The sequence below is a fragment of the Musca autumnalis genome, unplaced genomic scaffold (genome assembly GCF_047663935.1).
Source record: "Musca autumnalis isolate F117 unplaced genomic scaffold, ASM4766393v1 scaffold_3, whole genome shotgun sequence".
NCBI lineage: Eukaryota > Metazoa > Arthropoda > Insecta > Diptera > Muscidae > Musca > Musca autumnalis.
This window is the reverse complement of record NW_027411866.1, coordinates 139,887,699-139,959,787: the sequence shown is the minus strand read 5'-3', so window position 1 is coordinate 139,959,787 and position 72,089 is coordinate 139,887,699. Positions and strand designations below refer to the sequence as shown.

General features: G+C 37.5%; 1 protein-coding gene across 1 annotated transcript; it reads right to left on the bottom strand.

The window, feature by feature from the left end:
- Positions 1 to 14,263: 14,263 nt before the first annotated feature.
- On the bottom strand, positions 14,264 to 66,016 carry Dora (zinc finger SWIM domain-containing dorado). Its single transcript, XM_073974552.1, has 8 exons — positions 63,606 to 66,016; positions 28,041 to 28,283; positions 27,791 to 27,954; positions 27,158 to 27,468; positions 18,035 to 22,843; positions 17,637 to 17,975; positions 17,413 to 17,562; positions 14,264 to 15,398 (listed from the first exon to the last, which is right to left on the bottom strand). Exons 1-8 carry the CDS (start codon positions 63,988 to 63,990, stop codon positions 15,332 to 15,334), a joined length of 6,468 nt encoding a protein of 2,155 aa, XP_073830653.1. The 5' UTR covers positions 63,991 to 66,016; the 3' UTR covers positions 14,264 to 15,331.
- Between the last annotated feature and the right edge of the window lie 6,073 nt (positions 66,017 to 72,089).

The window sequence follows — 72,089 nt, the reverse complement described above, 5'->3', positions numbered from 1 at the left end:
TCAAATGTTTTCATTTGTAATTCGACTTTTTCCATTAGTTATTTGAAATTTGTCATTTACAAATGAAAAAATTTGAATTACAAATGGACAAATTCAAATTACAGATGGAAATATTCGAATTACAAATGAAATAAAAAATGACAAAATTCGAAGTTCAATTGGAATTTTCAAATTACAAATGAAATAGTTCGATATTCAATTGGAATTCTCAAATTACAAGTGAAATGTTTCGAATTTAAACTGAAATTATTCAAATTACATGGGAAAAGGGTGTACACCTACCTACAAACTGCAAATTACAAATAGAAAACTCCGAATTACAAATGAAATAATTCGAATTACAAATGAAAAATTCAAATTAAAAATGAAATCATTCAAATTCCAAATAAAATTCTCAAATTACAAATGAAATAATTCGAAATTCAATTGGGATTCTCAAATTACAGGTGAAATTTTTCGAATTACAATTGAAATTCTTCGAATTACATGTAAAAATGGTGTAGTCGGAGGAATATCAAGGTCACGCTGGTGCGAGAAACCAACAACAACTGCAGCTCGTTTATTATTTGAGCGACGACCGTAAACTCAGGGCAAGCTGTACTACCCGCAAGTTTTTCCCAGAGAAAAGCTTGTAGATACAGACAGCAGTCTGTTACAACAACATCAACTGCAGTTTACTGCATTGTGACGGTTACAACGTTCTGAGGAAGAATCGCACCAGAAGTGGAGGTCGGAGATTAGCATTTTCTATCGGCAATGACCAGTATAGTGCTGGTATAGAGCAGATTGATTGCTCTATGTCATAGTTCGCCAGATATAACCATTGTGCCACTGGTCTGACAAATGACGTCACCTGGCAACCCGTCATTTCTTTTGGGATCAGACTGTCTCTGCAGAATTGCCTCCATAAGCAGACCACCTGATTTCATGACCTCTGAACGCAGCACATTCATAAATCATGGGAAAAATAATTGGTCTCATTTCGGAGAGTTTACTAATCACCGCTTTAGAGAGCTGTCCCACTCTTTTGATATTCGAGTAGCAGAAAGGACGTTTCGAGACCCAAAGTAAGACCAAACTTCCCAGCAGAGTCGATGAGATTAGCAAATGATGAGCTTCGTCGAACCAAACCCAGTGACGCCAGAGTCAGGGAGCTGGCACTGAAAGTTAACAGGTTAGTAGGTATTAGCGGAATAAAAGGCTACATCATCTGAAGAGTTGCAACATAAGTGAATTGTGGACAACAGTTAAGACACTTTCGAACCCTGGAAAGACCTCAGTCAGAAACGGTAAATCATCCAAAGCGTTGGGACCTGATAGAATCACGCTAGCCACCCCAAGTCTGGAAAATGAGCAGGGTGGTCCCGCTACTGAAGTCAGGCAAGGATGCCAGCAAAGGTAAATCGTACAGACTGATTTAGCTTTTATCGCTAGAAGCAAAGACTCTTATGTTTAATTCTTCACAGCGTCAGAAATAGTTATCCGATCATCAGCATGGGCTCCGCAAGCAGCATAGCACGACAACAGCGTTGAACGCCAAACCAAGTTGTATGATAGGACAGTATTGGTGGCGCTCGACTTATCAAAATACACTGTCAAGCTCTGCACGGTGTTTGAGGACATTGAGCAGACAACCTCCGGTTAAGTTTGAAACGTTGGATAATCAATTATATGTGCGGATGCCAGTCGTACGCGGAACAAGAAATTCAACCCGCGTAAAATAAAACAGGGAGTTCTCCAAGTTCAACACAGTGGCATAGTGTTGCCCATGCACTAAGGAACACATGGTCATACCCATGGTATGTTGCCGAATGGCGAAATGTGAGGAATGTGGCACAATTAGCAACACGTAGCACACAAGATAAGTATTGGGAGAAAAGGAGAGGAGAAACATCTTTTTCGCAGGAAACAGAGACAAATTGAAAAATGAGAATGTGAACTCGAGATGTACAGGAGCCAGAATGAAGTCCGAAAATTGTACCAAAGAGTGATACATCAAAATGTTGTTGTAACCGTGTTTTTGTTATATGCTTGTAAGTTCGTTTCCTGCTTAATCTGACTTTTGGTCCTGGACTAAGTTGAGTAGGTTTGACAGGCCAGTTGAAAAGGTTCAGTTTGTCGTGCAGCCCTGTACCACATGCTGGGCATATGTTTTGCATGGTGTCATCGAACCGTGCCCTATAGGAATTCAGACGACTGTACCATCCCTAGCGTAGCTGAGCCAAAAATACCCTGGTATTTCGTGGCTGCTGACATTCCTCACACGATAATTGTTTATGACATCTGCGACAGCATCCGTGTGAATGCAATTTAAACCTGATCTAGGGATTCTCTCTTGTAACGCTGGACTTCTCTTTCTAGATCATTATGATCCCTCCGGACATGTCTGGGTTCTCACGATAACATCCGAGCAAATACTGCAACGAAAGCTTGCCATTGTGTTGCAGTACTGGAAGAATTTTTTCGCCTCATGTAAATGGTTCACTGAAGACATGACGAGGCACCCTCAGTCAGGCAGTTTTCAGGGCAGTATTCCGAAAAGTTTGCATATTTTTACATCGCATTGCACTTACAATCCCTGACCAAACGCCTAGCGCGTATAGCTTACCACAGACCGATGTATCGCGTTGTATGTGGTCAACAAGTTTTCTTTATCTGCACCCCAAGTACTTCCGGCTAGGGAATTGAGGACTTTGTTCCGACTTTTCGATTTTTCATAGATTATTGTGGCATGCGCCCACGACATTAACATGCTATCGAATGTGACGCCTAGAATTTTGGGATAGTTTATGTTCGGAATGACATTCATACTGTCCTCACCTCTGCCGTCAATGTGGTGAACAGAGTGGCCGTAGTGGAGGATATTTGCATATTCCTCGCATGCAAAAAGGTGGTAAGATCAGTCAAATAGAAGTTCAGCCTTTCACAAAGATCGTACAATCATTCGCATACGTTACGATCTTTATTAATCGTCATTTCCGTCGAATTATATGTATGTGTGTATATTCAGGCAAGGTGTAATAACGAATGAAGAGCTCCTGCGCCGAGCTAATCAGATGGATGTGGACTCTGAAATTCGAACGCATAAATGGCAATGGATTTGTCTTGTTCTCCGACGCGATGGAAACAAGCATTGTGTATAAATCCATTTAGCCAAGGGGGAAGAAGAAACCCTGGAGATGTTCCACCGAAGCCGAAATGTGAACTATCAGATTACACTGGGGTCAACTTAGATATATAGCTCAAAAGCGAGTGACATGGAAAATAGTTATTGTTAGCGCCTTATGCTCCATAATAATCGGCTCCACAGCCGATGTGTCTGATGCGCCTCTACCAAAGGCGAAACATGTCACATAGTGGTGGTTGTGTGGGTTCGATTCTTCGGCTTTCCTTTTTCACTTGCAAGTATCATCGGTCATTAAGCTCGACTCCAACGAGAAATTTATTGAAATTAACTAAAAATTATCTTTTTCAAATAAATTAAAATCTACTTGAGCCATGGTGGGGTCCTAGCTAAACACATGAAAAAGAGTGCTTTCACGGCGTGTTAGCGTTCATAGCCAAACTCATAACTTTCAAAGACTACGCTAAGCGTTTGTCATGGAAGCCATACCATGGACGGGCAAATATCCATCGTTGCAAAAAAAAAACCAGTTGCATTTTAAAGAGGAAAACTTAGATGATAGCAAAGCCGCTCCACAGCCGATATGTCTGATGAGCCTCTACCAAAGACGAAACATGTCACATAGTGGTGGTTGTGTGGGTTTGAATTTTCGGCTTTCCTTTTTCACTTGCAAAAATCATCGGTGATTAAGCTCGACTTCAACGAGAAATTAATTCAAAATAATTATAGCGATTACACAGTCTAGGTCATGTTTTGTATATAGTAGGTCATGTTTTGTTATAGTCAAAAGTTTGGTATAAAGATGAAATTAAGGGTGACATTTCGAAACGCAGTGTCGGAAATAGGTACATTACAGAACAGAAACTTTTACTTTCCAATTCTTAAATCATATTCCTAAAGGAAATTTATGACCATAATTCATAATTATTATTTTGTTTAACCGTTATAAAAAATTTGCTGGTCCCAAAATCCTTTCCAAATGACGTAGAGCAATGCAAATCAGGACTTTTAATTACATATTGTCATGGAAATGATAAAGTAAAAAGACATTAATAAAATGGAATTAAAATTCTGATTAATATTCACTTCTTTTTCTCGTTTCGAAATATTTCAGTAAAGCAAGTATTTATTTTTTACTATTTATTTGCATAACATATATAAGAGAATTTATTAGTGTCACTTTAAACAGTTTTAAATATGAAACAATAGTACATATGTAGTAGATTAGCGAAAGGTATCATCAAAAGAACAGTTATGCTACTTTTCATTATTTCCTTTTATAATTTATCATTGTTCAGTTTCTCTTTATGACATTTTATACAGCTTTTTGTGAACATAAAAAAGTGTTTTTTCTACAAAATTCCAAAGGAAAATTTTACGTTGGGCGCCAAAATTAACAACATTGACAAAATAACTTACAACTGCAATTATCTGTTTGTGGGGTTTGTTATGGGTCGTCATCAGTAAATATTGCTTTGTATCGTTTAAAATAGTTTTATTTTTTACTGTTCTATTTTTTTTTATTATTTTTACATATAACACATCAATATTATATTAATTGTTTTTCTATGGCTGAAATTCAGTTAAAAAAATAATTATAATGAATTCTTAAAAAAAAAACTGTTAGTGGCAGTATATTGGTATGTAAGTATTATAAGCATTGAATCATGTTTTGTTCTTTATTACTTTCACTCTAATCAAGTATTAAAGACTTTTTTATTTATATATACTTATAAATATATTTGTTTCATATATGCATGTATATATGATATTTTGATCTATTTGTTTATCGCAATAAATATACAATACAATCTTCAATTTGAAGAGAATCACAAATATAATACAGTAATGAAGGGCGAATCGAAAAGGAATTAAATTTTTACAAATTCTAATTTGAATAAGGGCCAATTAACTCGTCATTGCATATGTGAAAAAAGATAAGAAGATCTGGACTAGGGTCGATCCGGACCGTAGATCCGATTGTCGTGAGAACGTACACCCCATCCCACCACAAGGCGTTAATATGGTTTTCAATTCCGTGGACTGTAGCGTCAAGGTTTCTTTCGTCAATACAAAGGAAATAAGTGCAAATATGAACCACCATATCTGTCTTCATGCAGGAAAGATAATTGGCCATACATGTTTACACCCTGGACTCGTGAATTAAGAACCGAACTAGATATCACAGTCCAAGGTAGAACCATCCCAACCCTCCAACACCCAAAATTTTAGGGGTCAACCCTCGAACACTACTTTCAATTTATGCGCGCACGCCACTGTCAGCTGCGACAAACTGAAAAGTCCGGCAGCACTTTTGGTGCAGAAAAAGAAACCTTGTTAACCACATATAACGCGATAGGTCAGTCTGTGGTGAGCTATGCGGCGCCAGTTTGGTCCCCGGGATAATGTGATACGAATTGGAAGAAGATTCAAACCTGCCAGAATGCTCTGCCTGCCTCAAGTCTTCAGTGGACCATCTACATGAGGAGGCATAGATTCTTCCAGTAAAGCAACACAATGAGATGCTTTCGAAACTTGATTGGGTGTTACCGTGAGAGCCATCCCAATCACAATCTGCTGGCTGGGCCCGACACATTCAGGCATATCAGGAAGGATATTCATGATCTAGAGAGGGAGGCCCAGCAATAGAAAAGAGAATCCCTAGATCAACAGTATGCAGTTGCTAAGGCCATAAGCAAATATAGTGTGAATAAAGTCCTCGAAATACATCCCCTATCTATCGCAGCTGAGGAGCGTAAGCTGCCACGACAAACTAGAGTAGTTTTGGCTCAATTACGCTCGGGATATTGCAGTCGAATAAATTCTTATTGGGCAAAAATCGACCGCGCTATCTGCCAAGTATGCGGCGTGGGCCCGCACTACACAAAACACCTTTTCAACCTTTTCATCCCATCGAAGCAGCCACTTTCCTGGAAGTGGAGATAGACCCAGAACCAGATTTAACAGAGGAACGAACATACAAACATAATAATAACCACTGTTACAACAACGACAACACCCAAATATCCTCGGCGTTGTTTTCGTAAACCTTCTTAATTTCACGAGACACACCACTTACTTCTAAGGAAAGGCGAAGTCCAGAAATAAGGCCCCAAAGCTCTTACGGGAGCATCCTGGGGCAAAGATATAGAAACACTCATAGCAACGCCCCGTGTTAAGCTATGCAGTCCCAGTCTGGACATCCTGATCGAGTGACACCCAATGGCAAAACTGTAAGTGACTTAAAAGAGTGTCCTTCGAAACAGAGGGTGTACAGATGTCGAGTGTGGATCATGTACATACATGAATAGACAACGATATTGTCAATGTTGCAACATAATGGGGTTATTCTGAACGAAAATTCCCCGTCAGTTTTTGTCATTCCGCAGTTAAAACTTAAGGCAGACAGTGAAATTTTGCCAGACAGTCTCTCTTGGCCTGTCCTCTGCCTAGTCATCCAAATAATCACATCGTGATACAGGATGAAACTTCACGACACATCCGTAAGGACATCATACACTTAAGTCTGAAACAGCTGCACACTCGGACGGTGCACGACCCCGTCAGCGGATACTGCCTTAATAGAGTCCTTACACAACATCTTCCCGCAATTTCCGATAGCGAGAGACAACTTCCAAGATCCACCAGAACCGACTGTATTATAACTGAGCCTCATTGATAGATGGGCACCTCAACGAGTAGCAGGCTTAGTTGTCAAGCCCTAGCCAAGGTAGTGGGGGCTATGCCATAATCGTCCTCCGTTCCCCCTCTAAGACAATGCTGCACCGACTATAGAGTCTAAACACAGTTAGTTAATCCATTAATACGCAGAACAGGGAATTGCTCAATCTCTTGAGGAAAGTTCGTCTATAAATCTGACTAGGGAGAGTCCTCCCATGATAAACTGGGAGTATATCCCTCTGTCTCAACCAGGAAGGGCCTGCAAGGTAACCCTGGCCAAAACCCCCCAAACCTGCAAGAATGACTGCCCCAGATGACCCTCTGGTAGCAATTATTGATAAGTCTGATCCTAAAGGCAGGATCAATGATGATCGCTGGTTGCTGATAGAAGTTCGTCTGGGGAAGACCGGCGTTAAAGTCTTCATTTGTAAGGATAAGGAGTGAATGACTCTGATGCTTTGTGGGACGGTTGCAGGCTGGCAGTGATTTCTATTGCTGAGATCCCATCCAGAGTGGCAGCTACGACATGGGTGCCACCTCGCGATTCAGATGTGGAGATTGGTCAACTCCTTCCAAGACGGACACAATGGACGAGTACGAGCGCAGACTTTATTAAGGCATATAAGGTAGAGCTGAACTTCGAGTTGGGTTGGCTTCCCTTAAAAATAGGGAGGAAGGTTCAGTTTCGGATCATAGGACAATACACTTTCAAGTCTACTTTCAAGTCTACACTTTCAAGTAAAAGGCAACCGCTTCTTCAATACTGTGTGAAATTCCAGAACTTCACACAGAGAGGGAAGTTTACAGTCGAGTTGAAAGTCTTACATGTTCTCCGGGATGGCTATGAAAAGCTATGTCAATAAACTTATCCAGGTAGGAGAACTCAGGCAGTTTGGTGGAATAAAGAACTGGCCAACCTCAGCAAAGCCAGCAGGTGGGCATATAAGGAAGCAAACAGTACCAAACTTGGTATGGATTAAAACAGATACGGCCCAACCATTAATATCAATTTCCCGTGAGTTTTCTCACTTTCTCCTTTAAGTTTAAACGGCCGAAAGACCAAACTCACTTGGAGTTTACCTTCATAACCACCCTGACAAGTATAAAAGCGAGGTCAGCAAAGCTAAGAGTAACGCTCCCTGGCCTAACTTTAGCGGGTGATCTCAAATGACCCCAAACCCATTGGGAGCATCAAACAAAGCGATGGCACGTGGACGAACACCGCTCTAGAGACTCTAGACCTACTGACAAAGACCCACTTTTCAGGATGCAAGGATGCTTATTGTTTCCTAGTCTGGATTTAAGTAGAACCTTCACTTTTGAAACTACACAAGAAACTCAGAGAAAAACGTCACGATTTGGCAAGAAGTAGCTGATTGCAAGATATCGAAGTCAATCTGGACGGCAGGGCTCAGTCATTACTTAAATCAGAATCGCTGTAGGGGTCATTACCGGTCACTGCGGCATTAAATCAATGACAAATAAGTGGAAGGGACAACACCATTGAGTGTTACAGGCTATGTGAGGTTGTGGAAGAAACTGAAACAATCGAACAACTTCTCAGACGGTGCCCTAGACTGTCAGTCAACAGCCATAGGTTGTTTGGTGTGCAATACAACCATTGGAGACAGTTCCGTAAGGATGTCGGTCACTATATGAACCTCACAGACAGGATTATTTTCCTTTGCTATAGCTTCAGGTGGTAAACGATGGCATTGGTGTGAATCAAGAAAATACAGAGTAGGTACTATTCACAAAGAAAAGAAATATTGCTGACTCTGTGCCACCGATGCTGGACGGTGTGCAACTGAATCTCTCTGCGGAAGCGAAATACCCGGAAGTTCCCTAGACTGTCAGTCAAAAGACATAGGTTGTTTGGAGTGCATGGGATAGTAATCTTTCTTATTTTTCCGCCATAGACTCTCCCCTGTTAACCTACTGTATGAGGCTTAAGTGGCTATGGTAATGGTCATCCTAGACTAAGCAACTAAGCACCTTCTCTTCCCCACCTCTCTATTATATCTACTCTCTTTCCACCTCTTTCCTGTCCTTCTCACTTCCTTCTCCTACCTACCCCTTTTTATCTACTTTCAGAACGAACACAATGGACAGTTTGTCTCCGAGTAAAGTGGTTGCCAACAATCAACGGCAGTTGGGCAACATATAACCTCTCCTAACCTAACTTATCCCATCACTTGTTTTCACGGAGAAGAGGTAAATCTTTTGTGGAAAGAGAATACAAGATAATAGTTAAAAGATAAATTAAAAACAAAACCAATTTTTGAGAGAGTTTTGAAATAAATCCAAAAAACCATATTTATTCAAAACTTCTATATTATACAATAAAAATATATACGCAAAAAAATAAATGTAACTAAAAATTAAATTCTTAAAATTAAGCTGAAAATTATAATTAAAAAAATTAATTTATGAAAAAATGTATATGTAAATAATATTTAATAAAAAATATATCGTTTAATATTTTTGTAAAAAACAAAAAAAAAACGATTTAAAAAATAAATGTTGATTAAATTACAAAAAATCATTTAAAAATGATGAACACATTTTGAAATTAGAACAAAATTATAAAAAAAAAAACAATTTGTAGTGTTCCTAATTGATGATTTTGAACATTTAATGTATTAAATTTTTAATTATTTTTTGCTGTTTTTATTCAAATAAAATATTAAAAATAATATTAATCATTATGAAAAAAAAAAACTAAACTTCATGTGTATATTTTCTCTAAATACAAGAAGATGAAGAACTAAAGAGAACAAAGAGAAATCAAATGTTTCATTCAACAGGTAAAAAGTAAATATTTTTTGTCTTTTCGTTTGAATTTTTTTTCTGCAACGAAATTTTAATTTAAATAAAAATAAAGTCAGCCAGGTCAGTCTGTAAGTGGTGGGTGGGGATGGATGGGGGTGTGCATTATTTATGATGGTGTGTGTGTGTGTTTTTTAGAGCAAATATTTAACTATCTTCTAATATAAGAAATCATTTAAAATTACATTTCATTTGCGGTGGTGTTGATTAAATTATTTAAAACTTTTTTATAAAACAATACAATAGACAAGTCTTTTTCTTGAACATTAAATTATGGGCAGATCCAATTTTTTAAAGGTTACTGTTAAACAACACAACAATAACTATCTTTATAAAATCAGCTGTTATTTAAATTAACCGACGCTCAGAAATTAGGCGCGAGTAATATACATATTCGGGTTTGTTCGTAACGGAAAAAATCAAGCATTTTAAATGCGTAACATATATTTTTTCTACTTTCTTGACAGTTTGACGGCCGAAGTCAATCTATATGCAACCATAATAATCGATAAGACCAAAAATAAAGAATGTCGTTAAAAACGTAGTAAAATCGGTTTTCAATAAAAATTGCTTCTAGAAGGCTTATGAGAGCCAGATCAATAAACACGGACCAGTCATAATTGACAAGGCCAATATCACTGATATCCTCAACGTAATATTGGCTTACATTTCCCGAATAAAACTACTCTGCAACATCGGCGTGTTGAAGAATAGAATCTTCGAGCTGAGAATAGAATCTTCTTCGCCATGTCATTTCAAGGTTTACTGCAGAATACATTTTCCAAAACTTTACTGTTGTAATGAGTACAGCGAGAACTAACCGAAATAAAGTCTAACATTTATCCGTGAACAGTTCTCATCCTGTTAATGTTTGAACTTTTGTGAGAGAAGTACCAGAAGAAGTGGATTGATATAGTCCATCTTTGAATTTGACATAAGTTTGGAAGCACGATTACAATGTGCAATAATAGGACTAAATCGAGGACTCCCTATAAGAGCCATGGTTGTTGGCCGTATGATTTTAACAGCTTTAGGGTAATTATCTTAGTATGGACCTACCCCCGATAAAAATTATACTATAGTAATATGAGCCGCAAGCACCTGTTAAAATATAAAAACGACCCTAGACATGTTCCTAAACAGTACAGTTTGGAAAATTTCGAACTTTAGGGTGAAAAGTACCCTAAGGAGTTGGACCGATATAGTCCATATTCCTACTTGATTTAAGTGCGAGAGAATTATTATAATGCACAAAGATTGGACCACAGTCAATCACTCCTTTCCATAGTTATCGTGCCCATTAGGCATTTTAGTTGGTCACCAGGTGTTTTGCTTAGAGCTTTTGGAGCATTATGTCACGAAGCATGGAATTGCCCACGAAAAACATTATATCGCTGCAAACAGGACCACAAGCAGTACATTCGGTAAAAATTTACAAACGATTCTCGAAAAACCCTTAAACTGCACTTAAGCAAAAATGGTGAATTTTTGTGAGGGAGGTAGGTAGTCGTAGATGTTTTCTTTTCATGATACGACTCATCAGTCATCTGAGTGCCTACCGGCAGGGTAATATAGAGCTTTTTCCCCGGAAAAAAATGTACGATTGTTAAAAGTCCCCCGAGCACAACCTGCTGTTAAAAATTAAATAACCCAACAAGAGTTTTCAAACTGCACTTGTGCCAAAAAATTTGAAAATGTGTGTGTAAGGTAGTCGACGGATACTCAATTCGTAAATTTTCATGCTCATCAGTCATTTGAGTTGGTGCCGGCAAGGTTACTTAGAACTTTTGGAACATTTCCTCAACAAAAATGGGCTTGCCCCCAAATAAAATTGTACCTTCGTAAAAGGGCCCGCGAAAAGAACCTGCTGTTGAAAATTTCATGATGATCCGACAAAAGTTCCTAAACTGCACTTGTGCCAAACATTTTTAAATTTCTTTGTGTGGAAAATAGACTTACAGCCCATATCAGGAGCTGATCTATGACTGGAGATAATTTCATGAGGTGCAAAGTTTGGACCCAATAGGTTACTAAGTAAAACTCGCACGCTGGTCTCACCATAGTGATGTAAATCCAGCAAAGACGGAGTTGGTACTATCCAACAGGAAAAGAAATATCGCTGATTTTGTACCACCAATACTGGATGATCTGCAATGGAACCTCTCCAGAGGCGAAATACTTGGCAGTGGTTCTTGACCATCGGCTGAGATGGAAGAGGAACACTGAGGACCGCACCAAGAGGGGCCTAGTTGCATATTGTTCGTGTAAGAACCCCATAAAAAAAGTTAGGATCTCAGATCACTGGCTGGCTAGGACAATGGTCTGTCCTATCTTGACCTATGACTGCCTCGTCTGGTGGCAAGGCCCTAAACAATAATCCTAACCTGTCCAGGTCAACTAGTGTGCAACAAGGAGCAGTAAAAAGCAACCCCAGGCAGCACTGAGGGCTATACGAAATATCAAACCCCCAGATATTCCACTACAGTAACAAGCATCCCGATGTGCCTTCAGGCTTAAGAGACACAATCAGTGGTATTGTTCATGGCTTGGACATGCTAGCGTTCTATAGCGGATATGTAGCCAGATTTGGCTAAGTGACAAGGGAGGTGAAACTGTCTACATTTCGCCAATCCTGGACTTAGACATAGCGGAGGTAATAATCCCTAATAGGAGTAGTGGGAGCACGGCAGACCATTTCCCGATAACCTATCCATTTTCACTGATGTGTCAAAAATGGAAGAAGGCACGGGATCTGTCGTGTATTATGAAGAGCAGAACATCAGACGCTCATACAAACTTAATGACAACTGCAGAGTTTTTCAGACAGAAGTCTTTGCAGTGCCGAAAGCCTTAGAACTACTAGTAGGAATATACAGACATTGCAGATAGGATAGCTAGGGTGGTTTACGTGGATAGCCAGGCTGCTTTAAATGCGTTAGGATCCTTCACCAGTAAATCTAAGACCGACCTTCGGCTAGAGGACTGTGTCGAGTCACCGCGGGTGGGCAATCTCAGGGCATAGAACTGCGACCCTTCTTTCACTACATAAATCATACATCAGAATTGCTGTAGGGGTCATTACTGGCCACTGGTCTCCGAGTAAAGTGGCTGCCAACAATCAACGGCAACTGCACATCCTGCACATAATAAGTGTTTATAGAGATAGATATTCACACGCAAAAGGATAGACTTTGTGAAAATTCCCAAAAACATATGAAACCTTCCCAACGGATGATGACATACATATGTTGTCAAAACATCCCCGAAGGAACAAAGGGATTTCTCTTATATCAATGAGTGGACGTCGACTGATATTGGCTCAATGATATGGCACCTACTGTTTATTCCCGAGTCCGAATGGCGTCTCTTACGACACCACTTGTAGAGAAGTTTTTCATGCCTGAAATACTCAGGAAATGTAAGCCAACATTACGCTAAGAAAATTTCCCACCGCCGAAAATTTTGATGTTCTTGTCACGGGTTGAACCGCAGGCCTTTAGATTGCAAGGCGGACGTGCTTACCACTGCATCTCGGTGGCTCCCGGGTGTCGAATGATGACATCCCGAACAAATTAAGATTGGTGCAAAAGACTACTGTTAATTCTTTAAAACCCGGCCTCAAGTGATTATTTCGAGCATATAAACCAAAAACGTCAGCTTTCTTCATAGCAACTTTTAGTTGGTGGTTGGTTTTGATCATAACGTCCAAATCGTATTTATACAGAATACAGAATTGTTCTTTACCTAACTTCTTGGTAAGGTATGCCGATAAAAAAATGTTACTGTCTATATTAATTTCATGATAATTTAGAAGAGGAAAAATAGTAACGATGGCATTTTCCATTTTCATTCGAATCCAACGCATTGACGAGTTGTGCAAAAAAAAATGTTTATCTTCTTTTGTTGTAATTTGTCATTTAGAAAATCCCCAGTATATAAATGAAAATTGTTACAATTACCAGGGCAAATATACCGAATAACGTTGAAATTAGAAGAAATTCAATATAATCAAAATAACTTTTACAATTCAACGAACATGTAATAAAAACGTTGTTAAAGTTGCTGATGATAGTGGCCAAGTTGAGACAAATTGTGATACTGATGATGTGCATGATGATGATGATGGTAGTGATGATATTGATGTTGTTGATAATTTGGCGGCGGCGGTGGTGGTGGTAACTGTTGGCCATGAGTGGTCATAATTAGGTTAACAGCGGGAGGTGTAGCCAATGTTGGTGGTGGTGGTGGCGGTGCAAAGGTTGACGATGGTGTAGATGATGATGATACTGATGCCGATGATGATGAAGAGGCGGCTGCTGCTGGTAATTGTGGTGCTGATGTTGGTAGTGGTGGCAATGTTGATGATGAGGAAGCTGTGCCAGCAGCATTATTTGTATTGTTTGTTGTTCCACAATGTTGAACCTGCTGATGATTATGATTGCTATGATAATATTGTTGTTGATTTTGTGAATGCTGTTGTTGATTATAATTTCGTAACTCTACTGCTATGTTGTTACCACCACTACCACTATTGAAAACACCACAACCAGCGGAAACGGCACCTCTTAATAAACTGCCACCGCCAGCAATAACGTTTGTGGTATTTGTTGTATAATTTATTGATTGTTGTTGTGATTGTGTATGTGAATGGTTGCGATTATTGTTAGTTTTTGTTGTAGTTGTTATCGTTGTTGTTGCAGTACCAGCTGCATTTGATTGTGTTATACAGGATGTTGTTGTATTATTGGCAGCCATCAACACAATAGATTGAGGCGGCTGTGAAGGTGGAGGCGGAGGAGGAGGAGGTGGTGGTGGCATCATTTGTCGGGATGCCATGTTTGTCATGGTAACAGAGGACGAAGTTTGTGAAGGATGGTGTTGAATCTGTTGCTGATGATACGTTGCAATTGGCATTACTTGTCTTTGATGGTCCGCTTTGTAGATTAGGTGATTTTGTTGTTTTTGCTGGGCTTGATGAGATTGCTGCTGCTGCTGCAGATACATGTGTTGTTCATAATAACCTTGATATTGCTTTGCCTGATGTTGTTGCTGTTGAGATTGGTAATAAGTTTGTATTTGATAGTGTTGCTCAAACTGTTGTTGCAACTGCAATTGCATCTGTTGATGATGATATGCATCCGACAACATTGTATTACTGTCAACAGCTGCTCTGGCTACACCTGCAGCTCCATCAACTAATTGTGGTGTTGTTGGTATTGCTGCTGCTGCATTAGATGTTGAGGCAACAGCGGAATCGGTTTTTGATCCAACCATATTAGTGCTGCCACCACCATAACCCAACGAAAAACTTGTCGATGAGGTTAGTGAAGATGCTGCTGATGTTGTTGTTGGTGTTGTAGACAATGTCGATGAAACCGATGTTGTCGATAGGGGTGACGTCAAATTACGCGCAGCTGCTGCTTCATTAGCGATCAGAACGTTCTTACTACTTGATGGACCATCATATAAGGGTGGTGCCGCGCAGCCAGATGTTGCACTTGTACTTGTTCCACTCCCCATGTTATTTAATGCACTAGAACTTGTTGCGGAGACCCCTGTTGTATTTATGTTGCTATTGCCCGCTGCTGCAGCTCCCGTAACTGATGCAGTTGCAGCTGGAACAGATGTCGCTGCCATTGTTGTTGCAGATGATGAAGATTGTGTTGATGTAGTCATACTATGTGAATCAAGTCTTTGTCATTTGGCATTACTTTGCAGTGCAGCATTTATTTGTGTCCACAGCTCTTTTTTACACGATTTCGATCTGTAAAGAATGAGTATTTGTTATATAGTGCTACTTAAGAAGCGAATAGTGTATGCTTTTGGAGAAGTTGTCGTTAAGCACTTTTTGAAGATATATAATAAAAAAGATGTTATGGAAAAAAGTTCTAGAGTAATCATAGAAAACTTCAGTCGAACTTCTCTATAACGCTTTATAGAAAATTCGTTATAGACAGATTATTTTGTGTGAGAGTTTCCACTTTTTCCTTAAGTATTCGTTATAGAGAAAGATAGACGGTACATATGTCGAAAATTGGAAATTTTAAAGAGAGCAAAAAAATATTTTTGGAATTTTGCTTTTTTTTTAATCTCCTCAAGTTTGGCCTTCACCGGCTTTAATATGATATAGCCCAGGAATAAAATTGACGACCCCCCACAAATGTTTTAAACGACCATGATGTGCCAATCTGCACCTGGAATGTTCGCACTCTTTGTAGAGAAAAAAATACAAGGCCGCTATTACTGCCATACAGAAAATACGATGGATTGGAAAAGGCTTCAAAAAAGCGGATGCACTGCATTATAGATGCGACACAGTATGCGTTTGGTTGCGGATTTATAATTAGTCGGAGGTTAAAACATCTGGTCTCCAGCTTTACCTCGGTGAATGAATGACTTGCTACAATACGGATAAAAGCTAAATTTCTCAACATCAGCTTTATTTGCGCTCATGCTCCCACTAAACAGTAGGACAAAGAGACGAAAGATTTATTTTACCAGCACTTAGAAGAAACATATCGACGTCTTAGTTCCTCAACCTCGTATCTTAAAAAAATGGGATTTTGATTTTTTATATCAAACGATAGCTATTTTTGAGTTTTACTATTGCAACCACTTATCTGAAAATGTTGTCGCGGTTCTCTAAATATTAATAAAATATATTCTCGTATCTCATTCACTCCTATTTTCATTACTGTCTCAAACTCGTATCTTAATACCTGAGCAATTTTGTTTGATTGACAATCAATGCCCAAGCGAAACGGCGGAAGCTAGGATCTTGAAATTTCGATCGATTTGGCTGTTTTTTTTTTTTTTGAAAATTCGTAGTAGAAGGTTTACGAAAAGTACTTAAATGTACTAACATTTTTACCATTTATGTGACTTATGCCCGTCATTTCTAGCCCTAGATAACCGTGTAGGTTAGTTATCTCTACCTACGCGTTTGGTAATTTCTACGTGCCACTTACCGAGGCGAGTAAATTTTGAAAACATGTGGTAGCATTGGTGATTTTCATTCATGATTTCCTAAAAACATTGCCACATACAAGTGTTTTACAGTTTTTAACACATTGGCAACGATCAACCAGGCGAAATCCTTGGTGTAAGTAACACGGCCGTTTTCGACCCGGTAACGTTACCTATGGATTGAAATTATGAAATTTTGCTTACACGGGGGATATCTATGAACTCATAGATAACTACGCGTAGAAATTACGGGCATTACTGGTAATCAACGTTGAGACGAAAAGGCTAAATCTAGAATATTCAATTTCTAAGCGAGGGTTTCTATTAAAGTGTACATGTGTTCGTAAGAGAAAAGTACTAAAATGCAACAAAAAATGTATTTCTCGTATTAGATGAACGAGTAGAACTATGATTGATGATGAACCCACTAAAAAGGCGGATGAATACTGGCCCTATGTCGGTACACGCAGAACTGGAATATCAAGGCTTCGATGGAGTAAACTAGTGGAAAACTAGTTCGAAAAACAGATATATATTAAGCAACAAATAGAGTGAAATGGAAATCTTTTCTTCGATCGGCTTGTCGGACAAATGTTCTGCAGAGGGCCAACATAGTTCATAAGTAATTATCTACTCAAGTTTGTTGATTTGTGCAGTTCTTCTTTCACAATAATGCCAAATCTACTAAGTTTATTGTCAAAAGTAGTCTAACTGGTGGACCTTGATTATACCGTTTAATGTGGTAATGTTAATGGAAACATTTATTATTTATAAACATAAAAAAACATAAGTGTACTGTTTGTCGAACTAACCTCTTTATGGATTGTAACCAATCTTTAAATTGTGCACTTCCCTCCGGTGTTATTTGGAATGCGGCACGAGCAGCCACAATTATGCTGGCAAAATCTTCATAATCGGCTGGTGTTAGATGATACAATTTTTGATGTATACATTGGATATACCTGTCCAGGAAAAAAAAATCGAAGGCATATTAACAAATTTTCCATTGCTTTATCAAACGAAGATTCCAACTTACATTTGCTGACATTTTTGCACCAATGGCGTTAGAGCCGATCTTAAGTGTTGCATAACCAATTGATGATTGTTGCGACCCAAATAATGTGCCGATTCTATGGCCACATCGTGTAATACAAATGGACTAACTATCGAATTAACGGCACACACACAGTACTGATGTAAATATTGGGAGCCAAGCTTTTTCGAAATTCTCAATAGCCATTTAACATCTTCACCATAGGGAGGATTGCGTGCATATTTGGCTTGTGGACGATCGTCGTGAACTCGCCGTGCCAATGTTTCCATAGCTAACATGCCAACATTATACGCGGCCAGGAGATAACGTAATTGCGCGGGTCTATTAGTAAAAGAAAATATAATTATAATTTTTCAAAAAAAGAATTGTTGTATACTCACGTGAATTGATGTGGATGACGTTGACGGTTCGCACCCTGCGGCGGTGGAACCATTTGCTGATGATGACCGCCGCCTCCACTTCCATGACCGCCCATATTATGTGGTGGCGGTGGATGATGTGGCGCTTGCTGTTGTTGTGGCGGAGGTGGTTGTGGCTGCTGCGGGACGGGTACAAAGGGATATACCGCTCCTTGCTGTTGATTTGTTCTCATTTGATGCATAGCGGCCATTTGATGGGCAGCTGCCGCAGCTTGAGCCGGATGTTGACCATTAGGTGGTGGTGCCTGTTGGCTATAGTAAACCGCAGCAGCAGCGGCCGCCGCTTGCATACCTGGTGGCGGTTGGGCCATTTGTGGTGGTCCATTTGGCTGGACGGAGGGACCTTGGGGTGGTGGTGGGCCAAACGACGTTGGTGGCGGTGGTCCACATTGCATTGTTGCTGCTTGATATGCGGCCTGAGGTGTCATTTGACCAAATGCTCCAGCATTTTGTGCTTGATGTACATACGGAGACTGTTGTGGTGGAACTCCGGCATTCGGTGGTGGTGCAGTGGGATTACCAGGTTGTTGTTGAGGTGGTGGTGGATAGCCTGGATATGCTTGAGGCGGTGGTCCTGGTGGTGGTCCTTGCGGTACATACATGGGTATTTGATTGGTTGGATACGAGAGATTGTGGTGATACATGCCCTGACAGAAGCCGTATGGGTTATATGGTGGCATACCCACTGGGGCCATTGCTGGCACTTGTTGTTGAAAGGCTGGTGGTGCAGAGGTTACAACAACCGGTCCTCCCGGTTGTCCCGGCTGACCACCAGGTGGAACAGGTGGACCACCCTGCAATGGAGGACCAACCATAGCTTGTTGGTTAGCGGCCGCTGCCGCAGCTGCTGCTTGTTGTTGCATCTGCATTTCATGATGCTGATGAGATTCTATGAGCGCTGAAAGGCTCACAGCAGCAGAATGATCCAGGTGGTCATCGTGTTGATCGTGATCACCTCCACCATTGTTGGGTGTATTGCGCATATACAGCTCATACCAATAACGGGCCACTTGGAACAGGACTTCAGGATAAACACCTCCTCCTTTTGCAGCATTTTCTACAGTTATGCACGCTCTTTCCAGCATATAGTCGCTTTGTTCCTTACATTGAAGAATTGCTCTTTGAATTTCATTGGGATTGAGGGCGGCAGCATGAGGTAAGACAGAAAGAGCCAATTCTGCAGCCGGGTAATTACTGTCCCAGCCTCTAGATGCCCGATCAGCCATGTTAGCTGCTTCAGGTGGTGTTAAATGACCTTCCCAAGTATCGATAAGAAAACTTATCGCCGGAGCTCCAATTTCCATTGCCTGTCCCAAAATCCAAGAGACATGCGAAGAATAGGTGCGAGACAACCAATTGGGGCTGACACAGTTATGCAAACCCAGAGCATATAGGCCCAATTGAAAGGCGCACATATGCAGACCTCTGTGGGGACCATGGTGATTATGATTCGCCGTGGCTTGGGTAAACAACGATGTTGAACTATTGCCTCCAGCTTTGACCAAAACTGTTTTGGCCAATTCAAACATAAAGTGGGCGCTAGCCTCAGAGGGTTGATTAGGTATGGAGGGATAAGCCCTTTTGCCTTTGTATCGTGAATCTTTAGATCTTGTGGTGGTCTGTGTGGTTTGAGAACCCATTGCGGGTACATTGCTTTGTATACCTTGATTATTTTGCTGGGCCGCAGCCATTAGCGAAGAGTTTCCGGGGGAGGAGATATTCAAACCAGCCATATTTACATCCAACTCTGCACTTGTGGAACTTGTTGGTCGGCTATTGCCTCCCACGGAGGCGTAGTCAGCATGATACAAATCCATATTGCCGCCACCGCCAATGTTGTTTGCAGAACCCCCTGCCATGGCTGCCGCATTGTTTCCATGCCTGTTATTGTAATCATCACCATGTCTATTGGCCGAGTTATTGGGTGTCCTTACTGGTGGATTATTGGAATAGTAGGCTGGTAAAAGAGGTGTTTTCAGCAATGTATGTATTTCACGATCCAACAATTTCTCCATAATTTTTGCTATTTTATGTGGATCATCTTTGTAGAAATACAGTAGGGTTAGAGCCAATTCACCCCTCTGGCGTCGAGTACCTTCGCACAGAAGAGGATGTTCTGCTTCAGAGACATTTGCTTTTAAACCCAAGGCAGCCACAGCCGCCTCAAAGCCTAGATTTTCATCTGTAATGGGTCTATAGATACTCATGCTGCGTATTCGTTGATCTTTCATGGACACAGAGGGCATTACTAAGGCATCGAAAATATATGAAGCCAAATTTATAGGCAGTAAAGCTTCTCCCCGCGATTTCATTGTGCCATTACGTAGACGTTCAGCCCGTGCTCGTATTACATCCAATTCCGGTTCGTCAATTGGTATTTTCTTCAAGAGCGTCAATATATCAGCTTCCTGATTGGCTAACTTAACTTCCAAGGGCTTAGTACTTGCCGGTGGTCGAGCCATTTCCAAAGCAAAAATACAAATACGAAAGCCAATGTGATAATGTTCTGAATTTTCTGAAAGTACAGTACAGAGGAAAGCACATTTTGTCAAGGTTGCTGATGCCAAGACGGTCAAATGATGAGAAATTGGATTGATGTTTTTGTTTTTGCCTTTTCGCTTGGGAGCTGGCGGCATTTCCATCATTAAATTGGGTGGATTTTCTAACATTTCTTCAGCTAAACGTACTGCCAATATACACGCCTCTCGACCATGACCATGAGCATGTAGACCTTCGGCACGAGCCAAGAGTATATCCCAAGCATCTTCGGATGGTCTTAGATTTGAGAATATATGTGGCTTTTCCGCCGGTGTATTGGACGAAGATGAGACACCATGGCCCATATTTGTTGAAAGTGATGCTGCCGCCATTGCTTGAGCTGATGTAGAGGGACCAGCATATAATGCCGATGCTGATGTCGTTGTAGGTGTGGTGACATTTATCGATTTGTTATTCAACGAACCACTATTTGTGTCAACTTCGTTAACAACGGTATTCGAGGGTGAGGGAGAGTTGACAGTGACTTGAGCCTTCATTAAAGCTGCCCTAGCAGCAGCCGATGTACTTGGCACTGGTGTTAAATCTTCTGCCGAACGAAGTTTATCAACATCTTGTGCTACAAATTCATCACTTGACGACGAAAATGATTCATCCTTTGATAGTCTTCGGATTTCTTGGGATTTATCCACTTCTAAACCAGCACCACCACCAACACTTCCGGGTGTCTCAGAGCCTAAAGCTATCAACAATGACGAAGAAGACGAATTAGATGATGAAGAAGATGATGTTGTGGAATCGGATGAAGATTGTGATGCAAGTGTGGCAACAATGGCTTTATTCGTGGGTGTTGTTGGCAAAGAAAATCCAGACATTTTATTATCTTCATCAGTCACATCCAAGGCATCAGGAGATGAGTCATTAAATGATTGTTGTGAATCTGATTGTGAAATTGTTTTCGAAATAGAAGCCTGTTGTTGCTGTTGATGTTGGGCCATGGGAAATTTATTTGGATTTATACTTCGGCCATTATCATTGTCGGATATGCACAAATTGTTGCTGCTGCTGTCACCTCCAAAATCTTCATTTTCACAGAAACCTTCACTGCTGGCACTCGAACGATTACCATCACCACCACCACCCATGCCTGACAAGGGGATCCGACGTGGTAAACCTTGCACCACTGCCGACGAAGCAGAAGATCCTGCAATCGCTGAGGCGGACTGTGATGATGTGGATGGCCTGTTGTCGCCCGATAGATTGTTCCCTGTACCACTACGTTCTGCTGAATTGTTACTGTTTGTATTCCCTGCGCTGGTTGGCCCTCCGGGAGCAACAACAACTTTAACACCACCAGAATTACCACTTCCAGATGTCGAAGGCTGTTGCTGTTGTTGGTGTGGCAGCTCCAAACCTTGGTGTAAACGGGCATGAACACTATCACTTGAAGAATTACTAGAATTATTACTCGATGATATATAGAAACGTTCACGAAATGGTCTTTCCAAACGTTGTTTGAATGCACCATGCTGTCCATGATCCGCTGAGGAGCTAATGTAATTGTAATGTTTATTATTGGCCATTAAAGCCTGTGTAGCATTCAGCTGACCACCATTACTTTCACACTTATTTTCGGTATGCTTGAAACAAGTAAAGGGGGAATAATAAATGGGATTTGTCTCATGTGTGTGGGTAATCCCTGCAATCGGATACTCTTCCCAATCTAAATAACACGCCTCTATGGCCGGTTTAAAACCCACAAACATCTCGGCATCTGATCTCATATTCTGTTGGTGTTTGTTATTATATGAAGATGGCATTATGCGACACTTAACAACACGATCCAAAATTTTCAAATGCCAGGCAGTGAATTGGGCATGTAGCATATCTCGTTCATCGGGTGCCAGACCTGGGTTTAATGCTGCCAAACGCCATAACACAACTATTTCATCGAATAATGAACTACAGGCGTGTTCGATTGCCTTTGAATTCGAGTGGGTACTTGAATGTTTACCGCCACTGTGACCATGTGAACCCATCATCAGAGAGAGTTTTGTTTGATACCACCATAATAGTAACTGATCACAGGCCATACACTGTTCCGTTATGATTTCCAATAACCGCACAGCATTACGATCACAACGACGATACATTTCTCGAACGATAGAGAGAAGATTCCACATACCTTCAGGTTCGCGGCCCCTTAACGGTCGCAGTAAAGAACTCCATTCTGTGGCAGCCGGTGGGGCGGAATTTGTTAAATAATTTACATCGCTGTAATTGAAGAAATGATAATGTTAAAGGGAGTTTGACATTGTGATGCTTGTGATTTTTGAGGAATGTAGGAATCACTAAATTAAGGAACTGAACCCTATCTATATAAACCAATTTAACATTATTTCGATAATCGGAACGTTCATATGTTCTATTCTAATAATTGTAAGAGGAAAATGGATAACATTACATGAATGAACTGGACGCTATCTGTATAAAAGAATAGGTGCCGTGAGCGATTTTCTTAAAAAAAAAAAAAAAAACAATAATTAAAAGAATTAAGTTACAGTATTTTATTTATAAATGCAGTAACAACTAGAAAATAATTTTTCGCTTAGCCTCAATAAGTATATTATTCATGCAATGGTGTAGGGTTTAAAAATTTTATTAATTACACTGTGCAACAAAATTCATTTTTTTTTTTTTTTTGAAAATGATGGGAAAAATCGAGTAGATTATGAAAGTAGAGCTAAAAAATGAGACACGTGTATCGGCGTTTTTAAAGTTTACGTCGGAAAGTAACCAAAATAGGCGGGGCAAGTTCCGCCCATTTTTAATTTCTTCGAAATATTCGAATTCAGATATCTTGGAATCCTTGTATTTTAGGTATATAGTGTCTTTGGCAACTTTACTCAGGAGGGTATGGGGAATATGTTTGATAAAGATTTTAACCCTCATGCGGTTCATCAAAGGGGTCTTTTTTCCTTTTTTTGAAAATCTTTCAAAAACTACTTAAAATGTGATCGAATCAAATCCAAATATTCTACAAAATTGTTCGTAATAAACTTTTACTATAGGTCTCAGAATACACCAAATCTGTAACTCTTGTCTAATCGCCAGGAATCTCTAAAAATGAAAAAGCCGTTTTAGGGTTAAAGTCGGACTTCATCTGAGTTTATTCAAAATTGTCCCACACTGTGCAACAAAATTCATTTTTTTTGAAAATGATGGGAAAAATCGAGTAGATTATGAAAGTAGAGCTAAAAAATGAGACACGTGTATCGGCGTTTTTAAAGTTTACGTCGGAAAGTAACCAAAATAGGCGGGGCAAGTTCCGCCCATTTTTAATTTCTTCGAAATATTCGAATTCAGATATCTTGGAATCCTTGTATTTTAGGTATATAGTGTCTTTGGCAACTTTACTCAGGAGGGTATGGGGAATATGTTTGATAAAGATTTTAACCCTCATGCGGTTCATCAAAGGGGTCTTTTTTTCCTTTTTTTGAAAATCTTTCAAAAACTACTTAAAATGTGATCGAATCAAATCCAAATATTCTACAAAATTGTTCGTCATAAACTTTTACTATAGGTCTCAGAATACACCAAATCTGTAACTCTTGTCTAATCGCCAGGAATCTCTAAAAATGAAAAAGCCGTTTTAGGGTTAAAGTCGGACTTCATCTGAGTTTATTCAAAATTGTCCCACAAAACATAATTTTAGAGAGATGATGTCAGAGACAAAAATATTCTTCATCAAATTTCAGTATGGATCACCAAAGAAATGAAATGTCTACTTACATTTTATAGCATGAAAATATCAGTATCAATTTTGCTGAAAAAAACATGAAAATATTTCCCATTTTTTTGATGAAAAATTGTTCCTTCTTTTTTCGAGTTGATACATGGAAGTAATATAAAACTTGGTTATAGTTGAAAAGTGTCAAAGGATGAAAAATTCTACACAAAATTTCACTGTGAGTTTCAAAATAAACCATAAATCTATGTACAATATTTCCTTAAAAAAATTTGATTACAAATTTATATATATTAGGATGAAATTATATGTTTTAAATTTGGACTGTTAATTTTACATAATTCCATACTGGATCAAAATCTAGCAAAATCCTTTACTTTTTGGGAATATTGTTAAAGAAAGAAATGTTCCAAATGAAGTTTTATTATGATTCTCTGAATAAAAGAAATCTGTAACCATAACGTATAACATTCATAGCAGCCCTTGTTTTTGGTGTAGGGTTTAGGGCTGTATTTTACAATTTTTAACCAGATTGTCGTTGTGATTAAAAAATATAAATATCTTATTGATGGTTTTTCATTATAAATTCATACAGAAGATGTTGTGTGTTCAATGTAAATAGCTTTAAAAACATTTGTGGTGAATATATATAGTTGAAAAATATAGAAAACCCAGATCGGACCTGCCAAAATTGCGTATTTTTAATACTTTTAACTTAAATTACGTATTTAGGATAAGCCATTGGTTGCTTATATTGTATGTGAAAATACATTAGAGGTCTACGGCTATGGTCCAATGAAAATATAGTTGTCATATCGGCTCTCACATGTACAATTTGGTGTGGTCCAAAAAACTACAATGATGGGACTCACTCCTACTTTGGTGGCATTTAACGTAAATAGCTGTATCATGAATGACCATAACGAACCCAGTTAGGATATATTCATTTATGTCAATTGCTATAGTTAATTACGTAAATGCCACCAAAGTAGGAGTGAGTCCCATCATTGTAGTTTTTTGGACCACACCAAATTGTACATGTGAGAACCGATATGACACCTATATTTTCATTGGACCATAGCCGTAGACCTCTAATGTATTTTCACATACAATATAAGTAACCAATGGCTTATCCTAAATACGTAATTTAAGTTAAAAGTATTAAAAATACGCAATTTTGGCAGGTCCGATCTGGGTTTTCTATATTTTTCAACGTTTAAATTGAACCCACAACATATTCTGTATGAATTTATAACGAAAAACCATCAATAAGATATTTATATTTTTCAATCACAACGACAATCTGTATGAAAATTGGAAAATATGGCCCTAAAACCTATATATCAAAAACAAGTGCTGCTAAGAATGTTATATGTTATGGTTACAGATTTCTTTTATTCAGAGACTCGTAATGAAATTTCATTTGGAACATTTCTTTCTTTAACAATATCCCCAAAAAGTAAAGGATTTTGCTAGATTTTGATCCAGTATGGAATTATGTAAAATTAACAGTCCAAAATTAAAACATATAATTTCATCCTAATATATAAAAATTTGTAATCAAATTTTTTAAGGAAATAGTTTACATAGATTTATGGTTTATTTTGAAACTCATAGTGAAATTTTGTGTAGAATTTTTCATCCTTTGACACTTTTCACCTATAACCAAGTTTTATATTACTTCCATGTATCAACTCGAAAAAAGAAGAACCAATTTTTCATCAAAAAAAATTGGGAAATATTTTCATGTTTTTCAGCAAAATTGATACTGATATTTTCATGCTATAAAATGTAAATAGACATTTCATTTCTTTGGTGACCCATAGTGAAATTTGATGAAGAATATTTTTGTCTCTGACATCATCTCTCTAAAATTATGTTTTGTGGGACAATTTTGAATAAACTCAGATGAAGTCCGACTTTAACCCTAAAACGGCTTTTTCATTTTTAGAGATTCCTGGCGATTAGACAAGAGTTACAGATTTGGTGTATTCTGAGACCTATAGTAAAAGTTTATGACGAACAATTTTGTAGAATATTTGGATTTGATTCGATCTCATTTTTAAGGAGTTTTTGAAAGATTTTCAAAAAAAGGACAAAAAAGACCCCTTTGATGAACCGCATGAGGGTTAACATTTGTATCAAAAATATTCCCCATACCCTCCTGAGTAAAGTTGCCAAAGACACTATATACCTAAAATTCAAGGATTCCAAGATATCTTAATTCGAATATTTCGAAGAAATTAAAAATGGGCAGAAATTGCCCCGCCTTTTTTGGTTACTTTCCGACGTAAACTTTAAAAACGCCAATACACGGGTCTCATATTTTTAGCTCTACTTTCATAATCTACTCGATTTTCCTTGTCATTTTTTTGTTGTCGCACAGTGTTATTAAGTATAAGAAATGTCTTCGTCGAATACTGTAGTCTGGTAAAACTTCTCCGAACTGATACTGACATAATTTTGTGGATACCTCGGCATTGTTTCTCACTTTAGCATTCTTAAGTGTACAATTCCGCTTAAATTCTAACTTCTTCTCTAAAATGTATAACGGTTCTTTGCCAGATCAATAGAAAATAATTATAAATTTCAAAATTAAGCAAAAAAAATATTTTGAAATTAAAAAAGATCGTTTTTTTGTGTTGTGTCCGCTTTGCTTCACTGATATAACTCCCAACAATTTTTGGGAATTATGTCGGAGCACCAAAAGAATAGCCTACGAAATCAAGAATCGAAACGATTGAAGCATTTCTATAGCATAAAAATCGTCGTATATGTAGATAGAAACACCAGGAAAATATCTTTTCTTTTTTGACTATTCTCCACGATATATCACTTACCTATAAACCATCGGTGCTGGCATAACAAATTTAATAAGAATACGTTTGATATTCTCGTGCAATGTCTTCTCATCCAAATACCAATTTGTTTGATCATTTATCGATGCACCTGCTGTCGGATCTGGAGCTCCACAGACGGTATTAATAGCAGTCGGCTGTTCACTTAACAGTTCATCCAGTAGACGTTGAGCTGTGGGCAATATTTGTTGTGGCAATTCACTTATTAAATATTGGGCGAATTTTTGCAATTGATCACGTTGCAAACGGGTCAATGATTCAGAGACAGGAGCTCTTAAACACACCTCCAGAGCCTTGAATAATAAATTGAATAGGACAAGTGAAGTGAAATAATGTTAAAAAAAAAAACTCCAAAGAAATTAACAAAATACGAAAATAGCCATAATTAGGAATACCACCACTTAAATTACAAACCACCAACACCGCCAACGATATGGAACATTGACAGCAGTATATGTACTATAAAAGACACAACAACGACAACAATGATAAATAAAACAACAACAAAATATGTTATTGCGTGCCTTTTCTTGTGGCACATTGTCGTTGTTGTCGTCTTGGCAATTTGTGGCAAACATAAACCCTCTACACCCTCCCTCCTACCCCATTACTTACGCAATGTATTCGATGTAAACAAACGGCCACAACGTGAGAACACCAATATGCACTTGAATTGCATGTGCAATTACATGACGATATACGTCTTCGATCGAAGGTAACGGCCACATTAAAATTCTGGCTAGGTGTTTGACATACTACCGTTGCGGAAAGGTGGAAACCTACAAAGAATTATAATTATGATAAGTGTTGCTTACTGTGCTGGTTGTTGCACATATATATCTAGGAGCGAAGAATAAGTGCTTACCTATTTGTAAGGGATCTTTAACTGCACCCGTTTTAAAGAGTTGGTCACCGCGATTAAATTCATCTGATGAACTATTTGCTAAACATGAATATAAACGAATATCTTCTTCATTATCCGGAAAACTCCAGAATGCAATACGCAATTGCAATTGTTCTGGTACAGGTGGATAGACATGTTCCACCAATTCGAATGGTATATATGAAGCAACACATTTTGCTGCTAATTCTGTTAGTGTAGGGACTTCTGCAAAAAAAAGGAGAGAGAAATAAATGTTATTAGGTACGTTAATAGGAAATCGTTGCTTAATAAAATATAAGAAACAAATCAGTTTTCCTGCAGTGGAAATATCTCTTGTGTCACAAATACTACCTCTCTTGGAATGTTTGTTTATCAAACAAAAGCTTTACACCCCAGAATAAAGATGTCATGTCATACAGTAGGTCGGAAAAGGTAAACTGTGGCATCACCGTATGCTTTTTGTTTTGAGATATACAGCGGGTAAATATTGCAACAAAGTCAGCGAAATAGCGGCTTGTATGAGTCAATACCACGGCGGCGGGTTCTTCGATACCGAATTGTCCTGGAACCAAACAACATCCGTGTTCCGGCCTGCGGCTGCGACCTCACTGTAGACATGTTTGTATTCGTATCGTTTTTCAATAAAGAGACGAGTGTTTTTTGAGCTTAAGGTCTTTATTGGGATGTAATTTATTTTATGTTGTCACCAATATTTCGCAATAGTTTACATTGCATCTTCAGGGTACATCAGGGTACATCTGCATCTTTGGGAGCAGCATATCCCGGAATGCCTGCTTCGGATTCTTTTGGTCTGTGCCGGGACGGCTCGGCTTGTCACATCCGCATCTTCACTCAAACCCAAGCTTCGATGAGATGCAGTAGATGTCCGAAGTGGGTGCACCTAAGAGGTTGTTTTTAACTTGTCCATGCGAGGGACTATTTTGCTGCAAGCTGCATGGACACAGCTCCAGTGAAAGTCGTCGTCAGATTACGCGGCTCCCCCCGCAGTCCCCCAACAACAGCTGCACACGCAGCACTTAACACCAGCCGTTGTTTTTCCAATCCCTGAAAATCCATCCTTTTTAGTAATTTAATTGCAGCTTACAGCGTTGTGGTTACAACGTACTGTGGAAGGATCGCACCAGAAGTGGAGGTGGGGGATTAGCTTTCCTGTTGCACCAGTCTGTTCAATGCAGACCTATATCTCTTGAACCTGGCTCTAATGACCCGTTCATGGAATGTATGGGCGTAACAGTCAGGTGTGGAACTGCCGAGATAGAATTGCTGAACGTATACATCCCACCGGTAAATAGCTGTATCTCAGGGTACGAGCCTGACATTTGGCCGCTTTTGGAAGGTCATAAACGTCAGATCTTGGGGGGCTTTAATGCTCATCATGAGTTGTGGCATTCGGTCCTCGGAACGACCAAAAGAAGTATAGCGCTGGCTAAGCAGATAGATTTATTTATTTATTTATTTATTATATTAACATGTAGTAAATACAATGTTAATAAGAGATAGCATTGGCTACTATGGCCATCAGCTAATACTTATAATACAAAGAATTTACAGATTATTAACAATTTATCTTATATAATTATATGAGAGTTTGTTATAAAATTGTACATATGATTAATATTAGTAGTAGTTGGTGACTTAAGGATTTCTATTCCATTGTTGTTAAGATACACTTGGTGCAAATTTGAGAGATCATTGCACGACTGCAGAAAATGTTCTACAGTACCAGGATTTCCGCACTTCGGACATTTGTTGTCGACTTCTTTGTTTAGAATATGTTGATGTGTGGAGATGGTATGACCCATACGTAGCCGGGAAAACATGCGTATTTTTCTTTTGTCCACGTTGGTGGGATATGTGGGTTTAATACATAAAGGATTTATGTTGTTGTAATGGAAGTGCCTAAAATCCATGTTATTTTGATTCGCTTGTAAAGCTAATTCTGTTTTAATGTGAGTTTTCAAATCCAATTTTTCAATTAGTTTATCACATTCTAAAGGTGCTGTACATGCAGATTTTGCAGCGTTGTCGGCATATACGTTTCCTGAAATTCCCACATGTCCAGGTATCCAAAAAAGTGTTATGTTGCTCTGGTCTGTTAAGAGGTCACGAATTTTGTTAATCGATGTCCAGGCACTACATGCGATGTTTAAAACAGCTTTGAGGACAGATAAGCTGTCCGTGAAAATTATAGTTTTTTGTTTTGATGTTTTTGCAATATGTATGGCTTCGATAATCCCTGCAGCTTCAGCTGTAAAAATAGATGTGAAGTTTCTCATCGTTCTGGTGGTAATTGTTTTTCCGTTGGCATCAACAACTGCAAAAGAGGTTCCTGAATCACTTTTTGAAGCATCTGTATATAAAAATAGCCAATCGTTGTGTTGCGTTGAAAAAAGATTAAAATTTTGAACATACAATTCATTTGGAGTTTTGTCTTTTCCTAGTGTGCTTAGGGATATGTTGCATACTTCGTCTGTAAACATCCACGAAGGTTGTTTGATTTTATGACTGGGCAGCCTGTCTTTAAAATTGATTATGTTATCCATTATTGATCTGTATACGGCTGACGGTTTCTTCGGTTTCCTTTTTGCTTTTAAAATTTTTGAAGCATCAACTCCAATGATGGATGATTTTGAAGATAGAATTTTCGGCAATAAGTGATTCTTGGAGTCAACAATTCTTTGTTCAAGTGATGGTAATCCGGATTCGATGAGTAAAATGTTTACTGGTGTAGTTCTATAAGCGTATATACTCGCTCTGATGCAATCGTGGTAAACAGCTTTAATGAGTTTGAGGGTTGATTTTGGGCTATCACCAAACAAATACAGCCCGTAGTCTATTTTGCTCAATACCAGTGTTTTTACCAAATATGTGAGGGTATTAATATGGACGAACGTTTTAGAAGAAAGGTACTTGATAACATTCGATCGTTGAATAAGATCCTTTTTAAGTTTAAGTATATGCTCTTTCCATCTATATTTTTTTTCAAAAATTATTCCCAGGATTTTCAATTTATTTACATATGGTATGTTAAAACCGTTTACGGCTATATCTGTGGGATTGCAATTGTGTTTCCTGCATATGTGTAGTATTGATGATTTTGTAGAAGATATTTTTGCACCAGATGAATTGGCCCATATGCAAATGTCGTTTATTAAATTGGAAAATTGGTTGTTCGTTATTGTATTATCTTTATTGCTGCTCAAAATGTATAAGTCGTCTGCGTAAAGGCAGTGGTAAATTCTTGGTATTTTGTTGATGATTACACTGATGTGGTTGAATGCAATTTGGAACAAAATAACTGATAGTGGCGAACCCTGGGGGATGCCGTTTTCCATTGTGAATAAGTCAGAGTTAAAATTATTTACTTTGACTCTGAAAGTGCGACCAGTTAAAAATGATTTTATGTAGTTCAGTATCTTGCATCCTACACCCCATGAGATTAAAGTGTTTAATATGACATGCATGCCAATGCGATCAAATGCTTTTTCGAAGTCGATCGACAATATTGATGTGTGACTTCTAGTTGATATAGCTTTAGAGGCGAAAAAATCTATGTGAAGGAGGGCATCAGTGCAACCCTGATTTGCTTTATATGCGACTTGATTGATTGCGATAAGATTACGAGCAGAAAGGAACCATGATAACCGATTAGAAATAATTCTTTCTAATAATTTGGAAAGGCACGGCAATAGGGAAATCGGTCGATAAGCTGAAAAGCTGGTTTTGATTTTGTTAGGTTTTGGTAATGGAACAATGATTGCTGATTTCCAGGTGTGTGGAATGATACCAGTATCTAGAACCATGTTGTAAAGGGAGATTAGCTTGTTTTTACTCTTATTCGATAATTTCTGTAACATGGGATATGATATTTTATCTCGCCCTGGAGTTGTTCCCTTAACTTTTTTCATTGCCAATAAAAGTTCTTCAAATGAAATTTCTGACTCAATTATTGAAGCATGCCTGTTTGAGGGGATGTTAGAATAAGAAGATGGTACGTCAGATTTTGCAGAACAAAACTCTGGAGAAAATTTGGTGTCGGATGATTCTGTTGACCATATGTGTCCAAACTCATTGGCAATTTCCTCTGGATTACTTATAGCTACTCCATTGTGTTCCATTGTAGTAAATAAATGGCTTGTGTGTTTTCTTGACATTGTATTTATCCTTTGCCAAACAAAGTGTAGAGGTGCATCACGGCTAATGGTTCTGGTAAAGTTGTAAAAACAGATGGCTTTTGCCTTTTTAGATTCATATCTAAATTTGGCATTCGACTTTTTATACAATTTTAGATTCTCCGAAGAGGGTGATTTTCTAAATTTGCGATAAGTTGTGACCTTATTTTTTCGTAGGATGTTTAAATCCTTGTTCCACCAGGGAACTGAAGTTTTTGTCGTATATTTTGACATAGGAATACATTTTTTGCACGCATTACGGATGATTTTAGTGATGATAGCGTTAACTTTATTTGGATTTCCATTAAGAGTTCTGTTATCAAGCTCAATGTCGACATTTGTCATATAAGAGTTCCAATCTGCTTTTGCCAGGTTATATTTGTATTGTGGCTTAATTTTTATGAAAGGAGTGCTGAGGTTGACGTTGGTAATTATGGGAAAATGATCGCTACCATAAAGATCATCAAGTGTGTTACTGCTAACCATAGATAACAAGGATGGAGAGCAGCAAGATACGTCTATGTTAGTTAGAGTTCCAAATGTTGAGAGATGGGTGGGTTTGCCGTCATTAAGTACACATAAATTTTGCATATTAAAAGCGTTTTCTAGTATGGCGCCCCGAGAATTAGTTCTGTTGGATCCCCAGATTATATTCCAACTATTAACATCACCAATGAAAACTATTGGTTTATGTATATTGGAAAACATATCTAAGATATCAGAAATAGCAAATGCTTCGTTAGGTCCAATATAGGCAGAAACTATGGTGAATTTTATGTTAAGAGTAATTTCAATGGCAATGTTAAGTATTTTTGAATTGTTAGAAATTCTTCGATGCGGTATATGGGGTTTAATACACACTGCGATTCCGCTTTTCGCAGTAGTATTTTCGGGTTTATTTGCCGAATAGGTGATGTATGAATTGGGAGATATTGGTTGTATATTATAAGGAATATGTGTTTCTTGTAGTGATAAGAAAAAAGGGTTGTGATCTTTTAGTAATAATTGTAGATCGATAAAATTGTTTATTAATCCTTTTATATTCCATTGAATAATCTTAAAATTATTCATATGGATGTGTATCTGTAGGATTGTTCATATCGACATCGTCGATATCTTGTATTTCAGGCCTTCTGCTGCTAATTTTTGCTGAGGTTAATCTGAGAGTGTTGTTGCCTTGTTGGTGAGTATAGTCATTTGAGTGATTGAGTGTTGAAGAAGAAGAAGAAGAAGTTGTTTTAGTGAGAGTTGTTGAGTTGTTATTTAAATTCGATTTGTTTTGTGTTGTTTCCTTAATTGAGGGCGTATTTGTGGGAGTTAGAGTTGATGTTGTTATACTCTTAGGGGAGCTAACAATGAGAATTTTGCTGTTAACAGTTGATGATGAGTTTGTTGTGGTGGGTTCTTGTAAATTTGTTATTTTGTTGTTTGGTTCTGTTTCACTGGCAATAGGGTTTGAATGTTGTGCAACGGTAGTTGCACTGTTGTTGTTTTTGATAGATTGCAATCTTTTCTTTCTTTCTTCTATTGCACTCTCTAATGATTCAGTGAGAATTTCAGTTGCGTTGTTTATAGGTGTTTTTTGAATTGCCTCTTTAAATGAGCACTTATTTGTGATTTTGTATTTTAGTACTTCTTTCCTTTGTAGCATTGCTGGGCAGTTTTTGTTATTGGAGCGATGTGGGTGATTGCAATTTATGCATTGTATTTTTGTACATGGAGTAGGATCGTGTATGGCGGAAGAGCAAACTTCGCAGGTTGCATTGTTTTTGCAGAATTTTTTGGTGTGGCCAATTTTAAAGCAGTTTTTGCACTGCAATGGATTAGGTACATATTGCTTAATTTTACATGTAACGATTCCAACTTCTACCGTTTGTGGAAGATCATAGAGGTCAAAGTCCAAAATGTGCATTGGAGTATTTGATACTGTGCCATTTTTGAATGTTGTTATTTTTTTGCAACCAATTACACCTTGAGATTTCATACCACTAACTATTTGTTCCTCAGATAGATTAGTTAACAGGTCACAATAAATAAAGCCTTTTATTGTATTTAAAGTTGGATGTAGAGTGCACTCAATAGGACAAATGCCTGCGAGATTCTTCGCCTTCAGAAAACGTTGGGCTTGAGATTCATTTTTCGTTAAAAACAGCAAATTACCATCTCTTGTAAAAATAGTTTTTAATGGAGACTCGCTAGATATGCCTTGAATCGCTTTCGAAACGAGAAAAATGTTGAATGAATTCAGAGGTTTGTCAGCATATTTGCTCTTCATCACTATGTATTTTGGACACTGGTTCTTTCTTGGGTTTGTGGAGAGAAGTGGAGGGTAATCCATTGTGTTGCCAAGTGTATACGTAGAGCTGGTTTTTTGTTTTTTGCGCCTGGGAGACACCGGATTAGATTCTCCGGGATCCAAACAAGCATAATAATTTCCTCCGGAGGAGGAAGCCATTGTACGGGTTAACCACTAATAACGTATAATTCAAAAAGTACTTATACAAAAGAGAGGGAAAAAACTCGATAGTTTAATAAGAAAAGCAGAACTATAGACTGTTTCTAATGTTTTTTTGACACGTAGACTTGTGTGTTGTGCGCACGAAAAAGAATGTTGACCGTTTACTGCGAGAGCTAAAGGTGAACTGAAGCAGATAGATAGTTCTACGTTTTGCACTGCCAATGATGATGTCCCTACCAGAATTAGGAGAGTGTCACAGTTCGCCAGACCATCCTAAGCCGCCATTTATCTTGGATCAGACCATCTCCCCATAACTGTATCCATAACAGGCCACCCGATTTCATCACCTCTGGCCGATTTTCAGAGAGTTCACTAATCACTGTTTCAGACATTGGAAGTTAACAGGTTGGTCGGTGAGTATAAGCAGAATAAGTGGTTAAATCATCTGAAGAATTGCAACTTCAGAGCAGGAATAAGTGAATTGTGGGCAACGGTTAAGTCTCTCTGTCTAACCCTGGAAAGAAGGAAGATAATACCTTAGTCACGTTCGGCGACGTTACGTTGACTGATTCGAATAGGTGCGCAAGTTATTTCAATCGACAGTTTGTCGAGCACCATGGAAGTTACAGGGCGAAAAGAAGAGCACTACGTCGCATAAGACCTGCCGAGGATGAACCACCACAATTTACAATCGAAAATGTTGCGTATGTCATCAGGAACGATAAATTATCCAAATACTTGGGTCCTGATGGAATCTCCATGATAATGTTGAAGAAGCTGGATGAGTCGGGAGTCGAGAATATCACCAAAATTCTCAACATGTCTCTAGCAAACCACATTGTTCCCGAACTCTGGAAAATTTACAGAGTGGATGTCAGCAAAGGTGAATCGTACAGACCTACTTTGCTTTTGTCGCCCGTAGCAAAGACCCTGGAGGTTTTACCCCCAGTTTTTGTAACTTATTTTTGTTCGTTCGTCTATATTCGTAATAATTTAGGCATTCATAGCTCAGCCCCCAGATGACATACACATCTAATTTTTCCTATACCCGTTCCATATATCATAAAGGATTCCTCATTTAAAAATCAGCGCTCTACATTTGCGCTAAAGCGAGTATATCGATCTACAAAATTTGACAATTCGTGTGGGAAGAATAAAGATTTTTACAAAAACTGCGTCAAAAATAGCTATTCAGTTGCCGATAAACAGCACGGGTTCCGAAAACAGCACAGCACGACAACAGCACTGCACGCCATCCCCGCGCATTTTATTCGAAGACTCCTGAGGGCATTATGATCGTTAAGCGGATCTTTACGATTTTCGCGTCGGGTACATTACCTGATGTCATTTGTGAAACGCTGAACTCTTATTTGCCCAATCTTACTACCTTTTGTCCGCGCGAGGAATATTGAAATATCCGCCACTAAGCCTACGGCCACTCTGTTCAGCACATGGACTGTGGAGTTTGAGCACAGAGTTGAATGTTCTGGTCGATTGTAGCATAATTCCGACCACCAACTACACCAAGATTCTAGCGGTCCGCGCATGTCACAGCTTTCTGCAATCCCCTGTTGTCCACATATAATGCGATAGACCGGTCTGTGGTAAGCTATGAGGAGCCAGTGTGGTCCGCGAATGTAAGTGTCTTTAGTGGACCATCTGCATGAGGAGACAAAGATTCTTCCAGTACAGGGACACAATGCCAGTACTTGCTCGCGTGAGAGCCATCCAAATCACCATATGGTGGATAGGCATGTCAGGAAGGATCTTCGTGATCTAGAAGAAGAAGTCCAGCGTTACAAGATAGAACTGCTAGCTCAACAAGCCTATCAAGCGGGTTTAAATAGCATTCACACAGATGCAATCGCAGATGCCATAAACAACTATGCCGAGAACGTGGTCCTCGGAGAACTTACAAACACATCATATACTGTTACAACAACAACTTCGAAGGAGAATCATACGGTGACAATTCAGTATCAACCGATGAAGGTTAAGAAAGAGTTGAGACCTCTGGATCCCCCACTTATCGACCAAGACGGCTAAGTCACGGTTTTCTAAGGAAACTGTGAGTCTTCTAAAAAGTCTGTGAAGAAACCAAAAAAGCCAAAGCGCTGCTAAATTCTCCGAGACGGGTTTACTGGTTTTCTAAAACCCATAGAAACCATCCGACAAGATGTAAACCCAACCAGACGGAGCAATGATGGGTCAGAAGCCGCTAGTCCTCAGTCGACCAATCGAAAATCATGCATATTTGGGGGATCTCACTAGAACAAATATAACCTTTTTGAGGTAAAATGTCCAAAAGATGTATGAAATGTTTTTATTTGGGGATCCGTGGCCCTGCCTGCATCCCCGATGTGACATTAAAATTGTTTTTTTTTTTTTAATTTGCTAATACGTGCGTGTTTCTATAACAAAAATACCGACATCAACCTCTAAGCAAAAAGATTAAATATCCTAAACTCCTGAATACAACTATTGTCTATATTCTAAAACTTCTTGACTAGGAAACAATAATCAGACACATTATTAAAATTTTTATAATCGCCATTATCGGTAACACCATCATCAACATCGTCATAAGGTGTAGTATAGCCCCAAATATTGTCTGTCGGTACCAAAATACTGCAAAGTAAACAAACACAGTTTTAAGTAAAAGAAAAATGGAACTGAATTTCAGTCAAAGGATAAATAATGTTTCTTTGTTCTAAAATACGCCATCACAATACCAACTAGCCAATGCTTATTGGAATGAGTACAGTACAAAGAAGTAAATACAAACAACAATAACACACATTTCAATGACATTGACGAAGCTAATGCCCTCATAATGAACTTTAAACAGGAAAGCAAAAATGTTTATAGTTACGTTTTTAAGCTGGAAGATGTACAGTGGCCGACAAAGTTATTGCCAGGTACCCTGCACCCAGGTTCGTCATGTTTCTAACAGATGTCGCACAATGTTGGGGCTAGTCGTCGTAGTTGGGGCTTTCACTAAACCCGTAAACAACTGCCTGCGACATCTATTGCTTCAATTTTTTTTTTCGAAGATAAGAGCTGAGAAACATTTCTAGTCTATGTTATAATGGTTAAGAGTTATTCTTGTGTTGTGTTGAAATTACAAGCACAATATTGCAACAGTTGTTTTCCCACACATTCCGCAAAAGTTTGCCAGTTGAGAGATCAATTTTTTGTTCGAATTAAGACGATGGGATGCCATACAACGATTGCCCAAAGAAAATTAGTTTGTTCCGGGCCACACTAGAGTGATTTTAATGAAATTTTGACATGAAACTTTGCATTTTTTTTTTTGGGAAAAATGCATAATTTTAAGAAACTAGTTCACACGGTTTCATATGTTCTGCAATTTTGCTTTGTTGCAATAACCGTATGAAACAAACAGATAATTTTTTTACATTTTCTTTTACTTTCATGTCAAAATTTCAGTGAAATTACTCTTAGTGTGGCCCGGTACTTATTTATCATGCCGAACTAGGAAAATTTCAACGCAAAGTAACAGAAATACTCAATATTACTCGATCTGCTGTTCAAAAAATCACATTGAGGCATAAAACCGAGAATAGGAACTGCATCAAGTCGAAAAACAGCGAGAAAAATCGGGCCGAACTTTTTATACCCTCCACCATAAAATATTCTTAATTAAAATGGAATAATTAGTTTCCTTTTACAATTTTAGGTGGAAATTTTTTTCTACCCCAAATGCCTAAATTATCTAATCGAATCTGTTCATGTGTTCAGCCAGTAGAAAGGTAAAAATTACGGGGCCATATCAAAGTGTAGACCTATATTTACAATTTTTGGTGAAAAAGTTTTACAACTGTAGGGGACCTCAAAAGTCAAATCACGTTGTGTTCCGTCAAACAATGTAGCTAAGACCCTGAAAATATCGAATATCGGGAAGTACCGTTATATGGGAGCTATACCAAAACATGGACCTTGTGGACGATTTTTAGTGAAGAAGTTTCGTGACCACAAAAAGTTTAAGATGTCAAATTACAGCTAATTTGATTTTTGGTGGAGAAGTTTCGTGACCACAGAGAACCCAGAATGTCAAACTACACCTAGTTCGATTAAGAATTTTAGCTAAAACCCTAAAAATACCTAAAATCGGGTAGTACCGTAATATGGGGCTATACCTAAACATGGGCCTATGTTGACGATTCTTGGTGGAGAAGTTTCGTGGTCACTGAGAACCTCAAATGTCAAATTACAGCTAGTTCAGTTAAAAATTTTAGCTAAAATCCTCAAAATACCGAAAATTGGGAGGTACCGTTATATGGGGACTATACCAATGCGTTACAAACGCAAAAACCAACTTAATATTCCCAGATTTGAATTCTATAGAATATTTATGAAGTATTTTGGAGACAAATTTAAGAAGTCATAACATCACAAGTCACAAAATCACATTTCGTGCACCGAAAATTTAGTTAAAATGTGCCAAAAAGGCTCTAAGCTGTAAAAGAAAATTAAGGATAAGTACTAAACATTTAACAAATCCTTTTTGTTTAATAAAACTTTTAGTGTTGATACTTTTCACTGTGAAATCAATGTTATTTAACAATTTTTATATGTTTAATCTAAAGGGTGTATTTTTAAGCTAGATAGAACTTTAAATTGTAAAAAGTAACACAAAAAATAAATTTTGATGAAACTTTTTATACCCTGAGCCTTTAGGCTAAAGGCGCACGATAACTCTCGAACGGATCAATCGATTCAGTTCAAATTTTGGGTATCGAAATATTTTGTCCAGATTCGATTTAAGTTCGAAGATGGGCCATATAGGTCCACGCCTTCAGGTACCTCCCCCACAAATGTTAAAAAATTGTCGCAAAACTTGTGCGAACGATAACTCTCGAAGGGAATAACAGATTTGGTCCATACTTTGCACATCGTGTAATTTCTACCAAACTTATATGAGGCTGCAATATGGACTCAATCGGTCCACTCCTTCGGGTATCTCCCCCACAAAGGTTCGAAAATGTTCGGAAAATTTGTGCGTACGATAACTCTTGAAGGGAGTAACCGATTTGGTCCATACTTAGCACATTATGAAATTTCTACCAGACCTAGATGAGGTTCCAATATGGACTCAATCGGTAAACTCCTTTGAGTACCTCCCACACAAAATTTCGGAAAAGTTCAGTTTAGGGCCTGCTCTCGAATCGCCTTGGTTTTTGTTGTAACATCTTGTATTCACTGTCCCCTATACGAAGGTACAAGTTTCCTCAGGGGCAAGTCCATACTTCCTGATATAATAGCCTGAAAGTTGAAAAACAAACCCTATGATACCATGTTTATGGGTGGAAGTGCAAGATAATTCTCGATCGGAAATGCCGATTCCGGCCAAAATTTGGCCTTTGTAATATTGTTTCCAAACTTAGTTTAAGTGCGTAGATATGCCATATCGGTCCACTCCTACCCCACAAAAGTTCAAAAATATTCGGAAAAATTGTGCGCACGATAACTCTTAATGGGAGTGACCGATTTGGTCCATACTTTACACTTTCTCATAATATCTACCAGATATAGATCAGCTTCGAATATGGACTATATTTGTCCACCCCATCCCGTACCTCCCACACAAAATTTTGGATAAGTTCACTTTAAGACCTGCTATTGAATCACTTTGATTTTTGTTGAAGCAACTTACATTCGCTGCCTCAATTACGATGGTAAAAGTTGTTTCAGGGGCAAGTCCATACTTCTTGAGAAAACAGCCCGAAGGGTGTAAAAAACCCCTATAGCACCCCCGTGGTCTATGTCGGTCCATTCCTTTAAGTACCTTTTCCGCAAAAATTTTGAACTTTATTCCTAATCAACATTTTTGTCGGTTCATACGATCAACATTTTGAAACCCCCTAAATACATAAGATTTTTTTTTTTTTTTTTTTTGTGAAAAAGTGTTTCAATTTGCACAGGCTGAGGATATATCTCTGTCGGCAAAGCCGACTGATACTTTTTTACTTGTTTTTTATTTGTTTAAGTATACTCTGACAAATCATCATGAATAGACTCACGCTTGAACAACGCAACGAAATTATCCAAATTTACTTTGAAAATCAGTCGTCGATTCGCAACTTATAGACGACTTCGTCATTTGTATGGCGTACATAATCGTCCATCTGAACAAGCGCATTTTTGGCTTAACGGGTTTGTTAATAAGCAAAATTGCCGCATATGGAGTGAGACCAATCCACAAGAGAGCCTACAGACTCCATTACATCCAGAAAAATGCACCGTATGGTGCGGTTTTCACGCTGGTGGCATCATCGGACCTTATTTCTTCAAAAATGAGGCCGGAGCTCGCGTTACGGTCAATGGAGATCGTTACCGCACCATGATCAATGATTTTTTGTTTGAAAATATGGATGACATTGATCCGGAGGAGATGTGGTTTCAACAGGATGGCGCTACGTGCTATACGGCGAACGCAACCATCGACTTATTGAAATCAAAATTTGGCGATAAGTTGATTTCGAGAAGTGGACCTGTCAATTGGCCTCCAAGGTCGTGCGATTTGACACCTCTCGATTATTTCCTGTGGGGCTACGTGAAGTCACTGGTTTATGCTGATAAACCAGCAACAATTGATGCCTTGGAGGCCAGCATTGTTCGTGTTATTCGTGACATATGGCCAGCAGTGCTCGAAAAAGTGGCCAAAAATTGGACGTCCAGAATGCACTTCGTCAAGAACAGCCGCGGTGCCCATATGCCCGAAATCATTTTCAAATGTTAATGTCACGTATTGATCTTTCGAATAAAAAAAATTGATTACAATTTAATTTTTTGTGTTATTTTTTACAATTTCAATTTCATATTTACCTGCATTTTGCTAACTTTATTTACTTTTTTATTAATTTAACGTTAAGGCCATGTTTATATTATAGCCATTTGCAGTTTTAACCTTCTTAAAGAGGATTTATTTGACGTATACGCAAAGCAATTGGCATGTGAAACCCAGTGGGTTTGTTAAATCCGGTTATATATAAACGTACCTTAACACGTTCGCGGACGTGAATGCTAAATCATTCCGATGCAAATATAGCATTCACATTGTCAGCCAATTTTTGTTAATTTACTTGTATACAATCTTAAGTTTTGGTGATTAATATACATAATACGATTTATTTCAACAAGATACATTCTATAATAAATAAAAAATAAAAACAAAAAAACTAATAATAATAATTGGGTGTCATTTTTTCACCTCTCTGAATTCGCTTGCTTCCGCGAACGTGTTAAGACACTAATGTAAAAATATAAAAAAAAAGAATAAAATAACTTTCATTAATTAACTTTTAGCAATCGCATTTTTAATGAAAGAAACTCAAGTGGATACTTGTGACTCTAACTCACTGTATATAATCTACAATTTTTTGAATTACACCCATTGCACCCCGACATTCCTTCCCATCGAAAAAACAGACAGTGCGGTGCATCTGACACTCATCGCAACCTTGTTCCGGGTCAAGCAGTCTCTACTTTGGATACGACAACTTTCGCTTGTAATGCTCAACTCTACATAGGTTTTAAGCTGTAAAACTTTACAATGTTTAAACTACAATAATTTTAAACATATACTGCAAACAACAACAAAAAAACTATGAAACTACTTCACCATGTTTCGATGGCACAAAAACATATCAGTTTACAACATGGCACGCACCTTCCTCATCCTTACATACTACCATCTATATTAACTTGCAATAATAACAAGAACACGACGACGAAGACCCAAATGAGAAGAGCAATGCCATCACACGCAAAGATTGTTCACCTCGAAAACGATTAAACTAATGTAAAAGATGAAAATCAAGAAGAAGATGCTGGCTGGATGACTGGAAGACAGCGCCAAGCAACAAAGACGACAGCAATGTTTACAACGTTTCTTAAAAGTAAAGACGACATCACAGTTTTTTTGGGGAGAAGTCTAAAGTAAATTTCGCAGTTAAAACCGCTTGTGGTTGAAACTGATGTTAATTTCATTAAAAAGATATCAAAAGAAGAAGAAACCTATGGGCATATACACACACACACTCACTTAGACTCACTAAGAGAAAACCAAATTGAATCCTTGAAGGGGTTCTCTGACGTCGAAACGTTACGTGCTGAACACAGTATCAACAAACAAAATAAGAAAGAAAAACAAAGTAAAAGAAATATGGAAACAAAATATAAGGGAGTAAACATATAGACAAAGCACAACACATCACAAAACGACAAATTACCGATGAATGTTATTTGGGTTTATTATCGTTTTACTCTTGATATGCAAAGATATTTGACAGAAAGGTGATATGGTAAAGGTAAAACTTAATGACGTTTGAAATATGTATGTACGTATTTCGAAGTTATAGGGAACTTGTAAAAATACCCCATGCAAAAGAGGTACTTCTTGAAAGCAGGAGAAATACGTTTTTCATAAAAGATAAAATTTCCAGAATAGCCTTGAGAGGTTGGTTCAGATTTGCCACAGGAAATGAGGTTGCTATGATTTAGAATAAGACGTCCAAAGGTACAAAAGACAGTAAAAAGATATACAGACCAATTATAAACTCATATCACCGCGAGTTTTCGGTAATTCACCTTCAAAACTATTATAAACAACATTTTTTAGTGAATGCTCCCAACTTCTTCCCTTCAATCCCACGGCAGAGGGTTCTTACGTACCGGATTGACCTGAAACCAAAGCGTTTCGGCCAGCGGCTGCCAACCCAGCATTATGTTACTGCTACAACAACAACTTCTTCCCTTTCCCTTATCGTGGAAAATGATCCGGAAATAATAACTACATATCATAAATGACAAAAAAGTGAAGTGTGAAGAAAAATGTTTATGAGCAATCTCAAATGTCAATTTTAATGAATCATTTTTGCAGCTATGAGAACTCAATTGTCCGTGGGACGTATAATTACAGCAAAGTAGACCTCAGCTGCTTTTTGTCTAATTTGAAGATAAAACTGAATACAGAACGCCCGCAGTTTAAAATCATCACTGAGTTGAAGAAGATTCAATTTGTCTGCTGCAATAAACAACAATACTGAAATTATCAAAAATGTTTGGGTTTTTTTCAGGTTCGATAACTTACAACATGGAGCGCCTTTAAAACATATTTTAACTATGAAAATGGGAGAAGGCCCCAATCAGAAGTGTATATTTTCTATATTTTGAGGAAGAAGCAAAGTGTTAGCTTGACACAATCCTTCACCCAAAGATCAGAGGACAGGGAACCTAAACCGTCACTATTCCATCTGCATGCTCTGTCATTCCTGCTAGTAGTTGTAAGACTTTCAGCAATGTAAAGATTTCTGCATGAAAAATACTGCAGTTGTCGTTAAATTTGTACGAGCGTCTGATGTTCAGTTCTTCACAATACACACCATATCCCGTACCTTAGGGACATCAGTAAAAATGGATAGGATATCGAGAAGTGTTCTGCCCTGCTCTCACTCCTGGGATTATAACCTTCACTATAACAAAGCCAAAGTATTAACGAAATGTAGTAATTACCTATCCGCTGTAGAACGATTCATGCCATAGCCATGAACAACGCTGCAGATTGAGCTCCTTGGGGGTGCTTTTTACTGTTCCAGTAATGTGAACTGGCGCAGCTCAGATAAGAAAGAATTATTAACGCCTGCCAACAAATGGTTAGCCATAGGTCAAGATAGGACCGACCACTGTCCCATTCAACCTGTGTATCACATACGGTCTGACCCCATCTTTAGCCTATGTAGTTCTTACAGGAATAAAGTGCAATTAGGCCTCACTTGGTGCGCTCCTCAGTGTTTCTCTTCCATCTTACATTAATGGTCTGTTTCTCTAAGACGATTCGAATTCAAATTCGTTCGAATTACTACAAAACTTCTGCTGGTTTTAAAAATATTTGTTTGATTGAAAACAAAAATGAATGAAATATTTTTCAAAAAACATATGTTTGGCAGTAGTTCGAACGAATTTGTATTCGAATCGTCTTAGTGAAACAGGCCATAAGTCAGCTTGGTAGACGTTTAACCTAGCATATGTATATATCATCGACGATAGGACCCAACGCACAATCATCCACATTCATTACGATCTCTATGGAAATAAAATTTCAGAAATTCGCACCGTCTTTGGGAACACACTGTTTCACTGTAAGGGTCTTGGACGTCTTATTTCTGAATTCAACAAACGACTGGCGACCACGCATAAAGTTGATAATCCAACGTTTCAAACACGGCTGAACTTAAGTCTTCTCTATATCCTCGAACAACTTGGCATGGATGACGGCATCGAAGACCTTCGGTAGTTCACGAGCCACCGTAATTGTTCGGTTGCACGACCTGTTCTGGTTCAGTCCTCGACAGATATGTGGGGAAATGGCGTGTAATGATGTTGTGGCGTTGAATCCATGCTGATGTTGCGCAACTGAAAAACTGCTTCTCATCATGGGAAGGAGTAGTGTCTTTAAAATCTTAGCTATTGGCGACAGGAGGGAAATCAGCCTTGCCTGGCTTCAGTAGCGAGACACCCTACCCTGTCAACTTCTGGTACAATATGGTTGCTAACGATAGATAAGGGTTCATCCAGTTGCTTAAGCATTACCATTGAGATATTTCGTGTGGGTCCAACGCTTTGGATAATCTCTCGTTTTGGATGATGTCTGCAACATCGCTCATCGAAAATTGTGCTCTATAAACTGCCAGTTAGAAAAACGCGCACCTCTTCGGATCTGTCATTCTACCATCCTTCTTTCTCGGATTCGAGAGTGATTTAACCATTGCCCAAAATTTACTCAATGCTGTACCAATATTGCGTTAAAACCTAACAATAACCGCAGTGTTTTTCAGTCAGAAGTGCTGTAAGCCTTAGAACTGCTAGCAGAAATAATCGACTTGGCAGAGAGGATAGTCAAGGTTTGCTAGTCCCGTCGCCTCTGCTAGGAAATAGTTTTTTGCATGTATCAGGCGTTTATCTCAGAAACGAATAGGAATTTGCCCTTGCTGTCTTTAGCAATATTGTAGCCCTAAACTAGTAGAACTTATCTTTTGAAAAAAAAACACATAAGAAAAACTCCATCTAGGGCATAAAAATCTATAAAATATAGACATTTAACATAATTGCTGAAATTCTGGTGAGTATCGGCTAAACTATTGGGAGTTGAACCAAGTAACCTTTTGCAAAAATCCTCCAAATAAAGTTCTCAACAATTCTTTAAAACATTCTGAAAATCTAAAATGCTTACTTCATGTTGTTTCAGCGGTATTTTGCATCATATCTTTTACAACACGTATATTAAACACAGTTCACACCAACAGTTTATTCTCGCATTTCGGATTTCACTACATTATTGACATTTTTATTAAATCGTCGTTGAAAAATATGCTGAAAACAACGACATAGAGGCATTTTACAACAATTACATGTTCTGAAGAGTCGTCTATTACATTGCAGGGAAGATTTTTCCAAAAGAAAATATTCAGACAAAATTAACGGTGCGAAATGTATACAAATTGTGGAATTTTTGCATATATTTTGAAATTTGAGGCAACAAATGTAGTTTTTCGAGTTCATTATTTCTCCAAATATTTAATTCTTGTCCTTATCTACAAATTTGCTTCAGAGGTCAGAAGAAGATTCGCATTAGTTTCAGAGATATAGCACCGAATTTCTTTAAAAACTCAATATTTAACCATGTTTAGATGGGGCCAAAAATCCGAGCTGGATCTGACAAAAAAATCCTCAGATCGAATTGTTTGCACAAGATCACCTTAAAAATGTTGCACAGTGTTATCTACCATTACAACAAAAATTTTATTGAAAATTTGTTCATTTTAATATAATTTCAGACATTATGTTGACGTTTCCACTTTTTTTCTTAAGAGACATGTATTTTCGTTTGACTTGAGTGTTATGACCGTAAAGTGTTTCCATTGGGCTGATTCTGTCAGTTGTTTTTATGGAATAAATAAAACTATTGTATTTTCCTTTGTGGTGAAAAGCACTCACTAACAAAAACTTAAATTCCGATATAATAAATGGTCTAAGCTCAACGACATTTTACACAAAGCTAGATGACAATATTATTGAATGAATTATTTTTAAAATCAATTTCATATTTTGTTACAGTAATTTTGGGTTATTTGAGTTCAAATACGAAAGATGCCGACTACTGATACATGCCGAACTTGGGAGCACTTACCCTATCTGAGGAATCGCTTTTAACCTTGGATTATCATTGAAACCTTAAAGAAACTCCAAAGAACGAAAGAGCATAAATATTTATATGTTGAAACACACATACATTTATAATAGTCGTTGTACAATGAGCCACAGTCAAAAGTATGTACTTGAGTTTTTTCATAAAAACAGCGATTTCAAAGAGTTAATGAAAGTGATTTTATTCTATTTTATATTTTTACATTAGTGTCTTAACTTAAAATTATTAAATAAAATAGGCGATATTCTCGTAAATTCTGATAAGAAAAATTATAGCTAATACAATTTAGTTTTTTCAAAATAGTCTGGCTTAATCACATCGTTGTAGTTTTATTATTTTAAAACAACTAATTTAAGAAAAACTTCTCATTGAAGTTTTTTCTTTGTTCACCTATATACTTCGAGCTGACGAAAATGAAAAGTTTCTTGTTGAAGAAGTTATTGAAGAATAACTTCGGTGGAGAAAATCCACAAACAAGAAACAAGGGACCTGATGAGATCCAGTGGCGTGGATTGAAACTAGTCTTCCCTGCCTTGCCCCTTGGCAAACAATGCCAACCTTTTTCCACTAATAAATTAGTTGTTTTAAAATAATAAAACAACAATAATGGGATTAAGCCAGACTATTTTGAAAAAAAAAAAAACAAAAATAAAAATTGTTAAACAGCATCGAAAGAATCCACACTAAAAGGATTTCTGAGGTGTTTAGTACTCGGTATGATATCCTTTACAGCTTTGACCCTTTTTGCGATATCTGAATTTGTTCCCCATTCAAGAAGCAAGGCATTTTTGGGTTTGCTATACTTGAGATGTTATGACTTCTTATATTTGTCTCCAAAACACGCCATAAATATTCTATAGGACTCGAATCCGGGGATTGGGAAAGTGTTTGAATCACTTTTGGACAGTTGTACAGCATCCATTCTCGAACAATGTGTGATGTGTGCTCGGGGTCATTATCTTGATAAAATTGAAATGTAGTCTCCAATCCCTTTTTTTCAAAGCTACTTTTCAAATCGGCCAAAATTACGGTCCTCCAATACTCAAAAACCTTTTATCATGTTCTAGAACGAACTCCAATCGAACCATCGAATTTGGCGATTTTTAGTATTTATACAAGGGCTACACGAAAACAATATGGCGTAGGCAACATCGGGTGTTGCCAGGCATCATTTGGATTTTTTTGGAAAGTTCGACAATTTTTAACCTAAACGTGCCTAGGACAGTTTGTCATACGACCATGTGTTTTGTTGTTTACAGTGACTTGAAAAAATCACTTTGTAAAAAAATGAAATTTACTTGTGAACTCTTTCGTCCGATCATTCTTCACAAATTTCGACGTAGATAATCACGGCAAGAGTGCATCGATCAAATTAAATCTTTGTATGTCTTTAAAGGGCCATCCTTTAGAATTATGAACAACTGGTTAAATGAATTTAAGGGAAACAAAGTGGAGAACCCGTAGCGGTTTGTGTGTTTAGGCGTACTTTATTGGTTTATTATACCACTTCTTTTTGCATAATTTTAATGTACCTCACTGTGGCTACCTGTTGGGAATTCCTGAAATGAATTCACTTGTATGTAACCTATGAATGAAACATGAATGAAGAGCTCCTGTATGGACCAGGAATAGATTAACTTACTACAGATACCCTTAAAACAAGAGTTTTTAAGCATTAAAACTAAACAATAAAAAAATATGACCAATATGCAACCCCATAAAAGGAAACAAGGATATATAAACTAAACCTACCCTCACATATGTATCTAAACCAGAGTATAGAAAAATCAGTAAGAATAGGAGGTATTTATCCTTTCAAAAAAAATGCTATTATCCAGTCTATATAATAGAGCAGACCTAGCCACTACTTTAAAAAGCATAAAAGTTCATATAAAATATAAAAGGCTCCCCATCCTCAAAGAAAAATGACAAAAATAAAAAAAGGAAACCCATATCAAGCAATACGCAAAAAGGACAAGAAAATCATTTAGGAACTAGCCTGCAGAAACTCAAAGCACTTCCTTTTGTATAAATATGTAGGAAATGTAAATTTTCGTAAGGACAGAGGGAGCTGGTTCCACAACCTAGCGACCCTTACAACAAACGACCGCTCACCAATCAATGACGTGAATCTAGGGTAAGTTATCTGGGGATTACGAAAGGAACTACAATATATAAAATTTCCACGGAGACACGAGGAAACACCAGTCATAACACTATAATGCAATAGAAGTACACGAAATTTAATGTACTTCAGAAACGGTAATCCCAGAAAATGATCAACAAATTGCGATACATGCTCTCTACGACGAAGACCATATACAAATCGCACAATAGAATTGACAACTCTTGCAATACGTTGGATTTGAACGGATGAAGTACCAGATACAACCTCCAAGCAATAGTTAACATGTGACATAAGCAAAGCCACTGCAACTTTTTTCCTAACAGGGAACGGCAAATAAGCTTCGAGACTGTACAACCTTCGCAACTGGAATCTAACACGAGCCAAAAGTAAATCAATATGTAATTTAAAGTCTAATTTGTTATCAATAACAACACCCATGCACTTCATACTGCTAACAATCTCTACGGTAACAGAGTTAACAGATATCCGAAAGGAAGAGTCATAAACAGAATTGTTGAACAATATAGCTTTGGTTTTATTCCAGTTAATGGTTAGTCCATTAGAGCAAATCCACGAAGAAACAGAATGTAACACCGAAGTTGCAACAACTTCCAAATCCTGCAGGCATGGTCCTCTCAGAAAAATGTGGACATCATCCGAATACATAAACAGATTACAATTCCCAACATTTACAGATTCCACAATGTCATTAATGAACATGATGAACAAAACTGGACCCAGCACTGACCCCTGCGGAACACCACGATGAACATCACAGACCTCCGATTGAATACCCTCGTGGACGACAAATTGCGATCTCTCATTCAAATACGAAGATAATAATCTACATGCAGAAGATTCAAACCCAAATTTCCACTTCAATTTGTCAATCAGAAGGTCATGATCAATAGTGTCAAATGCTTTAGACAGGTCAACACCAACAAGCAAGCCAACATTAGAACTGTTAAAAACATCCCTAATGGCGTCGGTAAGTGTTAACAAGTGCAACGTAGTACTACGCCCATGCCTGAAACCGTACTGTGAAGTACTAAGAAAACCACGTTCATCTAAGAACTCAAAGATGGCATCTTTAATGACATGCTCAACAATCTTAGACATCATAGGCAAAATACTAATAGGTCGCAGGTTAGACAATTCATACGAAACGCCTTTTTTAGGGACAGGTACAACACGTGCTGTTTTCCATGCCTTAGGAAAAGCAGATGTCATAAATATACAGTTTACAAAATGTAAAAAGTGAACAGAAATAAAAGGAAAGATATTCTTGAAAAAGTGTATAGGGACCCCATCAATTCCTACAGCACCAGATTTTACCCTACGGACAGCATTTACAATATCCTCCATAAATACACAGTTAAATCGGAATAAATCCAACCGCCTGTCATCCGCTCTACGTTCCGCATCTGCACCAACAAACGAACTGCCAGTATTGACGAAATAATTATTAACAGCATTGACATCAATATTAAACACCTCATCATCACTATCCAGACAGCCAAAAGATCTAAGAGATTTCCAAAGTTGAGTATTATTCATGGAACCAAATAAATGATTAAAATACTTTCTTTTTTCCGTGCGCAAAACCGCCTTACAACGGTTTCTATATAAGCAATATATACGCCTGTTATTCTCGGTAGGTCGTCTACGCCACTCTGAATAGGCTAGATTTCTTAGCGTACGAGCCGATTTCACTATGTCAGAGTTCAACCAGCTGTCACTACTTGGGTAACCATGCTTACGCTAAATTCTCCTAATGGTTTCTGTGTTACACTTTTTGTTAAGATATTTCTCCATGATCTCAGCATATTTAGGTGTTATGGGCCGGCCATCTCGAAGAAAACACTTTTCGTCTCTTTCAGTGAAATTTTTTTCTCGCTGTTTTTTGACTTGTTGCAGGTTCTATTCTCGGTTTTATGCCTCAATATGATTTTTTGAACATCTTTTGTTGAGATTTGCCCATTTCGGCATGATGAAAAACTAATTTTTTCGGCAATCCTAAAAAACTTTTGTAATGTTGTGCATGTAATTTCAACACAAGAATAATAAAATTGTAAGCATTACCAGGTAGATACTTTTCACTGCAAGGTAAAAAAATCATGTTGTAATAATTATTACTAAAATTGCAGATTTTGACAGTTGTATGAAGGAAAAGTTGCTGAAAAAAGGTTTAAGCAACATTTATTAAGTAAAAAGACAAACCTATTATGTTTTATCTGAATTTACCAGAAAATTTCTAGTTTTTTTTTATTAATTTTAAGTTAAAACACTAATGTAAAAATATAATGGATCGATTCCGTATTGTGACACCAGTCGTGTCGCGATGCTAGTCGTCTCTGCGACAACATTTAAAATTTGTATTATGTAAAGCGATAGAAAATAATCGCCGATAACAAGTTATCGGCAATGTAGCGGTGCGTTTTTTTGTTTTGATTTGAATAAATGAGAAAAAATATCAGTGGTAGCACCTATAAGAAGACATTTAAGAGGAAATTAGAATCGAATCGAATCTACTCGGTATTGTGAGTAGATTTTTTGTTTCCAACAATCATCAAAATAATTGTTTATAATTTAGGTTTAAATGCTATTTTCGGCTTTCAAAATATGATGTTCTTTATATGGTAAAGGCATTAAAAATGACTTTAAACAAGTAAGAAAGTATCAGTCAGCTGAGCCGACAGAGATGTACCCTCAGCCACGTACCCGAAGAAAAAAAGTTAACACAATACTTCTGTAGGTTTTTTAGCTGTTGGGAAAATTTTCCAGGATGGAAAGGGTCGCAAAAAACTACATGTCGCAACAAAATTCGAAATGATCCAAGACGAGTGCATTTTTTCCAAACTTTGGGTAGGATGTACCCATAGGAGTGATCCGATGTAGTACATATTCGGACCTAATACAAATCTGTAGGAAATAATTTTTTTTTCTTTATTAGTCCATGAATATTTTCCTTACAGACTATATAATTAAAAATGTTGTACTTAATTTTCTGAATTTAAATATATTACAATTTCACTTTTCAATTTACAAAGTTTGAGCTAAATCGATTTCTCTCTTAAAGGGTTGTTTTACACATTAGCCAGTTTAGGTGTTGCCGGTAGGATTTTCTGGACCTTTTTGGGTCATTAGCTCTGGAAGTATGGACTTGCCCACGAAAAAAATTACAACGTCGTAACTGGGGCCGCAAGTGCAACCTGCTGCATCACAAATTATTAAGATCAGAGAGGAGTTGTTAAACTATACTTTTTCCAAATTTTCTGTGGGAGGTACCTAAATGAGTGTACCGATATAGTCCATATTAGAACCCGATATATGCCTGATAATAATATTACCAATAGCAAAGTTCGACTCAATTCGGTTACTCCCTCTTAGAGTTATCATGCCCACAATCTTGGCGAACATTTTTGAACCTTTATGGTCTATCTTCGAACTTAAACTAAGTTTGGACAAAATAATGAAAGACCCAAAATTTGAACCTAATATGTTGATCCGTTCGAGAGTTATCGTGCGCTCCAACTACGAAACATGGTATTATATGGGTTGTTTGCAGTTTTCGTGCTGATTTCTGAGGAAGTATGGACTTGCTCCTGAAAAAAAATTATATCGTCGTAATGGGGGTAGTGAATACAAGTGGCTGCAACAAAAATCAAAGCGATTCGAGAGCAGGCTTTAAACTGCACTTAAGCAAAATTTTGTGTGGGAGGTACTCGAAAGAGTGGACCAATAGGGTCCATATTGGAACCTTATCTATGTCTGGTAGAAATGTCACGATGTGCAAAGTATGGACTAATTCGGTTACTCCCTTCAAGAGTTATCGTGCGGACAATTTTTCCGATCATTTTTGAACTTTTGTGGGGGAGGTACCTAAAGGAGTGGACCGATATGGCCCATCTTCGAACTTAAACCAAATCTGGACAAAATATTTCGATACCCAAACTTTGAACCGAATCGATTGATCCGTTCGAGAGTTATCGTGCGCACCAGTCAGCCATACAGACAGACGGACGGACATTGCTAGATCGACTCAAAATTGTCTGGAACGGAAATCGTACAAACATACTTGGGGTCTAAACCCATTATTTCAATGAGACACATTTTTGGTCGTATCAAAGTGTATATAACCTCTTTAGCCTAAAGGCTGAGGGTATAAAAAGCCGTAGATCAACAGCCATTCAGCCACTCCTTAAGGGTGTGCTGCTTTACGGTTTTTTTTTTTTTTTTTTTTGCAGAAGTAAGGTTTCCGAGATCCCATGGCAATGACTTTTACCTCGGTATAACCCAACCCACATTGTCAGTTGTATCTGTGAAGTGTTGCAGTCAATAGGGGAAAAATCGCTTTCATTAATTAACTTTTTGCAATCGCGATTATATGGGTCGATTCCGTATTGCGACGCGAGTCATGTCGGCTTCCAAAGGCGCTGTTATTTATATAGTAGATGCATTAAAAATGACTCTGAAAATCCCACAGATCAACAGCAATACAGCCACTCCTTAAAGTGTGTGCTGCTCTAAGATTTTTTGCAGAAGGAAGCTTTCAAAAATCCCATGGCAATGACTTTAACCTCGGGATGGCTCAGCCCACATTGTCAAAGGTATTAAGTGAAGTTCTGGAGTTAATAGAGGAAAAACTGTGTACAATTTGGATTGTTTCCAAATTAACTGAAGATGAAAAGCGTCAAAATAAAAACTATTTTTACTCAAAAACAAATTTCCCGGGCGTTGTCGGATGCACACGTACATATAATGGGACCAAAGGAAGATGTTCGCCATTTATATCTGAATAGACATTTTTTGAGACATGTTTTTAATTAATTATTTGAATTAATCAAGCTAACATGGCCTAAGGAATTTGTATTGAAAAATGAATTCTAGCGAAGTACCACACACTCAACCACTATGCTAAACCACTATGGTGGTTTAGGCCAGCTCATCAGGCTTATTTTGAATGTAAACGGCTAGAAGACAAAGGCTGATTTTGATAACATCTATTTATACAACCATTTTTACAAATTTGTAGATATGAAGTATTTTTTTTTCTTTAGTTTGGATTTAAAATGGGTCCATACTCTGTGCCATTCATCTGTTGTACGCAACATCCTTCCACACCTCATCAGAAGTCGCTTTAGTTTCGCCAAAAAGTCTGACTCCACGAGCTATGTATGTTTGGGTGGGCTTCCATTTTTTCAAGTAGCATTTCAAATTGCTGTTTTGTAGTAATTCCTACCAATATAAGCACTGAAACACCAAAAAACGTATATAATATTAAATAAATTCACTTAAAATAAATGACAATGTTACTTACGTTTCAGTTTTTCGTTTGTAAAAATGCAAGGCGACTAATTTGTTGTCGCCCGAAAAGGAACTTTATGGCGACAGAATTTGACGTCGTCAGGCGACTTTTGCCATACGTAATGTAAAAATTGCATCTGGCAACGCGACACGACCGATACAAAAGAATAAAATCACTTGCATTAACTAACTCTTTGCAATCGCGATTATAATTAAAAAGCCGAAGTGGATACTTTCGACTGTGACTCACTGTATATTGCTGCTTGAACCCGTCGATTTGGTATATTGTAGACGTGCGATTGCATCGTAAATTATGCATTAAATCTCAAATCAATGTCAATTTACGAATTCATCTTTCGGATCAAGCTGGCTGGCTGGCTGGCTGGCTGACTGACTGTTTGCCAGCAAAATCAAAAATATAGCTGTGAAGCATTTAAGGGGAAGGCATAATAATCGGCAGCTAGCAAACCATGAAAGAATATATACGAAGTATGCGAAGTCTAGTGGAGTATGAGAAAAATTTTGTTACAGTAATGTCTGTTTGTCTGGTGCTATAATATGTACATGAACACAAACTTGTTTATGATACGAAGGGAACAACAACAATGATTTGAGCAGGACATCATTTAAGTTACAGACAGACATTTGTACATTTTCAACAGTAAGAAGAACAATGCTTAAACCTTAACTGCAGAGTCAAAATACGTTTTTTTTTCTTGATTGTATTTCTCCCCAAACAAAGCCCTACTCTACAGCTATACAACATGCTTCATGTTTTGTTTGGCAACAATGTTTTACTGTAAACGTTGAATTTCGAATTTTAAAATGTTGCTTCTTTAGTTCTTTTCCCGCAGTTCTCGTTTATTACTTACTGCATTCACGTTCTGCTTGCACTGGCACGAGATGGTCTCAATGTTTCTTATCCTACAAGCATTTTGCTGTTGCTTTCCTCCTGTCAATTACTTCAAAATTATTGTTGCTTTTGTTTTTATTTATTCGTGATTTAAACGTTAAATGTTTATTGCAGGGCATAAAGAGAATTCAATGTTTCTAAATATAAATCGGCAAATAAATATGGTTGATGCCAATCTATTGAATGGAAGGGAACATGATTTTGTTGCTGTTGAGGTTTTTTTTGCTATGGGCAAATCAATCAATGCAGTATTTAATCGTCACTGATGATTCTCTTAAACGAAGATTCCCTTACGGGTTAATGGTAGGGACGACAATAGGAATTTTATTGGCTTAAAGCTCAATTTAATAAAAAAACCACATACCAAAAGAAGAGAAACTAGATCACATTATACGGTAGGACTGACTATAGTTCGATTAGTATTTTATTGAATGAATCTAAAAGACATGGTCGTATGACTATATCTAACCATTTGCAAGGTGATTGATATCCATCAGGAGGATCAGAAATCACCACATTTTCGATGTAAATAGGCCATATAATAAAATTTACATTATTTACATATAAACGTACATACAAACATACATATTAGAGCTGTGCCAAATGAACTATTCACTACGCAGCTCCAATAGCCCACATCATTTGTATGAACAAACTGCGTATACGTAATATAAATGGGGGGCAGGATTAACAATTTATGTGTAGGAGAAAGTTTTGTGAATAGAACTGGAGTTCTTTCACCTCTTTTTTTTGTATTTTTATTTATTTCAAAATAATTCATTACAATAAATTTATGTTGCCTCATCGCCTTGAAGGCTATATTGAGTCGATTTAGTTTGCAATACTCAAATGAACATGTTTAATTTCTTTTTTATTTACGTTAATTTTCATAAGAAGCATTTCAATATTAGTTAGTAATTGAGACTTTAATTCTCTTTTAAATAATGCAACTGTCCTTTTATTTTTTACTAGCAAAAAAAATAATATTCAAATAAACAATATTTAATATGGTGAACACTGAAAATTTTTATGTACTAATACCTATTTGAATTGATACTTAATTTCTTTCAAGTACTGTTCGTACACGTTTTGTTCGAATCTCAAAAAAAGACCTCTCCACTTCAACAGCGGCCTACATTTTAAATTTCAGTCCATGTTCTATTAGAACGGTATGGGTATTTTGAAAATTTTATCCACATTTTCCAACCGATTTTTGGAATTTGTGATATCAGAATGTAGAAAACCGATCGATTCTCCGGCCAGACAACATCAAATTTTCGACGGTGGCAAAATACCCCACAGTAATGTTGGCGACATTTCCTGAGTATTTCAGCCATGTAAAACTTCTCTACAAGTGGTGTCGTAAGGCACGTTGTTCGGAGCTATTATGAATTGGGGTGGACTCTTTGATATGAGAGAAGTCTCCCTTGTCCCGTCTGGGATGTTTGTGAAACAATTATTACATTATTTAGAAACCGAATTCGTGTTAATATAGAAACAATAGTACATTATTCATTGCAATTTTTAGAATCCAAAACCTTAGCTCATATGTTACAGTTTTATCTCTACTTGTTCACCCAATGCCAAGTGTATTACATGTAGAAACCTTTCATGCATTTAAAGGTGGATTTTAATAAACATTCTGATCCAATCTGAACAGTGATCCTCACAGCAAATTTCATTTATCGATTTACTCAATACCAGTGCTTCAATATTAAGTATTACTTAATACTTCTTGTACATTTCTTATAATTTTAACAATAAACCTGACAAATAAATAATATACCAGAATTCCACTTCTATTCCTAAGCCCACTACCAAATTTATTGCAATTTTGTACTTTTCACACACTAATTATATAATCCCTGCTTCATTGTTACACCAACGTCAAATTTAATACCATTCAGTACATTTCGTATTTCTCAATAAGTCAGCCAGCCCTCTAATTTCAGAATTTGTATGCATTTCAAAATATCCTTATCTAAACACCAACACCATCCCTCATACAACAATTCCAAATTCCATCTTTATCCCTTCAAGCAACGCAAAACTGGTACCAAATTCAGTACTTATAATATGTATAAGTTAAAAAACTACTGCCTTTTATCCAAAACTAAATCCCAACCGCAATTTAGTATTTTTCGTATACATAATATCGAATTTCACAATTTCAGCTCTACTAATTTACACAATAAAAATTTCTTAGGTATAAACAGCTCAACTCGAAAGAGAATTAATTAAATATCACTATAAATAACCTTCGCCTTAATAAGGCAAAAATAAAAAAAATACAACATTTGAACGAAATTCTGTGCCATTTTGTAATTTTCGTACACTTATTGTACGTATATCCCCAACCACATCCATACCTCAACCCAACTCATCAAGAGTGTCTATAATACCAAATCTCCGAATTCCATCTCTATTCATAATACCATTAATACTTTTCGCATAAAAGTACGAATTTCAATAACTATCTCCAAAAGTAATTCCAAATTTCAGGATTCTACCCTAGCCGTCCATCCAAAAATAAATTGTTCCAAATTTAGTACCATTTATTACTTTTCGTAACCATACGTACGAACTTCCAAAACTATCTCAGTCCTACACTCCAACAGTAGTCTAAATTTCAGGATTCCACCCAAATCCAAATTGAACCAAATTTAGTACCATTTAGTACTTTTCGTACCCATAAGTACGAATTTCCAAAACTTCCTTAACCTTACACTCCAACGATAACATTAACTTGAAATTTCTGGATTCCTGCTCTATCCGTTCACCCAAATCCAAGTTGTACCAAATTTAGTACCGTTTAGTACTTTCCGTACACATAAGTACGAATTTCCAAGACTAACTCAATCCTGCAGTCCAACAGTAATCTTAATTCCGTGACCATTGTACCAAATGTAGTACTTTCCGTACCCATATGTACGAATTTCCAAGACAAACTCAATCCTACAGTCCAACAGTAATCTTACTTCCATATTTCAGGATTCCAGCTCTATCCGTTCACCCAAATCTAAATTATACCAAAGATTGTACCATTTAGTACTTTCCGTACCCATAAGTATGAATTTCCAAGACTAACTCAATCCTACAGTCCAACAGTAATCTTACCTCCAAATTTCAGGTTTATGTCTATGCAAATCCAAAATTTACCAAATTTAGTACCATTTAGTACTGTCCGTACCCATAAGTACGAATTCTTAAACCTACACTCCAAAAGTAATCTTAGTTCCAAATTTCAGCATTCCAGCTCTATCCGTTCACCCAAATCCAAATTGTACCAAATTTAGTACCGTATACAACTTTTCGTAAAGTAAATAAATTCAAAATTTCAGGATTCTAGCTCTATCCGTTCACCCAAATCAAATTTGTACCAAATTTAGTACCGTTTAGTACTTCTCGTACCCATAAGTACGAATTTCCAAAACTACCTCAGTCCTTCACTCCATCAGTAATCTTAATTCCAAATTTCAGTTTTCCACGCCTATCCAAATCCAAAATTTACTACCATTAAGTACTTTTCGTACACGTAAGTATGAATTTCCAAAACTACCCCATATTTCACGACTGTAATCTAAATTCCAAATTTCGGGTTTTCATCTCTATCCGTTCACCCAAATCCAAATTGTACCAAATTTAGTACCATTTATTACTTCTCGTAAACATAAGTACGAACTTCCAAAATCATTTCCTTATATCATCACCACTTCCCAACCTTGATTCCCATACTAAATTTGAAGATTGTAGCTATATCCGCTCAAAATATACAATTGGTACCAAATTTAGTAACTTTCAGTACTTTTCGTACACTTATAGGTGGAATTTCCAAAAACCATACCAAAGGGTTCTCTCTATAACTCTCCATCAGTGACCCTCGTTCCAAATTTCAAATTCTAGTACGAAATAAGTACGAACTTGCTGGGTTCCACCTCTATTCATTCAACCAAATCCAAATTGTACCAAATTTAGTACCATTTAGTACTTTTCGTAAACACAAGTACTAAAATTACCCCATATATCAATCGTACACTTCAACAGTTATCTTAATTCGAAATTTAAAGTTTCCAGCTCTATCCTTTCACCCAAATCCAAGTTGTACAAAATTAAGTACCATTTAGTACTTGTCGTACACTTAAGTACAAATTTCGAAAACTACCCACATATCGCAATCCTATATTCCGTCAGTAATCTTAATTCCAAATGTCAGGTTTCTAGCTCTATCCTTTCACCCAAATCCAAATTGTACTAAATTTAGTACCATTTAAAACATTTCGTACACATGAGTACGAATTTCACAAACCATTTCCTTTTATAAACACGACTTCCCAACCTTCATTTCCATACCAAATTCCAAGTTTCTAGCTAAATCCGTTCAAAATATACAATTGGTACTAAATTTAGTATTTTTCGTACACTTAGAGGTCGAATTTCCCAAAACCCTTTGGTACATCTTTCTTACTCTGCATCGGTTACCCTCATTCCAAATTTCAGAATTCTAGCTCTTCCCGTTTGCCTAATACAAAGGGTACCATATTTAGTACCTTTTAGTACTTTTCGTACCCTTATAGGTCGAATTTCCAAAAACCCAGCCTTATCTCACCCCTACTCACCGACAGCAACCCACAGTCAAAATTTCAGCTTTCTAACTTCAGCGGTTTCGCCTGGGCGATAATATACATGTCACTCACTCACTCAGTCATCACTAAGCTCTTTTATATATATAGATAAAACTGGGAACGTGGTTAAAACATAGGTACACTTCCATTGTGCTCAATTCTTTGTTTCGTTAACTCCATGCGACATTTTGCAACTCTTAAATTTGAATTGTTCCTCCTATTGACCGTAGTTTGATTAACAGGAAATTGTACTGACTGAGGTCCAATCTCATTAATGGCTTTATAGACATACACATGTCTCTGGCTTCTGTTTATAAGGAAAATTCTTGTGTATTTCGACCAGCTGAAAACTAATGTGAAATGTGCTGATAAGTGAAAAATTGTTTCCAAACCTGTACGATCTTATGCAAGGCGTTTCTCTATCCGCATCCCAAGTGCTGCCGGCTAGGGACTTGACACGGTTTGCTGTGGCATGGGCGGACGAGGTGAAAGTGGTGTCGAAGGTAACCCCTAGAATTTTGGGGCAGTTTGTGGTCGGAATTCTGCTACCAACGACCCTGATATTCAACTCTCTTCTATACTGCGCCGTCCATGTGGTGAACAAAGTGGCCGTCGATTTAGTGGCGGATATCTGCATATTCCTCGCGTGGAAAAAGGTGGTAAGATCGGTTAAGTAGGAGTTCAGTCTCTCACAGATGTGGTCAGGGTAGGTACCTGACGCCAGGATCGTACAATCATCCGCATACGTTAGGATCTCAATGCCGGGGGCGGAATACAGGAAAGGTAGAGGTTAAACAGTTCCGGAGATATCACCCCTCCTTGGGGAACTCCCTGTTTCACTCTACGGGGCTTGGATTTCTTGTTTCTGAATTCCACATACGACTGGCGACCACACATATAGTTGATTATCCAACGTTTCAGACTTGGCCGGAGGGTTGTCTGCTCGATGTTCTCGAACAGCGTGGAGTGCTTGACAGTATCAAATGCTTTTGATAAGTCAAGCGCCACCATCACTGTTCTATCACACGGCCGCTACTGCTTGAGTCCTCGACAAATATGTGTGGAGATGGCGTGCAGCGCTGTTGTAGTGCTGTGCTGCTTACGGAATCCATGCTGATGATCGGCAACTTGATAGCTATTTCTAATGCTGGGGAGGCCTAAGACCTCAGGGGTTGTTGTTGTTGTAGCAGCTAGAAACCTACGTATAAGAATAGGTTTTTTTGCTGGGTTGGCAGCCGCTGGCCGAAACAATGGTTTCGGGTCAATCCGGTACGAAAGAACCCGCTGCCGTGGGATTGAAGGCCTCAGGGGTCTTCGTTACAGGTGACAAAACGAAATCGGTCTGTACAATTCACCTTTGCTGGCATCCTTGCCTGGCTTCAGTAGCGGGACCACCATGCCCATTTTCCAGACTTCGGGAACAATAAGGGTGGCTAGCGACAGGTTGAGAACTTTAGTGAGATACTCCACTCCCGGCTCATCCAGCTGTTTCAACATTACCATGAAAATTCACAACATCATCCATTGTAAACTGTTCATTTCTCGGCAGGTTCATTCTCGGCAGGAAGAGATCTAATGCGACGTAACACTGTTCTCTTCGCCCTGTCACTCTCGGGGTGCTCGACAAACAGTCGATTGAAGTAACTTGCACATCTCTTCGCGTCAGTCAACGTAACGCCGCCAAACGTGACTGAGGTCCTGTAATCCCTCCTTTCGGGGTTCGAGAGTGACTAAACCTTTGTCCATAATTTACTTATACCGGCTCCAATGTTGCAATTCTTCAGATGATTTAACCACTTGTTCCGCTTATGTTCGCCGACCAGCCTGTTAATTTCCAGTGTCAGCTCCCTGACTCTGGCTCACCACGCTCATTTGCTAATCCCGTCGCCTCTGCTGGGAAATTTGGTCTTACTTCGGGTATTCGACCAGCAGGTATATGGCGAGCGGCTGCAGCATTGATGATGTCTCGGGACGAATGGGGAGATGAAGTCGAGGGGGTTTTACATGGTTCTCGCCTTGACGGCTCTAACCATGGTGCACCATTGCACCCGGGGTCGCGATACAATGCGTCGGCCAGCGCCCCTTTGGAATTACCCAGAGTACTCTTAGAGAGTGGTAGCTCTCCACTGAGTCCCCAAGTCTATCCCGCAGGTACCAATTCGAAGATCCACAATTATGGGCTTCACTTCCCTCTTGGTAAGGGGTTGAGGACTATCTTACACCTCCGCTGCTCTATGGGTCGCAGCACCCGGTTGATAATGCAACTCCACATCGAGCCGAAACTCTACCCGCGATTTGGGTCCAAACCACAACCACCGCGTTGCAACCAAATAGGTGCCTCTCCATAGTCAGGCTAGATCAACAGATCTAGGGGCTCCTGACTCCCGCGGTACCAGAAAGTCTCCGGTCAGACTTCGTAGTCGAAACTACTACCAGTTTTTGTTCCATACAACACGGGACTGGTCACCCAAAGTGAGAAAGAGTTTAGGCACGATCGGGGAATGGGAAGAGTGCAACACAAGTGTTACACTGATGTAGCAGTCTAATCACCACGTTTACATGGACGTAGCTTTCTCACTGCGAGGAGCGAGGCCCATTCACCTCTTCCGCTCTGAAGCTGGCGAACGGCAACCTATTATGTTTGAAAGTGCCCCCGACAAGATCTAAAAGATCTGTGATGGCATGGTGGAGAGTTGAGATTCCCCATTATTCCACACCACCTGCGGTACCAGAAAAAGACCTCTGGTCAGATCTCGTAACCGAGTTACTTCCATCACACCATCACAGCGTACTGAACTGTGGTCGTTCAGCATGGTTTCCTGCACCGCCGCGACCTTGATCTTCTTCCGACTCATAAAGTCCATTATTTCATCGATCTTACATCGGAGCCCATTGCAATTAAATTGCAAAAAGGATGCATTTTCTGGGATTGGAACAACGACGGCTGGTGTTAAATGCTGCGCGTGAGGTTGCTTTTGGGGGACTCGTAATCCGACGACGAAGGAGTTTCGTAATCTGACGACGCAGCATTCAGTAACATAGTCCCTATCGTAGTCCCTCGCGTGGGCAAGTCCAGAGCAAACCCTTAAATGCACCCACTCCTGACATCTATTGCATCTCACCGAAGATTGGATATGGGTGAAGATGCGGATGTGACAAACCGAGAGCAAATATATTGGTCCTGGGTTTTCCTCCGTCCCGGCACGGACCAAAAGAATCCAGAGCAGACATTCCGGGATATGCCGCTCCCAGCACAGAAAAACGAAACAAATACAAACACATGTACACTGAGGTGGCAGCCGCTGGCCGGAACGCTGATGTTGTGTGGTCCCGGGTCAATCCGGTACAGAGAACCCGCTGCCGTGCCCATGTGTGGTTCCGAAGCATGACTACTTGACCAAACAAATATGGAAGCACTTGGTGTGTTTTTGAAAAAAATCCTTCCATAGATTTATGGGTCAATCTGCGTTGACGGTGAATATCAACGTCGTTTTAAACACGGAGAGTACCGGCTTTATCGATTTACAACGATAACACGTCAAGAGAATGAGCGACAATAAAGGCAGTACAAAGGCTTATAAATAGGGTTTATGAAACATAAATCAATAAATTCACTTCAATTTTGATTGCAACTTGATTTCCTGCTTCAGGAAAAGACAAAATAAATATTCAGCTTCTCAAAAAAATGCTTACTCACCTGTTCCCTTGCCACAATTTCCATTTGCCGTGGCATCAATGCCAACAGCTCCTGTGGCTGTTGTAGACGCATTTCCACCAATACCAAAATTTGATGGTTTCTTCCAACCTCTCCAATTATTATACAATGATTCTGGCTCTGAACTCCAACTACATAGAGAATCTTCTTCAAAACGATCGGAATCATCGAAACTGTAACGTTCTAAATCCTCTTGGACCCAATCTACGGCAGCTGCCCCACCATTACCACCGGCTGCACCGCCTGCTGCAGCATTTGCACCTTCAGGTGGTGCTATGGCAATAGCTGGATTGCGACGATTCTGTACATGATCACCAGCATTATTGGCATTGTTATTGGCAGCCTGATTGTTATTGCGATTAACCATGATGGTGAGTGATGCTGTATAGTTGGAGGGAGATTACGGTGCGGAGGTTGTCGAAAAATATTGTATATTTACAGAGAGTTTTATTTTGTAATCAAGAATGTTAAAATTTGTATTCCATTAAAAATATTGTTTTATTTCTTTTTGTTTAACTTTCTTCTTTTACACTCCCGACAACGCGACTGGGTATTTGAGTTTGCCAATATTTGTGTTTTACGATTTTGTGTAAAATTAACAGAATTGTAGGTTTACTGAATTTTTTGCTGTGGTTTATTTTAATGCAGATGAGTTGGTTCCAAGCCGTAAAATTATAAAGTACTGACTTCGCTATTTTCTTGCTTTTTGACACAATGGAAACAAATAAAATGGGGGAAAATGGGGAATGAATGTTTTCTTATGTATTTTTTGTTTCTTCTTCTTTTTGTTGCTCTTCTCCACAACTCACACACACACTACTCTAACCAAAGTCCTTTTATGAAATTCGTCTTTTGTTTCACTTTATTACCCCCCACAGATGTTCTGTTTTTGTTGTTGCTGTTACCGCGCTAATGTCGCTGCTTGCGTTAACGTTGCCAAATGAAACTGAATAACGGATGAATATGCAACTGCGCGGCGCGGCAAGGACTTTTTGACAATCAATTTGTTGTCGTTGATGGTACCCAAAATACAAGACGAATGGAGTTCACTTCACATTGGCCAAGATAAGGTTCGTTATAGGCTATGAAGACTTTTACTTTGGAGGCAGTTTTCAAGTACAACTCCATTAGTAGCGTTCTGAAATGTTAGCTGTGTAATGGTGCAATTATTTACAAGAACATTCACTTTCACTCTTGTCAACACGCTCTCTCTCAATATATTGTTGTGTTACTCTTTTATTATGTATTATCCTTCCCTCCTATTCTCAATTACTTTGAATTTATTTGTTTTTCTTTGTATGTTCTTATTTAAGAAGGGAACGCAAAAAGAACGCACTTTCAAAAACAAGCAGCAAAATACACGAAAAGAATCTTATCTTTTCTTTTGTTAAGGTTGGTCGGTGTTTGCTTCTTGCTGCCGTTGCACTGTATACGTTGACGTCAAGCGATGTTCTCTGTTGACGCAGTCGATGCTGTTATTATTGTTAGTGCATTGACTTTTTAAAGGTGGTTTCCAAATACAAACAAGTACACATATTCACAAAGTAATGAAGTAATGTAACGCACACAATAAACTCACATTTGGCCGACAGAGAATGGCAAAGAGACAAAACTCCAGCATCAATTTTATACTTTTATGTTATTGTTTTCTTTTGAGTATTCGTTGTTCTGCTCTCTCACACAAAGCAAAACAGCTGCAACACCTTGCTAATGTTTTCAAAGTCGTTGTTGTCGCTGGCTGCAGTTATTTGCTTTGTTTAATTTTTTGAAACAAATTCTGTCGCAAAAATTCTGATGTTTTGCTCCATTGATTCTCACCCCCATCCAATCATTTTAACTTTTTCTTTTCTAAATGTTTTTCACTTTTTTATACTCCAGCCAGATATTTTTTTTCTTCTCTTTTTACTTTTTCTTTAACTTATTTTGTCTTTGCTTCTCTGCGTGATCTTCTTACTCTTCTTTTATCTTTATTACATTACAAACTTTTTTCTTTCATGTTGTCATGTTGAAATGAATTTATATAAATTATTTATTTTAAATCAGTTATGCATTTCACATTTTAATTTTCACACATTTTTACACATTTATACACATTCGTTTAGATACTATCCGTTCATTTGCATGGTCGACAACTTTGAAAAGAAAACATTTTTTTCTTTATGAATTTTTTCACAAAATAATTTCTCGTTTTGTTATTTGTTTGGATTTAGAACGATTATTGGATTAAGAACTATTATCCTTTTGTTGTTTTTGCTGTTGGTATGGATATCAATTGATAATTGGTGAGGACTACAGTAAAAATTTAAAATTTTCCGTCGCGTCGTTGGGAGCTATCTTTATAAAAACTTTTTCAATTATCAGCGAAAAGAAAATTTTTTTTGTTTAACAACCCTCGGTTAGGGATACATAAGTTGGAATTAAAATATAAAAAATAAGGCAATGAAGGAAACAACAATTATTAAAAAGGTGGCTTTAGGCTAGTGCTAAGTTTACATTTACGAAATCCACTCGATTTCATCTGTCAATTCCATAGCTCAAACGTCAAATGAAATCTCATCTGAAATCCATTGGATTTCATTTGACGTTTAACATATGGATTTGACAGATGAAATCGAGTGGATTTCGTAAATGTAAACATAGTATAGGTTTACATTTACGAAATCCACTCGATTTCAACTGTCAATTCCATTGCTCAAACGTCAAATGAAATCTCATCTGAAATCCATTACTTTCATACATTTTGTCTGTTCCAGTACTAAAAGAATCTGCTAATTTGTACAATTTTTTTCGATAACATAAAGGAAAAATTGTTATCGTAGTAAAAATTAGTAGCTTCTTGCAGGTTCCGGAACAGAGCAATTATTGTGATTGAAATTCATCATGAATTTAGGCCATGTTTATATTACCCGGTGTTTACACATGCAAGTAACTTGCGGACAGTTGCGTATGCATATTATAGCCGAAACTTCAATTTTTTTCGAACTGGCACTTGCATGTGTAAACGTTCGGAAAAGAAATTGAAGTTACTTTCAAAGCAATTACATTGATTACTGACAGGGAAATTTTACGCTCCAAAATCCACTGGATTTCACGAAATCCTGAAATACACCCCGGTGTTTACACTTATTTTTTTGTTGATTTCAATCATATCGCAATAATCAAGGTAGATGCATATGCGCAGCTGTAGTGGGATTCTGTAACTTTTTTTCTACCGAACCGATATTGATAATTAACGAAAATTTTCGGTTGAATTACCGAAAGTGCTATTCTCTAACTCAATGTTATCGATACAAAAATTTTAGCGACGAATATCGGTAGAATGACGGAATTTAAAAGAAGATGCACGTCATTTCAAAATGAAAAGCGTATAAGAAGTATCTAAATTATTCTAATTTTTAAACGTTTCTTGTTTTTTTTAGGAGAAATAGGAAAAATCACACCTTAAACGAAATAATGCTCATTCAAAGTTAACATAATTCAAATTTCTAAGGAAATTATTTAAATATAAATAAATTATATAAATAAAATAAGTATGTTTCAAATTACATGTAGAAAAATTAAACTTTAGGACATGTTTATATTATAGCCTTTTGCAGGGTTTTCCTTCTCTTTAAAGATTTATTTGAAATATAAGCCATAGAATTGACACTTGAAACCCAATGGGTTTATTAAATATTAAAAATCATAGTTAAAACTATTTATATTTATTTTATTTTTTATTTATTCCGGTGGATTTTAATTGTCAAATCCAATGGATATGCGTATAAATTCTCATAACCCGGCAAGTTCTAATGTAAACATGGTGTAATGTTGGACAAATTGGTTGATTTGTTTGAAACGGAACATTTAAAATACTAACATTTAATATGTAAATTTTGAACAGAATTATTTAAATTGTGTATATTGATCTGTTATATCAGAATTATAGTACGTTTATATATAACCGGATTTAACAAACCGACTGGGTTTCAAATGTCAATTCCTTCGTCAAATAAATCCTCTTTAAGAAGGTTAACCCTGCAAAAGGCTATAATATAAACATGGCCTTACGTATTATCAGGGAATATGACGACCATGGTGATATTCTTCTTTCTTAATGTTGATGCTAATCGAAACCACCAATACATTTTTATATGGGTAGCAACTGTTTTATTTGCAAAGAAATATATTCCAAAATCATTTCTTAAAAAATTTATTTTCATTGATTTTTTTGTTTAAAATATGAAAATTCTTTTATATCGGTAGACTTAACGACTCCTTTTCTTTCGTCGGTAACTGACCGATGATTTTCGATAAGTACCGACATAAAAATCGGTAAAATTTGTATACAGAATAGCACTTACCGACAAATATCGTTAACTATCGACATTTGTCGTTAATTCCATCGGTAGAGAGTTACAGAATCGCACTACTGATCGAACATGAATTTTCAAACAATTTGTTGTAAATTGAATTAGACATCAAAAATATACGACAATATAGAACTTTACTGCTTTATTTCGAAAATTATCGTAAATTTATCTATATATCGCATTAATTATGTATAATACGAACTAATGAAAAAAAATGATTTTATCGTTGAGACATCATGATAATAAATTTTGTTAAATAAAAGTTGTGTTCATAACCTGCAAAATATTACTACTTGCAGTTGCTTTCCCGTTTAGTGCTAGAAATGCGTTCCCGTACTCCTAAATCTAGTAAGACTTGCACTTCTCTTTAAACAAAAATAGCTGTTGTTTTCTGCTGTAGATATTTTGCCTAGTAGAAACTAGCAGCATGTTTATTGGCTCTAAATACGATGCCTGATGAGTTGATTTTGACATTTCTGATGGAGTTTTTGCAATTTCCGTCATTTTTCAGTTCCCGAATCTTTTAAGAAATTTGCATGGGAAAGCTATTTTTGTCAATTCGCTTTTTTAACATTACCATTAAAAAGTACGTGCACAATGAAAAATAGCATTGTAACAAAATAATTTAATATTTTTTCACATTGTTTACAAATTTTGATACTAAATTTTTTTGTTGCAGCAATTGACCATCTACCTTGTTTATTGTGATAAGTGAAAAGTGTTGCAACTTTTGGTACTTTTTTAGGCAAAAACAGGGTTGTATATCATATGTACTGTGATGTCGATGTTGATTTCGCTAAAATCACGAAATGAGATGATTTCATTTTTGTATGCGAAATCATGATAAATTTTGACTGATTCCGCGCGAAATCACGAAACGCCTTCGAAATCACGAATGTAAACCAAGCATTAGTTGGTGTGGCAGTGAATATGTGTGAGTGTATTTGTATTTTTCGAACTCGCACTTGCATTGTAAACGGGGGGTTATAGGCTTTTGCAGGGTTATGTCAAGTTTACACTAGCGCTCCAAAATCCACTGGATTTCACGAAATCCTTAAATACAACCCGGTGTTTACACTTATTTTTTGTTGATTTCAAACATATCACAATGATCAAGGTAGATGCATATGCGCAGCTGATCGAACATGAATTTTCACAAGTTGTTGTAAATTGAATTAATCATCAAAAATATAAAAATATAGAACTTTACAACTTTATTTGGAAAATTATCGTAAAATTATCTATATATTGTATTAATTGTGTATAGTACTAACAAATGATAAAATAAAAAAAATATTTTATCGTTGAGACATCATAATAAAAAATTTTGATAGATAAAAGTTGTGCTCAGAACCTGCATAATATTAGTACTTGCAGTAGTTTTCCCGTTTAGTGTGATAAAAATGCGTTCCCGTACTCCAAAATGTAGCAAGACTTGCACTTCTCTTTAAACAAAAATAGCGCCGAATAGCACCTTCTCCTGTTTTCTGCCATACAATTTTGGCCTAGTAGAAACTAGCAGCAAGTATTTTCATTGGCATCTTATATGATAGCTGATACGTTGATTTTGACATTTATGCAATTTCCCTCATTTTTTCGTCCCGTATTTTTTAAGAAATTTGTATAGGGAAGCAATTTTTGACTATTCGCTCTTTTTTCTAACACTACCATTAAAAAAGTACGGGAACACAATGAAAAATAGCATTGTAACAAAGTAATTTAATATTTTTTTCACATTGTTTACAAATTTTGATACTAAAATTTTTTGTTGCAGCAATTGACCATCTACCTTGTTTATTGTAATACGTGAAAAGTGTTGCAACTTTTGGTACTTTTTTAGGCAAAAACAGGGTTGTATGTGTACTGTGATTTCGATGTTGATTTCGCTGAAATCACGAAATGAGATGATTTCATTTTTGTATGCGAAATCATGATAAATTTAGCTTGATTCCGCGCGAAATCACGAATCGCCTTCGAAATCACGAAACGACGACGAATGTAAACTAAGCATTAACCTTCTTTATGAGGATTTGGAATATAAGTCCCAATTTACATTGGGCGAGTTTACTTGCGGCAATTGTCATTTTGTAGGAGAGAGAGGTGAGGCATATGGTAACCCTTTGCCTCTTTGTTTCAATGCAAATCTGACGAAATTTTTCCATACAAATGGCCTAAAAACAAATTTAAAAATCAATGAATTCGATTGTTTTTAAAATTGTTTGGCATATTATTCAAACACCACACACATACACATTTTGTGTATTTTGTTTTGAAGTTTTAGGAATACTGGAATGAAAAAATTTAAATTGACATAAAGCTTTGGCTAACCTTTCTTATTAAACCATGATGAAAATAGTTTACCCTGCGTTTACACATGACAGGACAGTTGAGTACATGCATGGTACAATAAAGTAGAGGTAGGCCAGGTATGAAAATCACTGAAAAATGCTACCCTGCAGCCATGGCTTAAAACGTCAAAACCCAGCAAAAAAAAATGGAAGTGGTGCAAGTTGGAGTGAGGATTTCATTACATGCATGGATGCGCTTCCAGTGGACTAATGAAAAAGGCAATCCTTTTCCTCACATTTGGATTACATCCAACAAGCACTTATATGTATAAACGATAAAAAATTCAATTTTCATTCAACAAATGAAATTAAAGTAATACGGCGTTTATATTATAGTTTTTTGCAGGGTTAACCTTCTTTATGAGGATTTGTTTGAAGTATATACAATGGAAATGACATTTGAAACCCAGACCCACTGGGTTAACCTTGTTATATATAAACGGCCTATAAGAATAAAACTAAAATGTCTTATTAATGGCCTGTTCCCGTACTTTACAAAGTGGTAAAAGTCGTAAACGATTTTCATACAAATTTTGTGTACGGGAACGCAAAACTCGTAAAAGTGGTAAACATTGTAAAAATGGAGTGCTTCCTAGCTGCGTGCTGCGGAAGCAAAATGGAGTGCTTCCTAACTGCGTGCTGCGGAAGCAAAATGGAGTGCTTCCTTTCTGCGCGCTCCCTTGTAAAATTCACTGAGGAATTCATAGAAAAAGAAGCACTTCGTGACACTTGCACCAGTGATTTAACTGCTTCCGTGGATGCAAACTTTTTGCTGGGAAGGCATGGTACAATAATAATGGTAGATGTATGTGCATAGCTATCGCGTTCTACAAAAACATATGAAACTTAGAGCTTCACTTTTTATATGTTAAAAGTGCCAAATAGAGTAAACAAATATCTTTAGCTAGGCTCCAGAATATTCTTGTTGGAAAAGTGTTCCAAAAATAACAAAAGTTCTTCCCAAACTTATGACAGTGAAAAAAAGGCATTCACTTATTTTTTACTTGACAAGTATGGCTAATCTGACATCCTGATTGCTGGCATCCGTTTTGTAGATAAATGTCAGCAGAATTTTTACAAAAATTTTAATTTTTACATTCCCGTACTTTTGGAACCAATTTAAATTAATATCAATATTTGATAAATCGTTTATTCGCAAGTTTTGCTAAAAAATTCACATTTTTGTTCTTGTTTTCAATTTTAAGATATAACCCCTTTATTATAATGCCAAGTTTACACTAGCGCTCCAAAATCCACTGGATTTCACGAAATCCTGGAATACACCCCGGTGTTTACACATATTTTTTGTTGATTTCAAACATATCACAATGATCAAGGTAGATGCATATGCCCAGCTGATCGAACATGAATTTTCAGAAGTTGTTGTAAATTGAATTAATCATCAAAAATATAAAAATATAGAACTTTACAACTTTATTTGGAAAATTATCGTAAAATTATCTATATATCGTACTAATTGTGTATAGTACTAACAAATGAAAAAATAAAAAAAATGATTTTATCGTTGAGACATCATAATAATTAATTTTGATAGATAAAAGTTGTGCTCAGAACCTGCATAATATTAGTACTTGCAGTAGTTTTCCCGTTTAGTGCTAAAAATGCGTTCCCGCACTCCCAAATCTAGCAAGACTTGCACTTTTCTTTAAACAAAAATAGCGCCGAATAACACCTTCTTCTCCTGTTCTCTGCCATACAATTTGGGCCTAGTAGAAACTAGCAGCAAGTATTTTCATTGGCATCTA

What these genes read in the sequence shown, in the direction of transcription:
- Dora (XM_073974552.1), bottom strand. Translation starts at nt 63,990, where the DNA reads ATGGTTAATCGCAATAACAATCAGGCTGCCAATAACAATGCCAATAAT. An exon ending in CGTCATCCACATCAATTCAC is followed by an intron (nt 17,976 to 18,034) that starts GTGAGTATACAA and finishes TTTTACTAATAG; the next exon opens with ACCCGCGCAATTACGTTATC. An exon ending in GTGCAAAAATGTCAGCAAAT is followed by an intron (nt 17,563 to 17,636) that starts GTAAGTTGGAAT and finishes TTTCCTGGACAG; the next exon opens with GTATATCCAATGTATACATC.